The sequence below is a fragment of the Zingiber officinale genome, chromosome 3A (assembly GCF_018446385.1).
Source record: "Zingiber officinale cultivar Zhangliang chromosome 3A, Zo_v1.1, whole genome shotgun sequence".
NCBI lineage: Eukaryota > Viridiplantae > Streptophyta > Magnoliopsida > Zingiberales > Zingiberaceae > Zingiber > Zingiber officinale.
Window position 1 is genome coordinate 77,330,706 of NC_055990.1, and position 72,089 is coordinate 77,402,794.

Sequence of the window (72,089 nt, forward strand, 5' to 3'; positions counted from 1 at the left end):
CCAGACATCACAAGCCCCTCATGCATCTCCTTGTCACCTTCCTTCGTATACTTTAGCTTTTCCTTTATCTGCAGTAGGAGGAAAATAAATCTATAAGCGAAACGCTTAGTAAGTACTAAGCTATCTCACAAAAACTCGAAAGTGCATAAGATGCAAAGGATACTGAAACTGAAATGCTAAAAAGAAAAGCTAAACATGCTCATCTAATAGCAAAACACTAAAATAAACTGCATACTCATGATATACAAGAATAAATCAGCATGCTGGAAATAAAACTAATCATGCTCAATAAACTCATAAGGAAAGCAATGAAAACTAACACTGTATGCTTAGCATTATAAGAGCTGAACTTTACTGGTTCTAAACATAGGTGATACCTGTTTCATTTACTTATAGCCTTATACTTGAAATTAAGATTTAACTTTCTTCTTTTCTTTCTTGGGCCCAGACTTAGTACCATCTTATGCGCGCTCTCTAATAGTGACTGTGGTAGCGAACCTCCAGTCCTATGAGGATAAAGACCTCGGTCTTACCAGGGCCAAGACCTCGGAATTGGTCACCTGGATTTGTTTAACGACAATCTCGGAAGTCGAGTACTAGCCTCTTACTTTAATTTACTTGTTATCTTTTCTAACTAGACCTTGGTCTTTTTCTTACTTGTAGTTACCCATAATCCTCAAAAGGTTTAATAGGGCACATAATTATTCCACTAAAATACATGGCTATTCATCTTATTAAAATAGTAAAAACAACTAACTATATGCTTCAGATTAAAGAGCTATTAAAAGTTATCTAGCACATATATGTATATGTATTAAAACAAGAAACTAGAAACTAAATTATAATTCAATACTGTTCATGCTATTCAAATACTGCAAATGTATCTAATAAGTAGAGAATTGCAACTAACTAAGCATGCTATAAAAATACAGCAAGCAAATAAAACTATAAGATAAGCTTAATAGTTGTTCATGTTCAAGAAATTCAAGAAACTAACACTACATACTTTAAATGAAGGTTGTTCTTGCCTTTCTGAGTAGCAAGGAAAATACTAAACCTATTCTAACTAAATAAAGGGTTGTTCTTGCCCTTTTGAGTAGCAAGGAAAATGCTAAACTCATCCTAACTAAATAAAATTTGCATGCCATACTAAACTAAAGTACCTAAAAATAACATGGTACAACAAGGAAAACTACAAACTGCATGCTAAAAGGAACAGAAGTTGTTCCTATTCGGAACTCATGGAAATCCAAGGTTAAAATACTAAACTTAAAGCTAATCATGTTCATGGAATTAACAAGGAAAGCTAAGCTACAATGGTCACTATGTACAGCTGTTCGTACCCATCGCATAGCAAGAAAACTATGACTGAAATTATCTAAGTTGCCGAAATCAACTAATTGGAATTGAATAGTTTAACAATTGAAATTGGATGCTTAACAAATTTGAAATTTAAACCTTCTGGAGTTTTAAATCCCATATAAAACTTATTTTCATTCCAAATTCTTAGCACGAACAAAAACTAGAATCTGCAAAACTTCTCCTAAGACATAGGTTATTCATGCCACTACAATACAAACCGAAAGCCAAACATCCTCCTGTTCAGTACCACGGTAAGCAAGCAAAAGAAACCAAAAGGCTACCCAACAGCATCCATTCCAGTGACCACAAAACCAATCCCTCTCCTCCTTTCTTTAAGGTTCACGGAAGCAAGCACAGGAAGCACCAAAACTTCATTATTTTAAGCCTTAAATACCAATGATCACTGCTAAACAATAGGAAAGGGGACATAAACTCACAGCTACCCCTAAATTAAAACCGAACAGCACTACATGGCACAGAACAATCTCATGGTAGCAAGCACAAGTAGGAAAAATCTGTACAGCATGCTTCAAATTCAAGAGATACAAGAAAACATCCAAACAAATTCGGAGCAACTCCTACCACAGGTGAGCAGTACTTACAGAGTGTTATTGGACTTACAACCGAGAAGAGGAAGACTCTAGGGTTCTGGAGCGATGGAGATCTCGGCTTCTCCCTCGTGCTCACGGCGCTCCTTGCCGAGGTGATCCCGATTCTGTGAAGCTCTTTCGGAAAGAGTCCCTCGCCGACCGCCGGAGTGAAGACCTAGGCCTGCTTCTTCGTTTCCGCCGCGAGAAGAAAAACGCCGTCGGGAGAGGAGAAAAGATTTCGGGTTTTAGGTCACGGGAGAAACTTAAGTTCTCTCTTAACTTAGGTATTTCCTATTATCAACTATACCTTAAATATTATTCACCCTTTCCCTAATTAACAAAACCCGCTGGCACAATTGGTTGGTTGCGTTCTGCTTAAGGCGCAGCTCGCGGGTTCGAGTCTCGACTGCAACCATTTTTCTTCCTATTTATAACCTATTCATTAACTACTGCTTAAATAGAATATTTATCCTTCTTTAATAAGAAACGCCCCTAGCACACTTGGTCAACCACGATTTGGCCAAATCAAAGGTCGTGGTTTCGAATCCTTAGCCGAGCGTTTTATTCCCATTTTATTTAAAATGTTCCTAACTACTGCTTATATATATTTCGTTCCATATATGTTCACAAAAAGGGCGTGGACCTATTGGCTGGCCGGATTTGGTTAAGGTTTGGTTCAGGTCTGAGGTACACGGTTCGAATCTCGGCTTGAACGTTTTTTTTTTGTTGAAACTTCTTTTGTTTAGTAAAAATACCAAACGACCTCCAAAAATTGCATAAAAATACTCTAAAAATTTCTAAAAATCTCTAGAATATTAAAAGCATTTCCAAATATTTTTAAGGACATTTAGAACTTGAAATAGAGAAAATTGGGTCATTACAATCCCCCATACCTTATAAAAAGTTCGTCCTCGAACTTAGAATAGTTCTGGATATTTTTGTCTCATACTGTCCTCACGCTCCCAAGTGACTTCCTCGTGCTTCTGGTTCTGCCAGATGACCTTCACTAGTGGTACTTCTTTATTCCTTAGTCTCTTAACTTCTCTGTCCACTATCTGTGTAGGTCTACTCTCGTAGCTAAGATCTTCTTGGATCTGCACTGTCTGAGGCTGAATCACTTGGCTAGGGTCGTGGAGACACTTCTTTAACATGGAGACATGGAATACATTATGTATTGCTAGCATGTCTTGTAGTAAGTCCAGCTTGTAAGCTACTTTCCCAATCCTCTCTATGATCAGGTAAGGTCCTACGTAGCGAGGGCTTAATTTGCCCTTCTTGCCAAATCTCATCACTCCCTTCATAGGAGCAACCTTGAGAAAGACTGAATCCCCTGATAAAGAATTCCACTGTCTGATACTTGAAAATCTGTATCTTCTTCTTTTTGTATCCCTTGCTTGATCTTCTGGATATCTGGATCTTCACTTTGCTTTCTCTGTATATCCTCAAGCAAGGTAGACTCTAAGGTCAATGCAGAGAGTTGCCCATAAATAATTTTCATTCCAAAATCTGACAACTCCTTCTGCAGTGGCAGGGCTAATGATGACAAGGACATCAGGGATGCACTGGATTTTCTGCTTAGTGCATCTGCCACTTTGTTAGCTTTGCTTAGGTGATAGAGGATTTCACAGTCATAATCTTTGACCAACTCTAGCCACCTACGCTGTCTCATGTTTAAGTCCTTCTGAGTGAAGAAGTACTTAAGACTTTGATGGATTGTGAAGATTCTGCACTGGACTCCATACAAGTAGTGTCGCCAGAGTTTCAGTGCAAAGACCACAGCTGCCAGCTCAAGATCATGAGTGGGGTAATTCTTCTCATAATCTTTGAGTTGTCTGGAAGCATAAGCTATAACTTTTCCTTCTTGCATGAGTACAGCTCCTAGGCCCATCTTGGAAGCATCACTATAGATGTCAAGGCTCTTATCACTTTCTGGAACAGTTAGAATGGAAGCACTGGTCAGTCTTCTCTTCAGCTCTTGGAAACTTTGTTCACATTTGTCTGACCACTCAAACTTCTTGTTCTTTCTGGTCAGGGCTGTCAGTGGAGAGGCTATCTTGGAAAAGTCCTCCACGAATTTCCTGTAGTACCCAGCTAAACCAAGGAAGCTTCTGATCTCCCTGGCATTCTTGGGTCTACTCCAGTTGTTAACCGCTTCTATTTTGGCTGGATCTACTTGGATACCTTCTTTAGAAATAATGTGACCTAAAAACGCCACCTGATTTAACCAGAACTCACACTTTGAGAATTTAGCATACAGCTGCTTTTGCTGAAGGGTCTGCAATACTATTCTCAAGTGCATGTCATGCACCTCTGAGGTTCTGGAATAGACTAGATTGTCGTCGATGAACACAATAACAAACTTGTCAAGGTATTCTCTGAACACTCTGTTCATTATGTCCCTGAAGACTGCAGGTGCATTAGTCACTCCAAAAGGCATGATTACAAATTTGTAGTGTCTAGATATGGTCCTGGAAACTGTTCTGGATGTATCACTTTCTTTCACTTTCAACTGATGATGCCCAAAGCGCAGGTCTATTTTTGATAACACTATTGCCCTTTTTAGCTGATCATATAGATCATCTATTCTGGAATGAGGGTACTTGTCCTTAACTGCTACTTTGCTCAGCGCTCTCAAATCTATGCACATTAGCATGGATCCGTCTATCTTCTTAACGAACAACACAGGAGCTCCCCAAGGTGAGTGACTAGGGCGGATGAAGCCTTTGTCAAGTAGCTCCTGAAGTTGTTCTTGCAACTCTTTCAGCTCCGCTAGAGACATGCGGTATAGAGCTTTTGAAATTGGCTCCACTTCTCTGTTGGGAGATAGTCCAGGTAGCTCTTCTGGAAATACCTCTGGATACTCGCAGACTATCTGAACTTTCTCCTGCTTGGATCTTTCTTGTTCTTCTGTACTCACAATGAATGTAAGTAAACCAGCACACCCTTTAGCTAACATCTGGTGAGCTGCTAGAGAAGAGAGAAGTTTCTGGGTCTTCTTCCTTGGCACTCCCGTGAATTCAAAAGGTGGTTCACCCTCTGGACTGAAGATTACTTTCCTTCTGCGGCAGTCCACTGAAGCACTGTACTTGTTGAGGAAGTCCATACCCAAAATGGTATCGAAATCCTGCATGGCGAGGACTACCAGGTTAACGTATAGCTCTCGGTCTACAATTCTGACTGGTACAGCCCGAAGCCACTGGTTGGATTCCATGACTTCCCCAGAAGGTAGGGTCGTCAGGAACTTAGAGTTCATACTTTTGTAGGTACCTGTAATTCTTTGGCAAAGGGCACTGATACAAAAGAATGGGTCGCTCCAGTATCAAATAGTGCAGTAGCTAAATGCTGAAAAATAACTACTTGACCTGTTACAACAGTAGAGACACTAGCAGCTTCTTCTTTGGTGAGGGAGAATACTCTGGCACTATCAAAGGCTGGAACTAGTGGAGCTTCCAACCTTCCCTGACTGATATAGGGTCCCTCTAATGCTGCTTCCATGTGATATAACTGTGCTGGCTTGCCTCCAGATTGCACTGGCTGTGGCTGAGGTGCTTTGAGCTTGTTAGGACATTCCTTAGCCATGTGTCCTTCCTGACCACAGGAATAACATCCAGTCTTACCCAAAAGACAAGCTCCTGGATGCATTCTCCCACATTTGGGACAGGGAGGGAACTTGGTCTGCTTGTTTGCTGGTCCTCCCTTCTGGTTACTTCCTGAGTTCCACTGCTTTCTTTTACTGCCCTTGCCTTTCCAGTTCTGTTTACTTGGCTGGGATTTCTGGCTCCCCACTGTCTTTCCCTCTATCTTCACTGGCTTGTGCTGCGCTCGTTGCGCCTTGATGTCGTTCAGGTAGTGCTCAGCAATTAATGCCCTACCGATCAACTCTTCACCAGTCTAGGGCCAGTGAGCTCCACTACTCACATTCAGTGCTATCTGTGGTCTCAACATTCTGAGCAACAGTCTGACTCTCTCCTTCTATGTACTTACTAGCTCTGGGCAAAGATGAGCTAGTCTGTTGAACTTCTTGACTACTTCTTCCACTGTTAGGTCACCTTGTTTGAACTCTATAAATTCCTCATAGTGCTTGTTGGTGATCTGTAGGTGGAAGTACTCTTCATAAAACTCTGACTGGAAATCAGCCCAGCTCATCTGATTGGCTGCCCTCTTGGTCTTTATCCTCTCCCACCACATTCGAGCATCTCCTGACAGGCAGAAAGAGGCGCACTTGATCTTCTCGACTTCTGGCCAGTCAAGAAAATCCATTGTGCTCTCCAGTGTTTTGAACCAAGCCTGGGCATCCCAGGGCTCAGTAGTGCTTGAGAAGCTCTCTGGTTTCAGTTTCAGCCACTATATGAGGTATGCTTCTTGTCTCCTAGGTGCTGTGGCGACTTCCAGGGCAGCTGATGGGACTTCAGTCACCACTGGGGTCTCCACATTGATGGTTGGGGGGAAAGTGGGAGGAACTGGCTGTTGATTGGTCATCAAGTTGGCAATCACTTGTTGATGCTCTACTACTTGTCTCTGGAATTGGGCAACAACTTCAGAGAGATTGGGCTCAGTTGATCAAAGCTCTTCGTTCTCCTGATCTTGGTTCTTAGTACGAACGGTACGGGGATGTTCTCTTCTTGCCATCTAATTATACAAAGAAGAAGACTTGATATTTTCTCTACCCTTTCTAAACATACATATTTGTATATGAATAAAGAAACAAGAAACAAAAACTTCTATCTTACTTAAGCACTCATAAGAAAATACTCTGTACTGCAGCTAATAATAAAGAATGCAATAAAAGAAAGAACTTAAATACTTTCTTACTTGAAGATGGCAAGGTTGATGCTGATGTATGTGATGCTGGAGAATGAGACCTGCTCTGATACCAACTGTAACGACCACCCTTTTACTACTACTACTACACTCTAAGGATGACCGTTACTTAACTACTAACTCTACTTAACCAGTGTAATCGAAACCACGAGGAATCCCTACCGAAAAATTTCGACAGAAACTCCCCTGTACCGGTGACCTTAAACTGAGATACAAACACTATATACATCAGCCACAGGCGGCTGGAACATATATCAAACAACTCACGCAGTAATCTTAAAACAACTAGTGTAGTAAGCTGTACTAAATGTTTCTAGAAAACTTAAAATTCCGACAGAGTATCTACTGTTCGGCGGACTAAAATCCAATACATACATCACATGCATTTATAACATAACTATACTAACAGAAACATATCAGAACTATAACTCAAGAAAGCATCAAAGTACTAACTTACTAACAATTACATCAAAGCATGCAATCTAGAACCCAAAGATAATCTCAAGGACCTAGAATAAATGATACAGTCTCAAATGTTTTCACCAAAACTCAAAATAACTTAATAATGTTCCCAGATCTCTCCCATAGTCCAGACATCACACGCCCCTCATGCATCTCCTTGTCACCTTCCTTCGTATACTTTAGCTTTTCCTTTATCTGCAGTAGGAGGAAAATAAATCTATAAGCGAAACGCTTAGTAAGTACTAAGCTATCTCACAAAAACTCGAAAGTGCATAAGATGCAAAGGATACTGAAACTGAAATGCTAAAAAGAAAAGCTAAACATGCTCATCTAATAGCAAAGCACTAAAATAAACTGCATACTCATGATATGCAAGAATAAATCAGCATGCTGGAAATAAAGCTAATCATGCTCAATAAACTCATAAGGAAAGCAATGAAAACTAACACTGTATGCTTAGCATTATAAGAGCTGAACTTTACTGATTCTAAACATAGGTGATACTTGTTTCATTTACTTATAGCCTTATACTTGAAATTAAGATTTAACTCTCTTCTTTTCTTTCTTGGGCCCAGGCTTAGTACCATCTTATGCGCGCTCTCTAATAGTGACTGTGGTAGCGAACCTCCAGTCCTATGAGGATAAAGACCTCGATCTTACCAAGGCCAAGACCTCGGATTTGTTTAACGACAACCTCGGAAGTCGGGTACTAGCCTCTTACTTTAATTTACTTGTTATCTTTTCTAACTAGACATTGGTATTTTTCTTACTTGTAGTTACCCATAATCCTCAAAAGGTTTAATAGGGCACATAATTATTCCACTAAAAGACATGGCTATTCATCTTATTAAAATAGCAAAAACAACTAACTATATACTTCAGATTAAAGAGCTATTAAAAGCTATCTAGCATATATATGTATATGTATTAAAACAAGAAACTAGAAACTAAATTATAATTCAATACTGCTCATGCTATTCAAATACTGCAAGTGTATCTAATAAGTAGAGAATTGCAACTAACTGAGCATGCTATAAAAATACAGCAAGCAAATAAAACTATAAGATAAGCTTAATAGCTGTTCATGTTCAAGAAATTCAAGAAACTAACACTACATACTTTAAATGAAGGTTGTTCTTGCCTTTCTGAGTAGCAAGGAAAATACTAAACCTATTCTAACTAAAAAAAGGTTGTTCTTGCCCTTCTGAGTAACAAGGAAAATGCTAAACTCATCCTAACTAAATAAAATTTGCATGCCATACTAAACTAAAGTACCAAAAAATAACATGGTACAACAAGGAAAACTACAAACTGCATGCTAAAAGGAACAGAAGCTGTTCCTATTCGGAACTCATGGAAATCAAGGTTAAAATACTAAACTTAAAGCTAATCATGTTCATGGAATTAACAAGGAAAGCTAAGCTACAATGGTCACTATGTACAGCTGTTCGTACCCATCGCATAGCAAGAAAACTATGACTGAAAGTATCTAAGTTGCCGAAATCAACTAATTGGAATTGAATAGTTTAACAACTGAAACTGGATGCTTAACAAACTGAAATTTAAACCTTCTGGAGTTTTAAATCCCATATAAAATTTATTTTCATTCCAAATTCTTAGCACGAACAAAAACTAGAATCTGCAAAACTTCTCCTAAGACATAGGTTATTCATGCCACTACAATACAAACGGAAAGCCAAACATCCTCTTGTTCAGTACCACGGTAAGCAAGCAAAAGAAACCAAAAGGCTACCCAACAGCATCCATTCCAGTGACCACAAAACCAATCCCTCTCCTTTCTTTAAGGTTCACGGCAGCAAGCACAGGAAGTACCAAAACTTCATTGTTTTAAACCTTAAATACCAATGATCACTGCTAAACAATAGGAAAGGGGACATAAACTCACAGCTACCCCTAAATTAAAACCGAACAGCACTACATGGCATAGAACAATCTCATGGCAGCAAGCACAAGTAGGAAAAATCTGTACAGCATGCTTCAAATTCAAGAGATACAAGAAAACATCCAAACAAATTCGGAGCAACTCCTACCACAGGTGAGTAGTACTTACAGAGAGTTCTTGGACTTACAACCGAGAAGAGGAAGAGTCTAGGGTTCCGGAGCGATGGAGATCTCGGCTTCTCCCTCGTGCTCACGGCGCTCCTTGCCGAGGTGATCCCGATTCCGTGAAGCTCTTTCGGAAAGAGTGCCTCGCCGACCACCGGAGTGAAGACCTAGGCCTGCTTCTTCGTTTCCGCCGCGAGAAGAAAAACGTCGTCGGGAGAGGAGAAAAGATTTCAGGTTTTAGGTCACGGGAGAAACTTAAGTCCTCTCTTAACTTAGGTATTTCCTGTTATCAACTATACCTTAAATATTATTCACCCTTTCCCTAATTAACAAAACCCGCTGGCACAATTGGTTGGCTGCGTTCTGCTTAAGGCGCAGCTCGCGGGTTCGAGTCTCGACTGCAACCATTTTTCTTCCTATTTATTCCCTATTCATTAATTACTGCTTAAATAGAATATTTCTTCTTCTTTAATAAGAAACGCCCGCTAGCACACTTGGTCAACCACGATTTGGCCAAGTCAAAGGTCGTGGTTTTGAATCCTTATCCGAGCGTTTTATTCCCATTTTATTTAAAATATTCCTAACTACTGCTTATATATATTCCGTTCCATATATGTTCACAAAAAGGGCGTGGACTAGTTGGCTGGTCGGATTCGGTTAAGGTTCCGTTCAGGTCCGAGGTCCACGGTTCGAATCTTGGCTTGAACTTGAACGTTTTTTTTTGTCGAAACTTCTTTCGTTTAGTAAAAATACCAAACGACCTCCAAAAATTGCATAAAAATACTCTAAAAATTTCTAAAAATCTCTAGAATATTTTAAAAGCATTTCCAAATATTTTTAAGGACATTTAGAACTTGAAATAGGGAAAATTGGATCGTTACAGGAGCTTCTAGGTGTTGTAGCTTGCATGTGGAATTGAAGCGTAGAGCAGTAGCAGTGTGAACAGTGAGGAACATAAAGTTGTACAAGAGTTGTTCTGGCTCGGAGCTCAAGGGACATTTTTATAAGCAGCATTCGGTCAACTGAAAAAGTCTTCGGTAGACTAATCCTTTCAATCGACCGATCTCCCTATTAGTCGACAAATCCTGCACACTTCCTTCTTTGCCGAGATCTAATCCTCACGTCATTAATAGCATTTATTGTTTGGTCGACTGATCACCTTGATCGGTCGATCGATCCCTCTGATTTCCAACTTTTTCCGAGATTAAATCTACTACTATGTTACCAAATTAGGTTCAGTCGATCGATCACTGGGTTCGGTCAATCGATCTGCCTGACTTCCTAGTCTACTCTACGCAAACTGAACCTTGCCCCATCAGCTAGGTTAGATCGACTGAACCTCCTGTTCAATTGACTAATCCCATCGGTTTCTGTAAAACAGTGTTAGTTCCATATTATCAAAATATCACTACAATACAAAGTTAGCACAATAATATAATGTTGCCTGAGTAAGAAAAGATAGCAAGATTAGTCATGATCTCAACTTAGAAATCTCTCGATTTCTTTAGTTGGATCAGTGACCTAGGATTTGTCTCTTCCCGAGACACGACCTCCCCGTCACTCCACTCCAGTTGCTTATCTCAACCTACGTACCAAACATTTGATCCTCCAGACATGATTGGACTTTCTCTGCTCAATGTCTGATCGCCTGATCCATTCAGACAGCCAACAACAACAATAGTAATGCAAAATACTATAGTAAAATTAAACTTAGATTTACCAAGATTCGTTGGTCCAGTGGACCGCGACGGTAGACTGAAAACCTTTCGATCAATCTTGCTTGGAGTTTACTTCTCGAAGACTTTTCGTTACATAAGATTACCTCCCTCTAGAGTTTTCTCCACATGGCTTCACTCACCAAGACCTAGGGTTACCTCCCCGTAAGATTTTCACCACCTGGCTTCATTCACGAGGACCTAGGGTTACCTCTCCCGAGGGTTTTCACTACCTAGCTTCACTCGCCATGACTCAGCATCGGATTAGCCCGCCAAGAATTCGATATTAGGTCCTCTAGACCTACCTAATCCTACCTGATTTCAACAATCTGCTGATATTTCCCTAATATAGCCACGACTAGGACTTCATTTGCTTAATCATAGTTAGAACTTCCCTTGGTAGACTTCTCATCCTTGCTAGTCATCTAGTCAACCTTGACTTGACTAAACTCCATTAAATATATTATCAAACAAATATTAAAATCCTGAAATCGATTGCACCAATCGATTTCCCACCCTCCCATCTCATGTTCTTTCCAATCCTACAATCTAGTCCTTGCTAACTCATCGAATCTACTTTATTAGATGTCCAGTGCACTTACCCAACTAGACTTCCATGCTTGGTGTCTTTAATCAGTTAAGACTTCCACTATCTAATATCTAATTCAACTCACCTACTAGGACTTTTATTTACCTAGTATCTAGTCAGCTTAATTTACTAAAGCTTTTCTTCTTAAGCTAGCTGCACAATTAACCACACTTAATAAAATTTAATTTTAAACCTTTATCAACATCAAAACTCATAACTCATGTTTAATTATATGGTACTTCTTGCATCAACACTTTTATCCGACTTCTAACCACGACTTCTCCATTCTTTGTGAAGATCAAAATCATTTTCTAAAGATAATGTTATTTCAAAGTCGATTGTAAAAAAATATCTTCATTAAAATTTTACCTTGACATTTGGTGGCACATAATGTTATTTGACCATTTGCTTCATTGTCAATTAGTCTTCCAAAAGCACCGTCGATCTGATACTAATCTTATGTAAGGATCCATGATGACTAGAGAATTTGACATGAATTTTTTTTTAAAAAAAACAAACTTTTAAAAAGAATAAGAACAATAAAGAACACAAAAATTAAAGCATTAACTCAATAGATCCAACGTGATTTTAAACTCCCTATTCCAACGACGTATGACTCTGGAAGAAAATCATGAAAACATAAAATTAATAGTTAAAAAAAAAAAGATTATTAAAGGTATAAACCTTAAACCTTAAACCTTAGAATAATAGTTTTGTTCTTCTGCTTTGAGCTCTCTATTTCTAGCTTCTAAATTGTACTTGGATAAGCTCCAATTAACAATTTTATTTAATTTTAGTTGACTCAAATCCTCATTAATCGACTGAAATATTGATTATAAAATTCTTAGTTGTCAATTATTGTATTGTTAACTAAACACCATTCCAATCGACTCAAATGCATTCTAATCGGCAAAATACCAACCAATCAACTCAATTAGATAAGATCAACTCCGAACAATCTTATTTATAAAACTCAAACAAAACTTCAGTCAACTAATCAATCAACTTAACTCATTCAGTCAACTAAACTCCAATATAACGTTTTTATTGTGAATTAGGAGGTTAAATGAATCAAATCGCTCGTAAACCGTTCGATCAAAGCTCGACTCGAGCTCGGAGTTAACCGAGCTCAAGCCGAGCTTGAGCCGGCTCGTTTAATATTCGAGTCGATCTCAAACCCATTTAATACTGGCTCGAAGGCTTCTTACTACATTCCATATCAGACCCAACGTGGAAAATTTTAACGATTCTTCCTTATTACATTTTAACGCCTTTGAGAAGCCAAAATAAACAATGGATAGCATATTTGAACTCCTTGCAATCTCAGAAATCCACAAGAACTGAAATGAGTGCAATCATAACTCTCTAGGTCCATTAGTGAATTTTGGTCGAAATCCACTGTTGGACCTAGAGAGCTCCAATTGCACCCATTTCAGTTCTTGTGGATTTCTGAGGTTGCAAGGAGTTCAAATATGCTATCCATTGTTTATTTCTATTTTCCAGAGATGTTAAAATGTAATAAGGAAGAATCGCCAAAATTCTCTATGTTGGGTCTGATATCATTCCATATCAGGCACACATTGGGTCCGATTCCATATTGTAACAATCGTAAATTTCCTTTCCTCCAAAAGAGCAAAAAGAAATAGAAGAAGAGAAAAGAAATAAAAATATATATATATAAACAACCCAAGTTGGGATTTGAACCCTAGACCCTTGATTTAAGATTGGTTTAAGTAACCATTAGGGTGGTGGTAAAGCATCACATTGAAAATAAGAAACTATTCATTATATGTTGTTTATGGGTGAACAGATGCTTCAACTTCCACTTAGTATAAAAAGAGAAGGGAATAAAAGAAAACCTAACTTTTCATTTCCTCTTTGTAAGGGATCGGTGGCCGGCTAGAAGGGAGGTTGGATAGTTAGGTCACCCCTAATTTCGATTCTTCTCTACAAGGTTAGTTACGCAAGCGGAATACGAAAACTAAAGCAATGAAAATAAACAAGTAAGAGCAAACGCTAACACAAATCCTTTACGTGGTTCGGAGATTGCTTGCTCCTACTCCACGGCGTGTCCTTGAGGTGGACGAACCCTTGATCCCTCAGTGGATCAATCCCCAGCAATTTCCGGCTAGCTCTTACTCCTTCTCGGTGAAGCAAACCTCTCACAAGGCTCTCTTCCTCTTACAAGATGAACTTAGGTTTAGAAGGAAGAGAATATGGCTTGGAAGCTTTGGACAAGGACTAGGAGTTATTCAATAAGCATGAGTAACCTCCTTCAAGCCCCAAAACTTCCTATAAATAAGAGGGGAGAGTTGATCATCATATCAACTCATCTCGACACCAGTCGACTGGCAAAACCATCAGTCGACTGGTGTTACCGTTGGAGGTAGCCAACGGCTACTTCGCAGCACCAACAGTATGCCGACGGTCATTTACCAGTCGACTGCTAAAACATGCAGTCGACTGATGTAGTCGACTGCTAAAACATACAGTCGGCTGATCCACACTGATCGAAAGAACAGAACCATTATGTTCGCATCTAGTCGACTGCGCGGTCGACTGCTAAAACATGCAGTCGACTGCTACAGTACTGCTACAGTAAAACCCTAAAACTAGGATTTTACTCCGAATACAATTTCTCATGCACTCGTACCCTCACCCTTACGACTCATTTGACGCTTCCTTTGCAGCTTTAACCTCTTGCCTTCAAGCCTACTTCCTTTGGCTCTCGTCCCTCGAATGCATTCAAACCCATGGCTCGTCCCCAATGTCATCCTTCCTGTATGTCTCGAAGTCGCTTCCCTCGGCCCTTGTCCTCACTGCCTTGTCCACGGTCCCTCGGATGTTTCATCCTTCACCGGACCCAAAACCATTAACCTGAGTCACATGTGTATCCTGCAAACCTGCACAACTCAAATACACATATCAAATATAAAGGTGAACCTAACTTAAACTCTTTGACACACACATCAAAATTATGATCATACCGATCAAAACCTAGGTTGATTGCACCAACAATCTCCCCTTTTTTGATGTGTGGCAATATGTTTAAGTTAGGCATAAATATCAACATGAAAATTAGAAGCAATATGTAAACATGAAACATAATATTCAAGCTCCCCCTTAACATATTCTCTCAACCATAACACATAGTTGCACATAGTTAGGTTTCTAACTTAAACCTTCACATTTCTCCCCCTTTGACACTATCAAAAATTGTACCAAACATACACACATACTATGGTATCAATGTGGACTTAAAAATATCCAAAATAAGCTCTTGAGGTGCTGGAAAACAGGTACCAGTCGACTGCCATCTATTGCAATCGATTGGCACATTACTAGGCTAAATTTCAGCTTTCCGAAGTCAACTTCAGAAATGCATAAAAAATTCTAGAAAATTCGAAAAATCATGAAATTTTGAACACATATTTCTTATAATGTTCTTTAACAAGGAAAAATATGCTTCCATGAAAATTCATCATATTTTTGAAGTTTTGATAAAAACTCAAACACCTTGAAAAATACTCAAGTTTATATCAAATTAAACCCTAGTTTTGAATTCATATGTTTCAAAATAACTATCCACTGTAAATAAAACATAGAATTGTTTTCCAAACATTTGAAATGTCCAACTATGATCTATGGGCAAGATGTCCATTAATTAAACATTTACTTTCCCCATAGTTGGCCTATGATCACTAAAAATTGATACATCACATAACTCATCAAAATGTCAAAGCATAAGTGAATTATTAGTATCATCTCATTATCTCATATTTATGGTTGGAAAATCATACAAGTCATTGTGAGATAAGGTATAATGGTAACATCTACTTAGCCCCCCTTGATCATGACTTTCTATCAAGGCTAAGTGCTCCCCCTTAAGGTCTCAAGTCAACCATCTTTCAAATATTTGAATAATTATTTCTTATGGTTGACTTGACCTAAAATCCTCTAACCCTTGAAGATTGATTTTGGCACCCAATAGAAATTCTTTCTAATTGGGTTAACCAAATATTCCTTGGGGATCCATTTTCTTCTATCTATGGTCTTGGTTTTTGATTGCCCCCTAGCAAGTAGACAATGGTAGGTCTTATCATTGTTGGGTTCATTGTATCCTAACCCATTTTTCTTAAAACTTGCCCTTTGGCTCCCAATGATCATGTTTAGGGTTTTAGAGCCAATTTCAAATTTTCTAAGGGCATTAGTAAGGTATTCTACCTTTTCCCTTAAAGCTTTATTTTCTTCTTCTAAACATGAATCATTTGGATTAGTAGAAGAAGCATGTATATCATCATCCCTAATAGACATGGATTCTAATTTTTCTTTAAGCATGCAAATGTCATTTTACAAGGTTTTATTTTTCCTTTTTGCCTTGAACAAATCATCATTTGTACTTTTAATGATCTTAATTAAGACATGAGGAGGAAGATTATATACCTCACTTACCAAGACGTCCGAATCCGATGTTTGATCTCCCCCTTCACTTGAGCTCCCTTCTTCATCTTCACTTGAGCTCTTTCCCTCTTCATTTTCAGATGAGGTGGACGCTACATCATCAATTCCCATTAGAGCAAAATTGACTACATGGTGCTCTTCTTCCTCCGATGATGATTATGGATCATCTCATGTTGCTTTTAGGTTTTGAGCCTTCTTCCCTTTTTCTTTTGTCTTCTTCTCCTCCTTCTTCTTCCCTTCCTTCTTCTTCAAGAGAGGACAATCATCTCTTATGTGTCCTTCTCCTTAACAATTATAACAAATGATGTTCCTTGTCCTACTTTTGCTTCTAGAACTTTTCCAAGCACGAGATTTGTTAGAAGAAAAAGATTTAAATGTCTTTCTCATCTTCCTTACCATATATGTCTCTTGATCGCTATCCATTGAGGCACTTGATTCTTCGGAGTCGGAAGATGGTGGTGATGAAGATTTCTTCTTCTTTCCCTTTCCCTTGTTTGCCACAAGGGCTACTCCTCTTGATCTATGAGCTTCTCCATCTAATCCTTCAACTCTTATTTCGTGAAGCTCCATTGTTGAGAAGAGTTCATCTAAAGAGGATTTCTCTAGGTCCTTTGAAATGTAGTATGAATCTACAATGAGCTCCAAGTTATGGTTCTTGAGAAAGCATTTAGGGCTTTCATCATCATGTCTCGATTTGAAAGTGTCTCACATACACTTGTTAGTCCATTAATAATTTCCTTAATTCTAGAATGTAAAATTGATACCTTTTCTTCTTTCTCAAGCTTGATATTGTTGAGTTGAGTTCGAAGGAGGTCTTTTTTTGTCAATTTTGCTTCTGATGTCCCTTCATGAAGCTCCACTAGCTTTTCCCACAAGTCTTTGGCACTTATATAGTTTCCAATTCTTGTTACTTCTTGTTGTGGAAGAACATGTAGTAGGTGATGCATTGCCTTGAAATTTACTAGATGCTCTTCTTTTTGCCTTTTGGTCCATCTTGTTATGTCGATTGTCTCATTGCGTTCATCCTTGGGCTCTTCAAAATAACTTTTCATGATTAGCATAATGTCAAAATCGGTATTGAAAAATACCTCTATTTTCTTCTTCCACCAAGAGAAGTCTCCTTCGAATTTGGGTGGATGAATATTTGAGCCGGCTATTTTGATGAAGTGCTCTTCTTAGCGATTAGTCCGTTGAAGAGCGTCCTTGCTCTGATACCACTTGTAAGGGATCGGTGGCCGGCTAGAAGGGAGGTTGGATAGCTAAGTCACCCCCAATTTCGATTCTTCTCTACAAGGTTAGTTACGCAAGCGGAATACGAAAACTAAAGCAATGAAAATAAACAAGTAAGAGCAAACGCTAACACAAATCTTTTACGTGGTTCGGAGATTGCTTTCTCCTACTCCACGGCGTGTCCTTAAGGTGGAGGAACCCTTGATCCTTCGGTGGATCAATCCCCAGCATTCTCCGGCTAGCTCTAACTCCTTCTTGGTGGTGCAAACCTCTCACAAGGCTCTCTTCCTCTTACAAGATGAACTTAGGTTTAGGAGGAAGAGAATATGGCTTGAAAGCTTTGGACAAGGACTAAGAGTTATTCAATAAGCATGAGTAACCTCCTTCAAACCACAAAGATTCCTATAAATAAGAAGAGAGAGTTGATCATCATATCAACTCATCTCGACACCAGTCGACTGCAAACCCATCAATCGATTGGGCAACGGTCAATTACCAGCGACTGCTAAAACATGCAGTCACTGGTGCAGTCGACTGCTAAAACATGCAGTCGACTGATCCACACTGACCGAACGAACAGAACCATTCTTTTCGCACCCAGTCGATTGCGCGGTCGACTGCACTAGTCGACTGCTAAAACATGCAGTCGACTGCTATAGTACTGCTACAGTAAAACCCTAAAATTAGGATTTTACTCCGAGTACAATTTCTCATGCACTCGTACCCTCACCATTACGACTCATTTGACGCATCCTTTGCAGCTTTAACCTCTTGCCTTCAAGCCTACTTCTTTTGGCTCTCGTCCCTCGGATGCATTCAAGCCCGCGGCTCGTCCCCAATGTCATCCTTCCTGTATGCCTCGAAGTCGCTTCCCTCGGCCCTTGTCCTCGCTGCCTTGTCCACGGTCCCTCGGATGCTTCATCCTTCACCGGACCTGAAACCATTAACTTGAGTCGCATGTGTATCATACAAACCTGCACAACTCAAATACACATATCAAATACAAGAGTGAACCTAACTTAAACTCTTTGACACACACATCAAAACTATGATCATACCGATCAAAACCTAGGTTGATTGCACCAACACTCTTCTCCTCCCTAGCCGAAATCTCCTCTTCCCTCTTCTAAGTTTTCGGCCAATAACCCTAGGGTTCCGAGGTTTTAAGTTCTTCAATAGGAGAGTCTAAGACATGCAGGAAGGGTGTCTTGGAGATTAAGACGTGCAAGAGAGGATTGGCTTCCTTACACCCTATAATAGTAAGATCTAGCGAAAGGATGTAAGTACTACTTGTTAGAGTGTATACTAAAAGTCTAGCTTTTTGTATAAACATATAAGAATCACATTGGTCAAATGCCTACATTTATACTAAGTGTAGTTATCCATTTAATTTATATTGTAGATAACTTGGTGTGAGGAGACACACAGAAGATCATGTTATCAGATCCTTATAAATTATAAACAGTTGCTCACAACCAAGATGGAATGGGGCAAACCATTGGAGTGGTTGTAGTGTAATTAGGTATTAATTTATCTTGACTAATAAATTACACTAATACACTATGAGTGTACTAAGCATGACCAATTGAGGTAGTATCTTTTTATACTGACTATATAAAAGAACAATATCTCTGTTATTATGGAAGTGTGTACTCTTAATCATGATAAAATAACAAGCACATATACTTAGTATTTATTTCTTTGATTTATCAAAGGGTGAAATTTAGCTCGTTAAAACAATAAACCCGATAAGTTAGAAAATGATATTATTTATATGGTGTGTTGTTGATTATAGAATGAAACGGTGTCATAGTAATCTAGGTTGATGATATCCCCTTGAGGAGCTCATAAGGATTGTCATATAAACTCTGCAGGTGGACTTAGTCCGACATGACGATAAGGTTAAGTGGTACTACTATTGGAGCTAGATATTAATTAAGTGAGTTGTCAGTAACTCATTTAATTAGTGGACATTTAATATCTTAAACACAGGGAGAATAACACACTCATGATAAGAAGGAACTCATATAGTAATATGGGATTGGTGTGATAGTGCAATAATAACTCTTTAGAGGAATGAGATATTATTGATGAACTTGAGTTAGGTATTCGGGGTGAACACGAAAAGCTCAAGCTCATCGGGAGACCAAAACCATTTCCTCCCCTCGGTCCCTATTGTACCCTCTTATTTATAAAGTCTTATATCCACACAAACCCAACATCTTACCCACCTTAAGGTGGTCAGCCAAGCCAAGCTTGGAGCCCAAGCTAGGACCGGCCAAACCAATGTTAGATGGGTTCAAATTGTGGTCGGCCCTAGCTTGGAGCCCAAGCAAGGGCGGTCGGCCACATTGAATTCAAAAGAAAGTTTTATTTTATAAAATCTTTTCTTTTATAGAGATCCATTAAAAGGATTTAAAAGGATGATTTTAATATAAAACTTTCTTTTTTTAGATCGATCATAAAAGGAGATTTTTATTTTATTGAAAACTTTCCTTTTACATTGGTTTTAAAAGAAAGTTTTAAAATTTTAAAATCTTTCCTTTTATACCTTTCTACAAAGGAATAAAAGAGATATTTGGAATATTTCCTTATTTGTAGTTATCTATAATGTGAAAGAAAGATTTTAATTTTTTGATAAAACTTTCCTTTCTTGAAAGCATGTTTTATTTTAAATCTTATCTTTTATAGATATCCATAAAAGGATTTAAAAGAGAAATTTTAATTTATAAAACATTCCTTTTAGAACTATCCACAAAAGGGATTTTTAAAAGAGAAATTTTAATTTTTGTTTAAAATTTTTCCTTACTTGGAGAACAAGCATGTGGTCGGCCATGACAAGAAGAAAAGGAAGTTCTAATTTTTTTTTTTTGTTTTAAAACTTTCTTTTTTAGTCATTGGCAAAGAATATAAAGAAGTTTTAATTATGTTTAAAACTTTCCTTATTTGTCAAAACCAAGGAATATAAAAGAGAGGGTAGAGGTACCTCACCTAACAACAATACATCTTCTATTCCTCCCCTCTCTTCCTTGGTGGTGGTCGGCCCTTACTCTCTCTCTTCTCATTTGTTTTTCCTCTTGGTGGTCGGTGGCATATTGGTGTGGAGATCCATTGATGGTCGGTTGCTTGAAGGAGAAGAAGAAGAGAAGGAGGTTCTCTTGTCTAGCATCGTTTGGAGGAAAGTTGGTGGCCGAATTTCATCATCTCTTGGAGAAAGTTGGTGGCCAAAACTTGAAAGGAAGAAGAAGGCTTGGGTGGATTCTCATCTTGGTAGATCGTCGTCCACACGATGTCTGAGATAAGAAGAGGAATACAATAGAAGATCAAGAAGTCTATAAGTTACAAGAGGTATAACTAGTTATTAGTTTCCGCATCATAACTAGTTCATCTTTTGTATAGATCTTGAAAAACCAAACACAAGAGATTATCGATTTTAGATATCATTTTTGTAATCAATTTTTCGTTTCGATTTCATGTTTCAATATTGTAGTTCTATTGAGGTCTTCGTAGTTAAACATAGGTTACTTAAGAAGTTTAAATATCCGATTTCTTTGAAAGGCTTTGTCTAGGCAGTGGTGGATACTCTCATACCCAAGAAGGTCATGCGTCTTGCCACGTTTGACCTGGAAGTCAATCCTTGAAATGGATATTTGATCAACTTCTGTAATATGATTTAACTTAAGAAGAACACATCGATTAAATTTGGAATAAGAATGTTAAGCATCGTTCCCAATCCAAATTTAACTTCTGAATGACAACTTGGATTAATAATGTTAAGTTATATTTGCAATCCAAGTTAAACTTCAGTAGAGCACAAGAGTAGTTAAGAAAGTTCTATGCTTGTACAAAATTTTTGTACAGGGGAACTAGAGCGGTTTTCGAGTAGCAACCAACACTATTCACCTGTACTATAAGTTGTTTCGATAATGCATGTTGTGATATATTTTTTTATGCATGTTAAAGAAGATTCATGTTGTGTTAAGTTTTATGCATGTTAAATAAGATACATGTTATGATATGTAAGATGCCCTCTGAAGTTTTGGGATTAAGAGCATGTTTAGAGTATCTTGAATTGCTTCCCATATAATTTTGGGGTTAAGAAGCATATTCAAAGTGCCTAAAGTGCTTCCCTATAAGTGTGGGGGATTAAGCGCACATAAGGTGTTTATTTAAATGACAAGTGCAAGTATAAGAAAGCGAAAGCGATATGTAAAAAGAAGTATTTTACTTTAAAATGACATGTACTTGACACAAAGTCCATGGGTGGGCTCATAGATCACCCCTAGGCTCCTAGATCGCCTAGTAGTACCTTGATAGGTTCGGGATTAAATACCTCGAATCTTATTAAGGATGCACGCAAAGTGGTACAATGTCAGGCCCAAGCAAGTTTATTATTATTTTCACTAGTTATGTAATATAAAGTTTTCAAACTTCGTTATTTGTCTTAGTAGAAGTCTTCTTAAGTTTGAGAACTTGAGTTATGAAGGGTAGCATGGATGAACTCTATAGTATGGCAAGACTTATGTTTCCATTACATGTTTACATTGCTAGCATAGTTTTAAGTTGATGTTTTGCATAATAAATCTATTTAAAAATACATGTCATGTATATATTTCTGAATTATGCATTTTAGCGTGAATTATTGTCAAGTACGAGTTTTATGTTTTTCTCAAGCAGTTTTGAAAAGTCTATTCTTGTTTTAATGCTTGTTTTGTGAGTAGATGGTACTTACTAAGCATTCGCTTATAGATTTGCATTTCCTTATACTGCAGATAAAGGTAAAGGAAAATTTGAGTAGGAGAAGGCAGCAGGAGCTGTGTTTTGTGTGTGTGTGACGAAACAATGGAAAAAGATCTGGGAACTTGTGAATGCTTGGAATATGTTAGAACTGATGCTAAAGTATTTTCTTTTCTCTGCTTTACATAAAATACTATCACTAGTTGCTTATGATGAATTTATCGGTTTGGCAGTAATTAGAATGGTAAAGATAAGTGCAAAGGGGAGAACAAACCCTTATTGTAGAGCAGGGTGTGACTCCCACACGGCCCGTGACACGATTGTGTAGATTCACACGGCCTCAGCCCTCTCCCTCTCTGCCAAGGTGACACGACAGTGTGGAATCACACGGTCGTGCACCTCTTCCTCTCGGCCAAGGTGACACGGTCGTGTAGGTTCACACGGTCGTGTACCTCTTCCTTCGGCCAAGGTGACACGGTCGTGTGGATTCACACGGTCGTGCACCTCTCCCTCTCGGCCAAGGTGACACGGCCCAGTGGAATCACACGGTCATGCATCTCTCCTTGGCCAAGGTGACACAATCGTGTGGATTCACATAGTCATGCACCTCTCCCTCTCGGCCAAGGTGACACGGTCGTGTGGATTCACACGACCGTGCACCTCTTCCTCTCGGCCAAGGTGGCACGGTCATGTGACCCTCACACTGTCGTGCGCTGCCAAAGTGACACGACTAGTCATCGCCACACGGCCAGGTCTTGATCCTTCTCGGGCAAGGCTACACGGCCGGTCACGACCACACGGCCCAGACCCACTACAAGCTCTAGACTCCCTTCCAGCTCTGCTTGGCTCCCAGTCACGTCCTATCAGTCGGAACAAGTTTAAGTAGATCTCTGGACTGAGCAGTATATAATAAGTAAGAATGTCAAAAAAAAATTAGATAAGAAAAAGAGTAACGTCTGCCCTGTCAGGTAAGGATAGAATGGTGGGTGGTTACACATATCAGGCCCAACGTAGAGAATTTTGGTGATTCTTTCTTATTACATTTTAACACCTCTGAGAAGTCGAAATAAACAATGGATAACATATTTGAACTCCTTGCAACCCTAGAAATCCACAGGAACCCAAATGGATACAATCGGAGCTCTCTATGTCCTTAAGTAGATTTTGATCAAAACTCATTGATAGACCTAAAGAGCTCCAATTGCACTCATTTAAGTTCCTGTAGATTTCTGGGGACGCTAGGAGTTCAAATATGTTATCCATTGTTTATTTTAATTTCTCAGAGGTGTTAAAATGTAATAATAAAGAATCACCAAAATTTTCCACGTTGGCCTTGATAAGAAATCATATCAGGCTCAACGTTGGCCTAATATCATTCTATATCGGACCCACATTTAGCCTAATATGATTCCATATCAGGCCTAACGTAGAGAATTTTGGTGATGCTTCCTTATTACATTTTAATACCTCTAAAAAACTGAAATAAACAATGGATAGCATATTTAAACTCCTTGCAATCCTAAAAATTCACAGAAACTGAAATAGATGCAATCGAAACTCTCTAGGTCCATCACTGGATTTTGGTCGAAATCCACTAATGGGCCTAGAGAGCTCCTATTACATCAATTTCAGTTCTTGTGGATTTTTGAGGTTGCAAGGAGTTCAAATATGCTATCCATTGTTTATTTCAACGTCTCAGAAGTGTTAAAATGTAATAAGTAAGAATTACCAAAATTCTCCATGTTGGGCCTAATATGGAATCATATCAAGCCCACGTTAGGCCTGATATGATTTCATATCAGGCCCAACGTGGAGAATTTTAGCAATTCTTCCTTATTACATTTTAATACCTTTGAGAAGTCGAAATAAACAATGGATAGCATATTTGAACTCCTTGCAATCTCAAAAATCCATAAGAACTGAAATGGGTGTAATTGGAGCTCTCTAGATCCATCAGTGGATTTTGGTCGAAACCCAATAATGAGCTTAGAGAACTTCAATTGCACTCATTTCAGTTCATGTAGATTTCTGAGGTTGCAAGGAGTTCAAATATGATATTCATTGTTTATTTTGACTTTTCAAAAATGTTAAAATGTAATAAGGAAGAATCGTCAAAATTCTCCATGTTGAGCTTAATATGAAATCATATCAGGCTCAACGTGAGCCTTATATCATTCCATATTAGGCTCACGTTGGGTCTGATATCATTCTATATCAGACTCACATTGGATCTAATATGATTTCATATCAAGCCCAACGTAGAGAATTTTGATTATTCTTTCTTATTACATTTTAACACCTCTGAGAAGTCGAAATAAACAGGATAACATTATTTAAACTCCTTACAATCCCAGAAATATATAGAAACTGAAATGGATGCAATCGGAGCTCTCTAGGTCCTTAAGTGGATTTCGACCAAGACTCACTAATGGACCTAGAAAGCTTCGATTGTACCCATTTCAGTTCCTGTGGATTTCTAGGGTTGCAAAGAGTTCAAATATACTATCCATTGTTTATTTCAACTTCTCAGAGGTGTTAAAATAATTTTAGAAAAATCGACGTGCAAAGGAGAGGAAAAAGAAGAAACATTGCATGCATAGGAGGAAAGAGAAGAGAGAGAGAAATGACAGAGAAAATAAAAAAAAATAATCAAGAGGGTAAAATGGAAAAAAGCACTGTAAAAAGGTGCATCCTTTGGTAAATAACAAAATAGCATGCGTCTTTTGGTAAATTTAAAATTTTGAATACGTCTTTTAGTAAATTGTCGTAATCTCTCTCACAACTTTTCAAGATGTCTGCAAGTTATCACAACTTTACATGCCCAAGGGTTGATCTTTCTTCCATTATGTCCTTAAATCCCAAGGGCATTTTGAGTCACTCTACATATCATCTTTTGCTATATCACTTACATAGTTGTAGCAGATGATTACATTCATTCCAAAGGCCTCTCATAATTTATCCCTAAATTATGTAAAGAGAGATAAATTATGAGGTCAACTTATAGTCGACCGCCAAATAACTAGAAGCCGAGAAGAGTTTTTCCGATGACATGCGCCCATCAAGATTTAATCTATGTCCATTATAATAAATTTACCACTCTCTAGTCAACTAAATATGCTAGATCACTTAGTTAATTGTCAAAGTTTTTGATCGAATTCAATACTCCTTGTCCTACGCCAAGTTATCAACGACAACTCAATATCATCAAATCACGAGCTCTACGATTTTCATCAAACCATCTCCATGCTCCTCATCCTACACTAATCTCTAGCTAACATCTAAACAGTCAACTTAACTGCTTCAAGTCAACTAGCACAACTCCACCTAATCAAGTCACAAGCCCCACAAGCAACATGTAGGACGCATAGGACTTGGATAGTAGAATAAGTGTAGCTCACTAGGCGAGTTGTAGGTGCAACCTGCGAAGTAGCTCTCACACTATCTACAAAGTAGTTCACTTGCATAGCCCATGAAGCAAGCTACATGTCACATTGACGACTACAAGTGCAGGTACAATCTTTGAAAAGTCAATGCATGACAAACTCATGTGGCCAATCAAGGGCCAAGGGGTGCAACCCCCTGTGCATTGCCCTTTGAGTGTCCACATGCTACAACAAACCATTGCGACAAATTATAAAGCACCCCTAAAAGGGACTTTTTCCTCTTGATTTTGAACTAGCGCGACACACTTCCTACTTCTGTCGTCGGCGGTTAAAGGAGATTGCCCTTTAGTCTCCACATGATACAAGCGACTATAAAACATTTCCAAAAGGGGCTTTTCTTCCTGATTTTGAACTACAGAGGATATTGAAGATTCATATGTTTTGAGATTTAAAGTGCTCTTATTTTGACATGCAGACATTGTCCTCAATCCTAAGCACTTGGACGGTGCAATTTTATCATAACGGGAACAATTAACCCTTGCTTTTAGCAAATCATGTTTCTATTGATCCTCTAACAAAATATCATCGTCGAGTTGTTGAATCACCTAGCTTTATAGAGATGCTAAACTATCAACCAATGCCAAGCTACTGGACATTTTTGAGTCACCAATTGGTTGAGCTATCAATCCGCATGAAGGAAGACAATTGTAGAGTAGGAAACCCCTTGATTTTTCCCAACAAATAGCTTGGGACGAAGAACTTATAATCCTATAAATATTCTCTAGTTGCATCCCACATAGCTTTACGTGTCTGGAACCTTACATGTTGGTTGAAGTAATCCATCCAAACGAACTCAAGCCCACAACAAAATTCAAGTGGTGGTTCATTAGATTTATCTAACTAAAAGACAGTTGCATGTGAATTGGATCTGTTAGGAGAATCATCAATAAACTAAAGCATTTTGTTGAACCATAACGAAGAGTTCCCTTTGAAGAACTGAAATAATGTCGACATACATGCATCCGTGTGGTCTTTTGACACAACAATCCATTTCATCGGAGAAGATTGGTGGCCTTGAGAAGAGAAAACTATATGACTAGAAGCAAAAAAAGGGCTAGCTAAATAGGCTGATTGACGAGTACTAAACAGGTAAAGTCGCTATGACTGTAACATAGCTAGAGGCAAACAAAGTGAATGAAGTCTTCAACATGCCCTGAAGGGGCAAGCACGGCTGGAACGAGGGAGGGAAATAGCCTTGGAGTCAATCTGAAAACAGATGTCTTAGGCCTAACCCACATCATTGTTAGAATTTTAGAGATCAGTGAAGGGCATTGCACAAGAAACTCAACGAAAACAAATGATCAAGAGTAAGATGTTAAACACCAAACTTGACTCAATTAAACTTTTGAAGGTCACAAAAATATGGTGCCATCATTGCTCTGTGTGATCATCGCTCTTTGCTCATTTGCAGAGCTGATGGGTGATGGTCTGATGGAATGGCCAGATACTAACGGACACAGAAATTCAAAATTAAGACAATGTGCTGTTTCTGGAGGCGAATTGGATTAGTCAACAGCACCCACATGGTTTAATAAGATACTACTCTGGCCACTCTTCATGCAGATCAAGCAATTTCATAATCCGAGTGGAGCAAAAGCATGTGGCAAGTCGCTAGGAACATGTACACATCCAAACAGGGACCTACACCAAAATTCCATGGGAATAAATACATTAAACATGCTCAAAATGAAGCGAGGTATATTATGAGCGTGCATTGTTAAATAGCATTTAAATGTTTGGCTCCAAGATTTGCTCGCCGTCACATGAATTTGAACCAAGAAGAGAGATGAGAGTGGAAGCTCTTGAAGTAGGTAGAAATGGTCAACTTCATTAGGCAGCAACAGTATGTGCGTACATTATATCTGAATATATTGAAAAAATCCATAAAGTTTAGCTTAACGCCAATTTAAAACAAACCTTTACCGAATAGCACTCATTTGTAACAATTTTATAAGTGATGCATGAAAAAGTTTGGGGTGGATTAGGCTTGTAACCTGCATTAGAAGTTGTCTAAACCTATCTCCAAGTAGTGGAGATTTACATGGTTTGATGATGAAGACGACCATTATGAGAGCAAAGAAGACAGAGTTAAATGTTTTACTTCCAGAACTATATAGTTTCATAATTTCATTACTAACTTGAATTGCTCCAAAATCTTTTACTTCCAGAACTATATAGTTTCATACTTTCATTACTAACTTGAATTGCTCCAAAATCACCAAACAAGCAATTTCTCAATCGAAAAAGAATTTACTTGCATCATAGTTATCAAAAAGTCAGATTGAGTACTTAGGTAGCTCAAAATAATGAATCTTCAACTTTCATGATTACCTATTTGGAAAGGATAAGATGATAAGGGTATAATCAAACAAAACCAACGCTTATTAGCTTCAATTAAGCTACATCCGAGAAACTCTTGTTCTGGAAATAATGTTGAGAGAAGAAATGCACAATACCTTGACTATTGGAAAAAAGATTTTGCTCCTCAATTCAACAATACTACCAAGCAGGAGTTCCAGTTCTAGAAACTGTTGTAGCACCGAAACCCATTTTTTTCTTGTCTGATACTGCGGGCTTCAGGATTTGGAATGAGCACATCAAGGTCTCATCCACACTCATCATAGCACCCGCATTATCAAATTCACCACAGTAATTTGGAGCCGAGAAAATTGTTACAAGTTGTCTGTCAGCAAAAAATTCATATCCATCCTCCACCACCTAATACCAAAAAAATCTAGAGCTGAACAAGGTCGGCATGGTTTATACGCATGAATTCAAGTGGTGTATGTTGTGTGTGAATGGATGAGAAAGAGAGATCCCTAACCTGGTGAGCACGACAAATTAGGTCCAAATCATTCTTCTGAAGAAAGTCTGCAATTCTATCAGCACCAAAAGTGTATGAAACACCCCTATCATTCATTCCCCATCCTTGGACCTCTTTATTAGGATCTGACCAAAGAAGATCACAGAGCAATCCACTGTCAGGAACATCAGTTGGGCGAGCTAGGTTTCTGATCTGCTCCAAATTTTGTAAGTCTGGGGAAAGGCCACCATGCATGCATAGGATTTTTTCATCAATAAGAGCTGCCACCGGTAGGCAATTAAAACAATCAGTGAACACCTTCCAAAGTCTCACATTGAATCTGCGCTTACACTCATCATAGAAACCATAGATACGGTTTATGGATGCACATTCATGATTACCCCGCAAAAGAAAGAAATTTTCTGGGTATTTAATCTTGTAAGCTAAAAGAAGGCAAATTGTTTCAAGGCTTTGTTTCCCACGGTCCACGTAATCACCCAAGAACAAGTAATTGGCCTGCGGTGGCAACCCACCATATTCAAAAAGCCTCAAAAGGTCAGAAAACTGACCGTGGATATCACCTGTTTGCAGGAAGAAACATAACGTCAGCCTCTGCAAAATGAATTAAGCTTTGCAAGACCCATGGTTTAAAAAATACCAAAGGATAAAGTATTCTTGGGCAAATTGTATTTCTAGTTTTTTTTTACTATGAAAATAGAAAGACTTTACAATTTTAAAAATCTTGAAAGACAGCCAGGTTATATTTGTAATTTTCTTTTAAAAAGGATATGAAGTGTACCTGTGAAACACTCGAAGCACAATTTCTAATAATAGAAAAACCAACCCAAAAAAAGAAATAATTATTTCAAGTCAGAAAGTGTGCTTTCAAAAATCAAAAGCAATGCAACAAGCATGTCGGAAATGTTTCCTTCAGTACTCAACAATCAGTTAGTAGTACTTAGGGTTAATGATCATTGCTAAGAATTTGCAGTGATAGATGTAATACACATGGCAACAGAAGTTACCCTACATGAAGCAGACAGCACAATAACTATTACTCCCACGTTAAAATTTATTTCACTAAAAAGAATAGTGATGTTTTAGCTACTTGTATAGTTGAATAAGCTTGAACACATCAATTTTGGATGTTATTACCTAATCAGAAATTGTAATATAAAAGGAAATAGAAAAGAATATCGAGTAGACATGAAAAAGGAGAAGACAGGTAACTAAGAGCTCAATTCATCTCATATATGTTTTTCCAACATAAAAAACATCACATCATCAAGAATTGTTGCCACATCAATCATATAGAGGGAAAAGGAATACTTCAATGTCACTAATATGTTTATAGCCTTCTCCCCTCCGGAACACTTGAGGCTGTAGATGACATTAATAAAAGTAAAATGAAAAAAATTGCTAAATATCATGTCCCATTATAATGATCAATAGAATCCTCACTCCTTTTTGAGAACAACCTTCCCCTCTCAAGAATCAACATGAATTTCCTTTCCTCAATCAAACATTCTTTTGGCAGGTATTTCACTTTTTATTAGCCAAAACAAGTAGCTGTTGTATAGTTACAGATAAGTGTGACTGTATGATTTATTATATTTGCAATAAGAGTCATACAATCAAAGAAAAGGAAATGCAAATAGTGTCGACACTTCCAACACTGCAAACTGTTCCAGATTTGAACTGATGAAAAGGGCAGCACAAAGCTCCCGCTAATGCAGGGTCCCGAAGAAAGGTCTATTATATACAGCATTACCTTCTTTGCAAGAGGATGTTTCCAAAACTCCAACCCATAACCTTTAGGTCAAATGATGGCAACTTTACCGTTGCGTCAAGGTTGCGATAAATGGGAAAATCTAACATTGTCAAAGTAATTATTTTACTGTAGAACCAAGATAAATGGGAAGATCCAACACTTAAAGTTCATAGACACCAGCTTGTGCATGAACATTACAATTGACTTAAACACCAGCTTTAATTTCTCAACATATACCTGGTTCATAGACAATGGCATCAAACACCTTATGTAGACTGGTCTCTTACTACATGCTTTGACAGCTTGTGCATGAAGAAGAAAAAAAAAACAGCTTCTCTTATTCCACATTCTTCTGTAGATTATAAAGAAAATCAAATTCCTTGAATGAAGATTAATTAACCATCCTTCTATTGTTGTGAAGGATTTTTACTTACATTTTTGCTAACAAATAAGCTTCCATAAGAAGCAAAAATATTCTTCCAAACATTTTCACTTTAGCTTGTTTTCTTTCTTATTGTCATCATATTTAGCTAACCTATGTCAACATGTGAGATATTCCAATTGGGAGAAACCATAAAACAAATAAACACTCAAAAAGAAATGGAAGTTTTCTGCATTGTGTAAAAGATACATCATATATTATACTAGGAGCATGAGCAACAGCCGCTTTCTAGCAGATGGGTGGATAGTTTACGCCACATAAACATTACAATTGACTTAAACATTAGGATAATTTATTATGAGCACTGAACACTATGACAATTTGACGTTTGTTTTATGGTAAAAATCAATCTATTACACATCATGTTGTCAGTTGAAAGAGTACCAATATATATATATATATATTACACGGGAATAAATTATCTAAAATACCATAGGACAGCCCAGAGTGTACAGAATTAAAAAAAAAAACTGTGCACTAGAAAAATAAATGAACCAACAAAATATCACTATGACTGCTGAAGCATGAATTAAAGTACAGTGTAGTTGAACCACACAATTGCAAGAGTGATGAGGCCTAGACAAACAACATCACTTTCTCGAAAAGATCAAACAAAAGAATTTACAGCAAGTCTCATGTATTATTGGGCAAAAATGCCCAAAGACAGACAGGAAAAAACAACAAATTTTATTTTCTCAACCTCTTTATAATAGACAAAAGTGATTGCTCCACTCAAGGTCATAACCCTCAACCCGGGGGCCCTCCGAGACCGTCTCAACCACATTGGAAGGGAGTAAATCACGGGGATTATTTGGCCAACTGAGCAGCCTCCTAGGTGAGGGGGCCTAGTACAGGTAAACCTCTAGATTCTAACCCGAGACCTATTGTGGCAACTCCTCACCTGAGTACCAACTTGGCTACGCCCATGGCGGCATTGATCCACTCGTCAAGCATGAGAGAGAGAGAGAGATATTGGAAAAAAACAACAAATTTACTTTCTTAACTTCATTATAATAGACATAAGTGATTGCTCCACTCCTCAAGCATGTGAGAGAGAGAAAGTATCAGTTAAGGTTTTAAATTAAATTCTATGAAGATTTTATCACTGTTGTTGGTTCAGAACATGGGCTCTGTTTCCACCAGTGCAACTAACTAGACAAATACCCAATGATTCAAGGGCACTGGATAAGAAAGTAAACAAGAACTTATATGTGTGTTGACCAGCAAAGTAAAAGTGAAGTCAAGAAGCAACGACAAGGAGAAAATGTAGAGCACGGCAGTTGGATGTATGAAGGAAAATCATCTGAAACCATAGTTATTTAAGGCATGAGTAATCCAAACGTATAGGTGTTGTGAGGCTTGAGACACTAGGCACAAAGTGGCGCACGCCTTACTGAAGTAAGGCGCTTTGGGTATAAATTTCTACCATTCAAACATATATAGGGAATTTCTGCCAAAATATCACTAATAAAACTATAGTTCATAAAATATTACACAGTAATATAAATATAAAATTCACTAATATTTTAATATTAAAATAATTTATCTTCATAATCAAAATCAAATTTCAAATTAAAGAGAAAACAAACTTCAAATATCTAAATCATCAAAATATTCATCATCTTATCATTATCATCATTGCCGAATGTTTCATATTTGTATCTTCATGAGTTTCCTCAAAACCCATTTCTTCCTCCTCTACATTAATAAATTGACTTGTAGAAGATCTTCTCTTAGTTCTCAAAGAACAATACCACTGTTCTTTGAATCAGCACCAAAGTGGTGTTGATTTTCAAAAATCAGCATCATAGTGGCGTTAATTTCAACCACCACAGTGGTGTTGAAAATCAGCACCATTATGGTGTTGAAAATCAGTACCACTGTGGTGCGTTCTTTAAATGCAACACTGTAATTGGCGGGAGGGGTAAAACAAGAAACAAGTGCGCTCTTTGGGAAATCTAAAAGTTAAGTGAGTCTTTTGAGAATTTTGCAACTTTAAATGCGTCCTTTGGTCAATTGTTGTTTCAAATAACATTATCTATGATATGTTAAGAAAAAAAATGATGGTGACTTTTTGGTTCTTTGTCTAAGCCATAGGTATTCCAAAAAACTCCTGCAAGCCTCTTATACATTGGTAGTTGATATGTGATTTTAACTGGTAGTTCATCACCTTCACACATCCTAGATATACGCTTATACAAACCCATCACAACTTCAATGTCATTTTGTATTTTAGAATCCGAATAGAACTTTGGGTTTAAAAATGACCAACTGCATACAAAGGTCAATGGAGTTGTATTGACCATCTTTTTTCAATTATATCAAAAATATTTTAATTACTTATCTTCATTGCTATGGAATGAGGCAGCAATAGCTTCCTTAGCCCTATCCATTGCCTTGTAAACGTATCCCATTGCAGGCTTTTTTTTCCTAGTCAACCAAATGAATAACTTTTATTAATGGACCGCCTATTTTAAAAACTTCAATAAGGCGAGGAAAATAGCGCCTTAAGCGCATCTTAACCTCTCAAAAGGTGTACAATTAAACACGCTTCATTCAAGTCCTGCGCCTAGGTCACTACCCAAGCGCAAATGGCATGCTTGGCTGCGCCTTGCGCTTAGGTGCAGTCAAACGCGCGCTTTTCACAACTACGCCTGAAACTTCACCATTTTTCTCCTCTAAGCAATTATTAAAAAGTTTAACTAGTTTGCATCAAAGTAAACATGAATACAAATAACCCGAAGGGATAAATGAAAATGACCAGTTAGCCAAACCACATCCTGTACAAGCCCCTCACTGCACTCCAATAAATTGGCTCCTATCACAAACATAATATAGTTTTGAGCCCAGTTATGTACAAGTACTTGTTAGATGCAAGCAGACAAATAGTAAAACTTCCAAATAAACTTGTCCCTACCTCAACCTCATAGAAACCAGAACCCTGGGAGAAAGACTATTAATTAAAGTAATCAGTGCTTCCCGATTCAACACTCTCTCTCTCAACTGGTGCATTGCCTCTTGGAGAAGGAATGAACCCTCGGAAGTACATAGTGTTTTCTAGGAGTTCCAACACAGATAATCTAACATCACAGCATATTCACTGTCTTACGGTAGTTGAAACTTGAAAGCAATGAGAAAAAAAAAATAACATAATTCATCCAAGAGTAACAGCAATAGTTGACGTTGAAGTTAAAAGGAAAGACTAAAAATGGAACAAGAACAATACATGTGTGATTAAATGACCATAATAACAAAAAACAAAAAAAAAAACACAAAAATATTAATGCAAACTAGGAACTTAATTTCTAAAAGGTGATTTTGGTAACTCCCTCTTGTTTAGGAGGATAAGTTACTTACGATAGCTTTTAAGATAGAAATTGTTACAAAAGTTTAGGTAGAAATTTAATTTAGTTTGTTTTTCTAATTTGCAAATTGATTTATTTCCTCTTTTGATTGAGTTGTTAGATAAAGGGAAGCCTTAGCGCAACGATAAAGTTATTACCATGTGACCTAGAGGTTATGGGTTGAAGTCTCAAAAACAACATCTCAAAAAGCAGGATAAGGCCGCACAATCGACCCCTCCTCGGACCCGCATTGGCAGAAGCTTTGTGCACGGGCTGTCCTTTATTAAGTTGTTAGATATTAGATTATATCTTTTTCTTGGAATATTTTTTATTTTATTCCTAACTTTCTTTAGGTTGGAGTGTTTCAAAGGTCCCCAACGTCCGCCATGTAAATAAATCTTAGCCTAATAATAAAGTTTCATTCTCTATGCATTCATTTATCTCCGTGTGAGATAGTAATCCCTCAAATTGTGCCAATTTCATCCTAATTCTTAATGCAAGTTTTGGATCCATTTTAGTGCTGCATTAAATATCACATCTTATTTAGTCTAAAAATTTCAAAACTACGATAGCATATATCACACTTCAGAAAGCTTGCTCAATTACCTTTAGTCTTTTTAAGAACTTTTAGATTGGACTGAGTTGTTTGGTAAGTAGATAGTCAAAATCCTTTTTCCATGGCACCATTTTCCTAAAGTCATTTACCTACAGAGCAGAGTGCATCATAAAAGATGCCCACGGCGACTGAAAAATTGTTGGGACATAAGTGGTTTATTGATGATAATGACAATGATAATAAATCCTAAAATAGATGTAGAAACAAGTTAATGAAGACTAATGATGGGTAGGTACAATTCCCAATAAAATTATTGTATATTTGTTAAATTTTTACAAAAAAAACTAGGGTTAGTCTACCTCATGTAGCCCCTTCTAACTCAATATATATTATTCATAATCATAATAGTCCGTTTAAACCCTTTTAATTGATGTTGTTTCCAAATAGATTCCTAACACTCCTTTCAAATTGTCAAAGATACCGTGAAAAGCAATTTGTTAACTGCATATCGGAACCTAGGACCTCTTAAGGATTTAGTTAGCAAATCTGAGCACAAAATGTCAAAGATACCGTGAAAAGCAATTTGTTAACTGCATATCGGAACCTAGGACCTCTTAAGGATTTAGTTAGCAAATCTGTTGCTCTTAACTGATCATTAGACCTTACAAATTCCATGGAAGTTTCATTGAACTACATTTTCTCTTTAACAGTGGCAATCAGATTGGATTAAAAGTTATATGCATAACAACTTGCTTGTCATAATACCATTTTATTTATATTTTTATTTTTTGGGGTAATTCCAACTCTTCAAACCGACAAATCCCAGCCCTACAGAAGTTTCCCATCAGCCACCAAGGTAAATCAGGAAACGCTCACAGAAGCTCATCCAAACGGCCAGCGTTTTTAAGTTTGTCGTCTCAGAAGATCTTTGTAGTGCGCCGCAACAGAGATTCAAACCTTAGATATTTGGTTAACCGCTCGGAGGGGCTAACCGCTGCACCGTAGCCCCAGGGGCAAATATCATTTTATTGGCTCTTTAGGAGCATGTCACAAATCAATCAACAGGTGCTTAATCCACATAAACTCACATGTAGCTAGGGGTATTAGCTATATGTTTCACATATGCACTTGATATGGCTATGACAGCCTGTTTTCTTCTTTTTAAGAAAATCAGACTATCTCTCAAGAGGATGTAATAGCTTAATGTGAATCTTTTGTCCAACTAAACATCTTTCTTATAATCTGAGATCAAGGTGATCTCATTCTTGATACAGGAAGCATCCCTGGAGCATTCTTCAGGCATGATAGAAATATCAAACCTACAATCAAATGGTGATGACTTGGAGCCACAAGAAGCTAGTTGAACATGTTCACTCACTATAATGATGTCTGGTCTTATAGTTATAATGTAATTCAATTTCTCAACAAGTCATGTGCATTATTGGATCAATCAATACTTCTCCCTACCTTGGCATCAACTGTCAAATCAATAGGGTATCAATTTACTTCAAATCCTTACAAAGTGAATAGCCAATTGCTCAATCGATTTACTGGAGTCTACATTAGTAATGCAGCAGAAATATCAAACATGAACATAAACAATGCAAACACGTAGCCTTTTACATGGTTTTGAAATCCTACTTCGTATTCCACAGCCTATGACTTGTGGTGAATCACTCCTGAAATCCCTCTATACTTTCTCCTTCTTGGATTAGAAATGAGATTCCTCTTACAATCTTGCTTACAAAGAGGAACAAAAAGATACACAATGAGTAATACAATAAGAATACGATAAAGGAACAATCCAAGATTGCAGCTCTCCTTTTTGGCTTTATTTTTACTTGGTTTCATTTGTTTGTATGCATTGGTTGCCACAACCTCCCTTGGTTTTCATTCTTATATTCTTCTTCTTGTTTTAAAGAACTTCTTGCTACTTGCTAATTTCCTCTTGTTCAGTCAATTATCATCTTACCACAATCGAATAATTCCACAACTGCTTCAACCTTTTGTACACCACTAATGTATAGTTGAGTTGACTGCACCTGCCTCAAGTTGACTGTCTAGCTCATCAACAGATACTTGACCAACTGCTTTGTTGTACCTCATAGACCATCTAATAGCTCCTACAATCAGTTAACTATCATCATTCACCAATCCACTAATCTAGCACCAATCATGTGCTTAGACGACTGAGCTACTATTTGTTCAAATCATCTTGAGTTGACTAGTCAACTCAATAATCCAACCTTCATATGACTAGATCATCGACTCTAACCAACTCTATAATCGAGTCCTCATGTAAGTTTATCTAAAACTCAAAGCACACATGTCTCTCTTAGACTCTCGTCTCACTTAAGACTTTTTTACCAAGAGGTCATGCCTCTAGGACTATCTCATCTTCCTAAGCGGCATTTCCTCCGGACTTCCCGTGCCAAGAGACCTTGTTTCCCATACTTCACCATCTGCCAAAAGGCATTGCCTCTAAGACTTTCTTATGTATTTATATTGGTTAACCTTAACTTGGTCAATTCATGACTTCCACTAATCAAGTGACCTTATCTTCGATACTTTATCATCTACTTGGTGTCATCCATGGACTTCCATTTACTCGGCATCAAGTCAACCTTGACTTGAAACTTTTTCATTATTAAACATCAGGTTAGCCTTGACCTATCGTGACTTCCTTCACTTTATTTAACTTTTCCTTTACCAACATGAGTTGCACCTTCCTCTTTATTAGCACTTGTTAGATTTCATCTATTTCCAATATTTGTTAAACTTTTCACTTTTTCAACATCTGTGACTTCATCCATTGCCAATGCCATTGAACTTTTCCTTTGCCAACATTTATTGATCTTTTCCCGTTACCAACACCTGTTGGACTTCTACGATTGACAACACCTATTGAACATCCATCAACCCATGTGGAACTTCCTTCGCTGCCAACACTTCATCCAATACCAACCCTATTAAACTTTCTCCATTGCCGACACTTGTTCGACTTCGTCAAATTACCTGTTGGATTTTGTCCACCGTCAAATATTTGATCCTACTTGGCACACTATATCACCTTAACATATTGACCTAGCTTAAACATTTGGGTTATATATAACCTCTTGACCACACAATCAACCATACAACCAACCATGAAACACCTTAGTCTAACAACACCAAGTTCAAGCAAGATTGCACCAACACAATGTACCAAAGTTTATGGATCAAAGTGTTTAGCTATTTAAAAGCAATAAGTATGAAAAATTAGCTGAGAAATGATGCAATATTAAAATAAATGTGTGGTCAGATAAATAAAGGACATAAATATTATTAAGCAATTAGGTGTTGCTCTAATAGGGAATAAAATGAAAGAAAATAGATTGAAATAGTCCAACCATGTTCAAAAGACAAACAACAAATTCTATAATTAGAAATGTTGAATCTATTAGAGTGTGAAGTGTAAGGGGGAAAAGGTGGTTAAAGAGAGTAGTGAGTTCATGTAATAAAGCGCAATGAAGAAATAAGTCATGCACCCAACTCAACTAGTTCAGATAAACATGAGTTGATGATGATGATGAAGATTTAGGTTCCACTTAACCATTAGGATGTCAATTTCAAAGAATTTAGTTGAAATGTCTACAGCTTAATTCCATGACCAGTAAAATATTATTTTTTTCAAAAGAAAAAAGGTTTTCCATATTTTAAGCAAATCTGCAAAATAAAGCAATGAAATAAAGGAGGTTACGTGGAAACAGTCAACTAATATTAGCACAGATCACAACTCAAAGCTAGCACCCCAAATCATAGGTCCATGGAACTGAATTCCGAGCTGTGCCTACTCAATTTGCAATTTACATGACAAGAGTTATTGTTACAACTGAGCATGCTTTGAAAATGAGAACATATTTGCTGGATCAACAAACATAAATTTCTCCAAAAAGTGGATAATCCATTCGTTCACACATTTCACTCTATTTCTGTCCATATTTGGATTTTGGACAAAACCAAAATTAATGGTGTGTTAACTTGGACAGAAATATGAGGAAATAAGAAAGGAAGAGAAATGAGCTTATCCATTTCTATTGATTGTCTGGAAGGAAGATGGGAGAAGGTAGAAATTATTCCGTCCAATTAGTTCATTTTGTTTCCATCTGAAATGGATGGAATTGGAGGAAAACAAAGTTTGAGTTTCTAGCAATTACAACAGATACAAAATTCATTCCCTTGATTCCTTGGAAGGAAGAGGAGTCATTTTCATCATTTATTTCCATCCCAAAAGGATGGAATTGTAGGGAATGGAAGTTTGAGTTTATAATAAATACAGAACTTACTAATTTAATTTCTCTTGATTACTTGGAAAGAAAAGGAGGCAAGTAAGAAATTTAATCATCCAACCTCTTCATTTTGTTTCCTTCCTAAATTGATGGAATTGGAGGAAAAGGAAGTTTGAATTTCTAATAAATACACAATTTACATTCTTTATTTTGATACTATTCACGCAAAAAAGATGTGTGAAAGTAGGTGGAAGAAAGATAAGATAAAATATTGTCTTTATTTTCCTCTCGCTTAGACTATTTCTCTTCTCTCCTACTTCTTCCAATTCAAGATATTAATGAAAGTAACAGAAAGGAAGTTTCTATCTGCTGTTTCCCATTCACTCATAACAAGCCATAAATTTACAATCTTTGCATAACAATTCTACAATGTTGAGTCAGCTCATAGCAAGATTAAAAAAGCAAAAAAAATAAAATAAAAATAGGGCTTACCACAAATTTTAATTGGCGCCTCCAGTTCCAGGAGGTTGGGCTGCTGCAGGAAGATCTCCTTCGACACGAGACAAAGCTGCCGGACATCCGCCTCTAGAAGCTGCACTTGCTTCCCTGGCTTGCTACCCTTGACTTCCAGAAGTCGTTGGATGATTCCATCCAGCACCTTGGAATCCATCAGCAACCCCCCTTCTCCCCCAAATCACCACGTAACAACACAAAGAAACCGTTAAAGCTCCGCCTTTCTCTCCTGCCCTCCACCGCCCCCACAGGCGCCGTACAAGAACACAAAACAGCCCCTCGATTTCGTCTTGCCGTTCTTTCCTATCCGGAGCAAGAGCGCCGCTGTCGCTCCTTCGTCGATGTGACGAAGGATAGACCGATCGCTTAGGGTTTCTTCGGATCTTCTCGGATTCGAGGAGAGCGGACGCACCGGCAAGAGGAACCAAAAAGGTACGGCACGATCAGGTGTATGACATGGAGTAAGTATTTGACGTGGTTAATCTGCTGTCGCGATTTGGATGGTTAGTGCCAGGTATTAGCAGCGTTTGTAGGACCGACGCGCAGGTCCCTTTGCCTAAATAATCAGCGGCGAGGTACATCTACGTTTGGGTGGACGTAGGGTAAATTTATAATATAATATAATCTTAATTATATTATTATATTGGGTACCTATTATATATAATATGTGTAATTTTTTATTATAAGGGTAGTTATATTTTTATATTTGATGCCTAATATTTTTTATATGGAATGTAATTCTTAGTATTATTATAAAATGATAAAAATATCTTGTGATCTCTGCTGAAAGTGACAATCGACAGTAGCGACCACCGCATCTCTAATGAAGGCGGCGGTGGCCGATGGTGCCCGGAGGTGGCGACGAGCAGTAGTGGCGACAGCGACGTTGATGACCGGTGATGGTGGCCGACGGCGCCCAAAGGCACCGACCTCATAATGTAATCAGATTACATGGTGTTGGCCTTGTAATCTATATTATAAAACTTTATTACCTTTTATAATACAAAGTACAATACATTACCATTTTAAAACGGTAACAAACAAAGTAATCAATATTGTAATTAGGGATGGCAATGGGTCGGGTTCGGGTCGGATTCTATATCCTCCGTACCCATACCCATCGGGTATAGGATATCCAATGGGTATACCCATACCCATTAAAGGACTGAATATATTCTATACGTGTAATTTTTCTTCTTTCTATCGAGCTATTATCATTCAACAAAAACATATTAAAATTAACATCATATTAAAATATATATATATATAATTAAAAAAATAGATTAAACATCTATATAGACCTACTAATATCAACAAAAAATAGTAAGTTGATTTTAGAAAAAGAAAATTTTCTTTAATATATGTATATATATTATTTAATCGGGTATTCGGGTCGGGTATCGGGTATTGATAGTCCCTCCATACCCTCCTCCATTCGGGTCGGATGTCGGATCCTCCATCGAGTTCGGGTGAAATTGTCATCCCTAATTGTAATATAATCTTGATTTATATTACAAGGTAGATTACATCCTACCAAACGTAGCTTTAAGGCACGCAAAGTATTTTAATCTTTTCTCTCCTAGTCCCTAAACCCACTGCTAAATGGTGATTTCCACTAAACTTAAGGGGGTGTTTGGTTGGGGGTTATCATCGATAACCTTGGTGGGTTATCTAAAAAATATTTTTTGGTTTAAGTAATGAGTGATTCCCGGTAATGAGCGATTTCTGCCATGTCAGTAATTTGGGAATACAACTCGGAATAAGAAACCCTTGGAAGCCTAAGGTTTTTCACGATTCCGGGATTATCAATTTTTCCCCAAAATTACCCTTCACAAACACAAACACAAACAGAACATTTCCCCCCGTGGCCGCCGCCTCACATGCATCATCACCAACTTCTTGGCAACCTTCCAACAAGACATGGCCGATCAGCTTAGCATCCCAAAGCTCGTCTTCTAGACCACCAAGACCTGTGGACTCATGACTTCTCTCCAAGTTGCAACATCATGACTCTGACGAGGGATGAATTGTTAGAGTTTATGTGGGGCCTAGCAGAGAGCAGCCGCCCCCTTCTTGTGGGTGGTCTGGCGGGGCCTGGTGGAAGGGGGCATCGAGGCGCTGCTTGAGGGTTGGTTGAGGAAATTAAAGGGTGGAGCTTATTAGTGAGATAGTGCCGTCAAGGGAAGGTTATGTGCACTACAAAAAAGCAGTTTTTTAGGGAAGAAATTTTGCAACAAATTATTTTCGTCATAATTTTGCGATGAATTTAGCAACGAAAATTAAAATCATTGCTAATTAGCAACGAAATTGGCAACAAAATTAAATCATCAAAAAATAGCAACAAATAAATTTTGTCGCAAACTTCGTTGCGAATTTGGGTCGAAATATGAAATTTGTTGGAAATTTTACAATTTTACGACAAATCTCTGGATTCATTGTCAATTGGCAACAAATCCAGGTTCATTCGAAATTGGTGACGAATACAAGATCATCCTAGATTTGGGACGAATTCCATTTTGTCACAAATCTGGGATGAATTTAGAAATTCATCCCAGATTTGCGATGAATTTTCAAAATTCGTCCCAAATTCTTGATTTTTTTTAAAAATAAGAATAAATATATCTAAAATGCGGAAGATGGATCTAGAGACCTTGGAATGACACTAAATAAGTTTCTATGTGTTCATATCGATCTCCTGATCACATTGATAGCTTCAAACATTTTTTTCACTTAATATATTGAGGTTCATAAATTTTTGAAGACAAAATGACTTTAATCTTTTTCAAACCCTAACTTTTTTTTTACTAAGTCTTAAGACTGATTAAGTCGATCTAATTAAATTAATTAATAAAAAAAATTATATTTGATATTTGAGGCCATCAATGTGATTAGAAGTTCGATACGAGCACATAGGAACTTATTTAGTATCATTCTGATGTCTCTAGGTCCATCTTCTGTATTTTAGACATATTTATTTTTCCTTTTTAGAAATTAATGCGGAAAATGGACCTAAAGACCTCAGAACAACACGAAACAAGTTTCTATGCATTCGCATCAAACTCCTGATCACATTGATGGCTTCAAACATTTTTTTCACCTTATATATTGAGGTTCATAAATCTTTTTCAAATCTTAACTCTTTTTTACTAAGTCTTAAGATTGATTAAGTTGATTTAATTAAATTAATTAAGAAAAAAATTACATTTGATATTTGAACGAAGCACCCTGAAGCATGACGATATGTATCTTTTTCTTTCACTTGTTAGATTTGTTATATAGTTATTTGTTATGAGTTATTGAAGTTTGATATGTTTGAGTTGAACTTGTTTGGATGTTGTAGTTGTGTATAAATTTGAAATGTTTAGTTGACGATATGTCTTTTGTATGAATTTGATTTGTTGGATTCACAAATTTGGTTAAGGATGTTGTATGATTGAAAAAAGTTGAATGTGTTGGTGGATGTTTGAATGTTGTTTATGTTATATATGTACAAATGTAAATAGGATATAAGACAAAAAGAGGGGAAATGCTGGAATTTTTTTTGTTTTGCGACAAAATTTGCGACGAAAATATTTTTGTTGCAAATGTTATGTATTTTGGGACAAATCTGGATTCATTGCATATTTGCGACAAATCCAAATTCATCCCAGATTTGGGACGAAAACAGATTCGTCCCAAATCTGTGACGAAGAAATTTTTGTCCCAAATTTGGGAAGAATTTGGATTTGTCACAAATCTGCGACGAATCTAGATTCGTCCCAAATCTGCGACGAATCTAGATTCGTCCCAAATCTGTGACGAATCTAGATTTGTCCCAAATCTACGACAAATCTAGATTCATCCCAAATTTGTGATGAATCTGAATTTATCCCAAATCTAGGACGAAAACATGTTTTTGTGGCAAATCTAAGACGAAAATTAGGTTTTGTTTAATTACGTTGATTTGTTTAATCAATCTTTGTTTGATTGTAGATTTCTTTATGCAATTTGAGTTCTTTATAATCGTTTCATGTTATTTATTGATTGATACGATTTTATTTTCGTTGCAAATTTACAATGAATTTTGCGACGAATATCCAAAAGTTGTCCCAAATTTTGCAATGGATTTTCATTTTTCGTGGCAGAATTTTGCAACAAAAATTTGAGGACGAATTTTTTTCGTCGCCAATTTGTCACAAAATTTTTTGCAACAAAATTTTTTTATATTTTTGTCCCAGAATTTGTCCCAGAAATCCAGATTTTTTGTAGTGGTGCCACCAGCTATCGGTGTGTTCTTAACGCACGATGCTTGGAACTCGTTGGCGGAGAGCGTGGCTCATGGCATTCTGGTGATGTGCTTGTTGGGTTCGTAGAACAATACACCAACTGCTGGTATGCTTGCCAACATTAGGGATTTGACATAGAGATCGAGGAGGAAGTGAGGAGGCAGCAAGTGAGGGAGGTTGTCTGGGAAGCATTGGAAGGGGAGAAAGGGGAGGAGATGAGGAAGTAGGCGATGGAATGGAATGAGAAGGCACGACGAGCCGTGATAAAAGATTTAACTTTGTTTAAAGAGTAAATTAATAAATGTTAAACTAGGTTGTTGCATAACTTAAGTTAAGTCAAACAACATTAAAGTTATGTTTTATTTACCAACTTTAGTTATGTGATTATATATATATATATATATATATATATATATATATATATATATATAAGGAAGTGCCTCCGTACGTGAGAGGAACCAGAAACAATCCTAGGGTATCAACAACGCTGTATTGCAACGGCGCTTGATAAACTCTAATTTTGTCGTGAAATGGGTATCAAAAGAATTAAGTAACTGAATTCATTCTACACTAATGAAGCATAGAGATGACTCGGGGCGTCTCCCAATGAATGTAGCCAATGCTTAATAAATCTCAGGATCAGTTTATTTAGAAATGGGGTTTTGGATTTCGTTAAGTTCTTGAACTAAGGAATGAAAAGTAAAGCAAATAATGAAACTAAACCTAATGCAATAGAAAGAAATCCTAACTAATCATCAACAATGAATCCACAACGTATTGTCACCCTACGCTATGAAAACCATTATCAACGGAATTAAACTAAGGAACAAAATAGCAAGACAAATATAAAACTAAATCTAATGTTATAAAAGAAATCATATGTATCTATTAATCATGAACTCATAACATACTGTCACTCTATACTACGGATTACGTCACTAATAGATCCAAATAGATTGGAACTAAACAAGAACAAAACAAACAATTCAGATTCTTGCAACTAGATAACATCAAATAGATTCAGATTCAAATCTCCATCAGTGGAGCTAACCAGCATTCACATGAATGAAAAAGAATAAGAAACAAGATCTAAAACGTAATCTATATCAAACAGTGCAGATCTATAGAACTGGACAGCTAGAAATAATCAAACTAAGCTAGAAATTAGAGAAACAGAGATGCAGAAATAAAATCTTGGGGAAGTGATGAACTAAGGTGAGCTAGGGCATTCCCAAGCAGTCACTGGATTGGACAAAGATGTCCGGATCTTATAATCGGTGAAGAACCAAACAATTCATATCTATGCAGATGTAGTGAAATGACACAGAAATCATAAATGAGTAAAAGATAACACTCCTATCATTTAGATGTGGCCAGAACTTCACGGGAAGAAGATTGTCAGCTAGAAGGAGAGGGAATCGGGATCAAACCTCCAGATCACTCCACTTCTCAGCTTCTTCTTCTTCGCTCAAGAATCGCGGCATAGTTTGCTTCCAGATCTGGATCAGAGGGATGAAGTGGCATCGCCGACAATAGAGAGGATGATGACCGGAGGAAGGGAAGTGTCCTTGACCTCAGAAGATCGTCGACGGTGGAATATCAGAAGGAGATCGCTCCCCTCTGCTTCGCGCGATCGTGCTCTGCCTATAGAAGTTGATGTGAGCACTGTAGCTTCTCATCCTTTTAAACTTGATCCAGATCTGAATGGATGGCTGTGATTCTTCCGCATCTTGCTCAATGGTCGAATCGGTTCAGATCTGGTTCAAAGGCTTCAGATCTTGATCTATGGTCCTAATCTACCCTCTCTTTGACTTGGATGGAACATATGTTTGATGGATGGCACAGATCTCCTCGTGTAACACCCGTAATATTTTTTTCCTCCAAAAAGAGCAAAAAGAAATAAAAGAAGAGAAAAGAAATAAAAATATATTCATAAATGGCTTGGGCTAGGATTTGCACCCTATACCTTTGCTTTAAGATTGGTTTAAGTAGCCATTAGGTGGTGGTAAAGCATCACATTAAAAATAGAAAACTATTCATTATATGTGGAGAGATGCTTCAACTTCCACTTAGTATAAAAGAGAATGAAAGAGATGAAAACCTAGCTTTTCATCTTCTTCTTCTTCTCCTCCCTAGCCGAAACCTCCTTCCCTCTCTTTTCTTCAATTTTCGGCCAAGAACCTTAGGGTTCCATTCTTTGAAGCTTCTTAAGAGGGGAATCTAAGAGGAGGGTGTCCTTCTGGGAATTAGTACGCGGGCGAAGAGAAATCTAGAGGCCAAGGCATACAAGGGAGGCGTATTCTCCCAAAACCTTAGTGGTGTAATTGTAAGAAATAGCAAAAGGATGTAAGTTTCTCTTACCTGCAGTATGAGTAGCTTTGATAATACATGTTACGATATGTTTTAAGCATGTTAAAGAAGATGCATGTTATGATATGCTTATTGCGTGTTAAAGGAGATAGATGCTATGATATGTAAGATGCCCTCTAAAGTTCTGGGACTAAGAGCATGTTTAGAGTATCTTGAATTACTTCCCATTTAGTTTTGGGGCTAAGAAACATATTCAAGTGCCCTAAAGTGCTTCCCTATAAGTGTGAGGGGATTAAACGCATATAAGGTGTTTGTTAAAATGATAAACAAGTGCAAGTACAAGAAATCAATAGTTAAAAGAAAGTATTTTACTTTAAAAAGGAATGTACTGGACACAAGACCCATGGGTGGGCTCCTAAATCGCCCCTAGACTCCTAGACCGCCTAATAGTACCTTAATAGGTTCGAGATTAGCTACCTCAGATCTTATTAAGGATGTGTGTAAAGTTGTACAATGTCGGACCCAAGCAAGTTGTTTACTATTTTCACTAATTATGTAATATAAAGTTTTCAAACTTCATGGTTTGTCTTAGTAGAAGTTGTTGGTGCAATCGACCTCCTATGTTTTAATGTCAGACAAATATGTTTAAGTAAGAATGTTTTAGTATGGAGCTTGATCTAGAGAAGTCCTAGTTGTAGGCTAGGCAAGGGAAGTACTAGTTAGAGGCTAGGCAGGGAGAGAAATCTCAATATATCGTGGAAGCCAGGTGGATAGGTCTGGAGGACTTGATCCCTGAGTAGCCGAATACTGAGTCCTAGTTATAGGCTAGGTAAGGGAAATCTCGGTATGTCGTGGAAGCCAGGTGGATAGGTCTGGAGGACTTGATCCCTGGGTAGCCGAATATTGAGTCTTGGTGAGTGAAGCCAAGTGGAGAAAATCCTAAGGGGTGGTAACATTAGGTAACAAAAAGTCTTGGAGGAGTGAACTCCAAGCAAGGTTGATCGGATGGTTTCCTGTCGACCGCGCGCGGTCGACCAGACCAGCGGATCTCGATAAATCTAGGTTTAGGTTTACTATTGTTTTCTGTATTACTATTATTGTTGTTTGCTAATATGGTATTGCAGGAAAAGTCTTAGTGGATCAGGCGATCAGACACTGAGCAGACAAAAGACCAAACATGTCTGGAGAATCATGTTTGACAGGTAAGTTGAGGTATGCAACTGGAAGAGCGACAGTGAGGTCGGATTTCTAAAGGGAACAACCTAAGGTCGCTGATCCAACTAAAGAAACCGGGAAGGTTTCCAAGTTGAGATCAAGACAGTCCTAACTATCATACTCATGCATTATATATTACTGTGCTAATCTTTGTATTGCAGAGATACTTTGCTTAATACTGTGTTGCAGGTTTGGCCGAATCGGTCGACCGAACCAAAGGATCGGTCGACCGAACCAAGATGCTCAGCACATATCAGTTTAATCAACAACGATCAGATGCAGAAGGAAACTACACTGATCGGTCGACCGAACCCGAGGATCGGTCGATCGAGCCCGAGGATCGGTCGACCAAACCATCAATATTAAAGCCGCAGTAAATGCAGATCAAGGCAAATCTCGACGAACATGGAAGGAGCCTGTTCGGTCGACCGAACAGAGGGATCGGTCGACCGAACCATTGAAGGCAAATTAAAGCACAATTACGAGCCAGCGTCAGATTGCCAGCTGGAGGTGATCGGAGCTGGTTCGGTCGACCGAACAGGGGATCGGTCGACCGAACCTTCAATACCCCTATAAAGCCAGGCTCGAAGACAGAGGCAGGGATAACTCTTCTGATCATCTCAAAAGTTCTTCTTCACGTACGGATTGTGCTACACATCTTCAACAGCTCAGCAAGTCACTCCGTCCGGAAGTACCGACCAAGCTACATTCTACGCACACTATTGTCGGTATACTTATTTTATATTGCACTTAATTGTAAATAAGATAGTAGGCTTGTTACTATCTTATTCCATTGTACTTGTACGATCTACTTCTCTCCGAGGACTTCGGAGAGAAGAGTTTTAGTGCTTTACCCATCGGTGCGGTCAAGGACCGCGGGCCTTCGAGTAGGAGTCGAGCTAGGCTCCGAACGAAGTAAAACGATTGTGTCTCCTTTCTTATTTTTCGCTGCATGATTCTGACTTAAAAAGAAAAAGAATAGTTTTTAAAATAACGCGATATTCACCCCCCCTCTATCGCGCTACTCGATCCTATCAATTGGTATCAGAGCAGGTTAGCTCTGAAATTTCTTAACCGATTTTCAAAGCATTTCAAAACTTTTTTATTTTCTTTTAGTATATTCTTTTTTCTTCGTATATTTATCTTTCAAGCACTACTAATCCCAAGACTGTAACGACCACCCTTCTTACTACTACTACTCTCTAAGTATGACCGTTACTTAACTACTAACTCTACTTAACCGGTATGATTAAAAATCATATGGAAACCCTACCGAAAAATTTCGGCAGAGTCTCCCTTGTACTGGTGACCATATTCAACAATACATGCAATATATACTCAGCTACAAGCGGCTGGAACACATATCAATCAACCACGCAGTTAAATAAGTATCAAACACACAAATATCTACTTACTAAACTGAACTCATCCTACATGCAATCTAAACAGAATAATCTCAAATGACATGAACTTAAAATACAATTCAAATGTTTACAATAACTAAAATGCGGAAATTAAAATTAAAACTTCTTTCCTAGTCCCAAGGTTTCCATAGTCCTGGCATCACACATCCTTCGAACACCTCCTTGTCGCCTTCCTTTCTATATCTTTTCCTTTCCTGTATCTGCAGTAAGAGGAAGTGCAATCTATAAGCAAAATTTGCTTAGTAAGCGCTATCTAACTCACAAAATCACGAATGTGCATGTATACGAAAAGAACTAGAAACTATATGCTCTAAAAAGAAATAAAGCATAAACATAACTGCTCATGTCAAACTAATAGCAAAGAAAGCTAAGGAATCTACTCATGTAATTCTAATAGCTAATCATGCTACTCATCTAATAGGTAAAGCATGAAAACTACTCATCCACTAGATAAACATGATAGAGTAAAGAACTAAACTTACTGATTTTTAGAACTATATGAACCTTATTTCATTTGTTTTAAACTTAATCTTTAATACTTTATGTTTATGTAAAACTCGTTTTACTTTTCAAAAACCTATACTTATAATACTTCAAAATAATAATCAACTTCTCTTAGGCCCGACAACTGTACTTGCTTTTACTTTTGTAACGACCCGACCCATTTGGCGGCCCATTTGGCGACCCTCGGGTCGTCGACCGTCGACCGTCGGTCGTGCCGTTACTACTAGGTTATCTAAACCTAGGGACGACTATGGGAGCCCAGCCCAAGGACAACTGAGAGTCCAGTACAGTACCACTGATAAAAGTAAAATACTTGTTATCTTTTAATACTTCTAATATATAATGCCTCGGCATTTTAATAAGCACCTTGTGTGCCAAAAATCCCTAAAGTCTTGACTTTGGGATCTACTTAAGGCCTTGGCCTTTTCTTTCTTTTCTTTCTTTTCTTTTTCTTTCTTTTTACTTGTTAACACTTCTAATAAAAGAATGCTTCTTTACAAACTGAAATGTTTAAACAACTTCTAACATTGAAATGCTTAAACAAAAAATCTGCATATAAGTTTAAACAGAAATCCGCATATTAAACTTAACTAAAATCTACATATTAAACTTATCTAAAATCTGCATACTAAGCTTATCTAAAATCTGCATACTTGAATGAAAGTAGCATATCTAAACATCAAATCTGTATACTTCTCTAAATCACAGCTAACTATTAAAACCCGAAAACCAATTCTATAACAGTTCATTGCTATTTCAGTTAACAAGGCATATAAGAACTTAAATCCTTTTGCTTCACACAAGAACTTCACTTCAACGTGAGGATTTCTAAATCTTCCAGCTAATTCCCAGATGGAGTTATATTCCATTAGAAATGGGGTACATTTTGTAGTCTTCTCTTCTGAAACCTTAATTCCTACCATGCGTGATAAATCATCCTTTAATTGTACTAAATTGTTATAAAACAACCTTGATTCCTTATAATCTTCCCTAGCAACTATAAGACTTTCACTATTGTCATCTGAACCTTAGAGTAAAACATTTGAAAATCTTCTCTTTTCAGACTTTAAACTTTCTGGATTCTTTAAACTTACTAAAACATGTTTAACAACTTTGAATCCTTCTTGTAACTAGAAGTAAAGTGTAAAATGCCTTGAATAAATCCTGTTTGTATTCTTAAATAGGGATGGTCCTTCTGTAATCTTTTACCAACACGTTTTCCTGTGTAGACTTCATTAATAAAATTTATAGTTTCATTCTTTACAGAAACTGATAAGGATTTACACATTCTAATAAAGTCAACTGGTAGACATATTTTCTTCAAGGATTCTGAGTTTGTGACCATTTACTTGCACCTTCGAAAGCAAAGAAGGATACTAAAGCCCTAGGAACCATCTTGTACAACATGTTCCAAAATCAAACAGGAAATCTAAATCCCTACAATACTTCAACTTAGCCTTTCTTAGAGCACAACTACTTAAACAATCGTGACTTTCCAACATGAACAATACAACTCGAATCCTCAAATCGCAGTTTAATAAAACTCATCAACGCCATAACATTCCAACTAACAATCCTCTTTTATCGCTTAACCTCACTATCCGAAACTCATACTCAAGTAACTGGAATGTAATTGCAATGCTAATTACAAGGGCTTCATCTATTCCATTTAATTATTTTCTTTTATTTTTCTTTGTGGTTCACGGCAACTAAATATGTTAGTGCTTGCTAGACATGTAAATCTGTTCGTGCCTGCTGTAGACATGATAACAAATTAAAATCTGTTCATGCTAGTGATTCTTTACCCACTGGTGTCCATACATAATAATCAGATGGATCAGTACATGACACTTTGTAAGGCAAAACTCAAGTTCAATACAGCAGCAAACCGAGGAACCCAAACCTAAATTCTACAGATTCCGAAATCATGGAAGAGAGGCTAAATCCCTAACCATAATTTCTGTGCAACAAAATCTGAGATTTATCGTGCTCTGTATAAACCGAACATGCTTATTAAAATAACAAAAAGAAAGGATTTAAACTGAAATCTGCTAAACCTTGAAACCTATATGAAACTTGTTCAAAGCTTGTATGCTACACAAAAATTCCCAAACTAAAACCATATAGCACTACCTGGCACCAGAACAACCTCACGGCAGCAACACAAAATCAAAAGCTTCGGAATTTACAGCATGCTTCAAATTCAAGAACACAAAAATCCGAAATGAGCAACCACAAACTAAACAATCTGTTAACTTCCGAATCTAACAATTCCACATGCTTGGACTGAACTAATCCTTCCCTTCCTTTCTTCAGGGTTCACGGCAGTAAGCATCAAAACAAAACCCCCTTAAGACATGCTTCGAAATCCAAAAGGAAACAAGAATCCGAAACCTAGAAAATAAAGGAAATTCTGGAACTACTCTTACCGCAGGTGAGTAAGCAACTTACCTCGGTTTCTTGAACTCACAGCCGGAAGAGAAGGACTCTAGGGTTTCGGAGAAGCTCGCGATCTCGGCGTTCCCTTCGTGTCCACGCGTCCTCCTCAACAAAGTGACCTTGCTTCTTCGCTGCCGTCGCTCGAGAGGAGGAGCCCTAGCCTTGGCTGCGCCTTCGCCCGAGAGGAAACGCTTGGAGAAGGAACACGGCGCCGTCGCGGGAGGAGAAGGAAATTTTGAGAGAAATTTTAGGTTTTCCGGAAAATAAAAACCTAATTTCTTTTCTTATACTCGGGTTATAATTATAACTATGCTTTAAACCTAATTATCTCCATATTGGGTTAACAAAACGAGCGTAGCTCGGCTGGTCGGCTGCGTCCGGTTAAAACCTGGTTCGGGTCCGAGGTCTTGGGTTCAAAACCCGGCTTCAACATATATATTTATTATTATTTTTTTAAAACTTCTTCCTCTTGGTAAAAATACCAAACGAACTCCAAAAATAACATAAAAATACTCTAAAAATTTCTAAAAATCTCTAGAATTTTTCTATAGTATTTCTAAATATTTTTGAATTATTTTTGGGGCTCAAAAGGAGGAAATTTGGGTCATTACAAAGACAAAAGTCTTGAAAATATTTTTTAAATCTTTTCTTGCAAGAATGTCGATATCATATCAAGAAGGATGAAGTATCTATGACCCTCCTCCGTATGATCAAGTATACTTCAATTCCTGGAGGCAAATGATGGAATGCTTCATTGGAAGTAACAATTTCGACTATTGGATCGCACTAAGACAACCTTCTCGAAACTCAGAATCGAACAAAAAGGTAATGAATATGTTAATAGATGTTTTGCCTAATGAAGTTTTGTGTCAACTAGAAGGTTACAAGAATGCATTCGAGATGTGGACCAAGTTGATCAAGCTTCACGAGACCCCGTCGAGGCTAGAAGATCAAGGAGAAAGTGAGTCTGAATCTGAATCTGAAGAGCTATCCTCAGAACCAGATCTAGAAGATCTAGACCAAATCAGCTTCATCGCTCTAGTGGCTGAGGAGGAGGCTAATGGATCTGAACTCGAGTCTGACCGAACACTTGAGTCTGAATCTGAAACGGCAATGGTCAAGGGGGAGAATCCTAATGAGGATTCAAAAGGTAATATTTTAAATATAAAATTTAAAGAACACATAACGTGTTTTAATTGCAGTGAAAAGGGGCACTACAAAAATAAATGTCCGATGAGTCGATCTGCACAACCGGAGGCAAAGGAGGAGCCGAAGCCTAGAGTCCAGAAAAGGAAGGACCACATCGAATGTTTCAAGTGCAAAAAGATGGGACACTACAAATCTCAATGCTCGGAGAAAAGACTCAAGGATTCAGGGGGAGCTAGTATGGTAAATAATTTTAAATTATATGAAAATTTGCATGCTTTAGATCCTTCTTGCTTGAATGGTAATATAAAATTAAAAATGCATGAAAATTCAACATTAAAAATACTTAACAAAAATAATAAAAACTTAATTAATAAAATTAAAATTGACCAAATCAACCCAAACCTTAATCAAGACTCAGATCTATTTAATCAATATATTCAAGATAATTCAAATCAAAATAATAATTATCTAAAATTAACTAACAGCAAACAGAATTTAACTAAAAATCTAGAAAGTAAAAATAAGAAATTAAACTATAAATCAAACTTTAGAAAACTAGAAAAACAAAATAATGTTTTGCAAAATAAAATTAATGATTTAGAAAACATTATTAATAATTTTATAAACTCACAAAATCTAGATTTAAATTATAAATCAAAACCAAATTTAAAACAAAACTTTCATAAACTTAATTATAATAATGTACCTTTTAATTATAAAACTAAATAATAATAATAATAATAATAATAACAATAATAATAATAATAACAATAATAATAATAATAACAATAATAATAAAACAATAACAATAACAACAATAATAATAATAGCAATAATAATAACAACAACAACAATAATAATAATAATAAAACAACAATAACAACAATAATAATAATAAAACAACAATAACAACAACAATAATAATAACAACAATAATAATAAAACAACAACAACAACAACAACAATAATAATAATAAAACAACAATAACAGCAATAATAACAATAATAACACAATAAATAAATAACTAAACAATAATAAATCATGTATGATTTGTTTGAATTATATGACTTGCCATGTTCATGCATACTTATCTATTATTTAATATGTCATGCATCTTTTCTATATGCTACTAGTTTAGAACGGTTAGTTAAAAAAGTTTACCAAACCCTAACAACATAGCACCGGAATCGATTGGGATGATAGTACGTCAAGGAAACTTTGTCGAAGGCATGTCTAGGCTGAATATGGAATTCTACCTGGTGCACTAAACTTAGTGGATCTGACCGAAGCTACCCCAGTTAAACATGGACTAGTTAGACCAAAGCTTAGTATAAGGTTTTTTGGGCAGGAACAGTTTGGAAAGTCTTCAGCAAGTGGTCTAATGATATTCAAATAGGTCATATGCCTCGTCACTGAACTGAAACTTATCCTTAGGACGCCTGTTTGATTAACCCAAAGCTAAGTTTGAATCTAACATGGGTTCAATAACCTTTTTCAATAAATCTAATTCAAACTAAATTAATTAAAATTCAAACTTAATTCAAATCTAATTCAAACCAAATTATTTTAAATTTATTTAAAAAAAACTTAATTAAAATTATTTTAAAACCTAATTAAAATTATTTTAAAACCTAATTAAAATTATTTTAAAAAAACTTAATTAAAATTATTTTAAATTTATTTAAAAAAAAACTTAATTAAAATTATTTAAAAACTTAATTAAAATTATTTTAAAACTTAATTAAAATTATTTTAAAACCTAATTAAAATTATTTTTTAAAAAAACTTAATTAAAATTATTTTAAAACTTAATTAAAGTTATTTTTAAAAACTTAATTAAAATTATTTTAAAACTTAATTAAAATTATTTTAAAACTTAATTAAAATTATTTAAAAAACACTTAATTAAAATTATTTTAAAAACCTAATTAAAATTATTTTAAAACTTAATTAAAATTATTTAAAAAAAACTTAATTAAAATTATTTTAAATTTATTTTAAAAAAAACTTAATTAAAATTATTTAAAAACTTAATTAAAATTATTTTAAAAAAACACTTAATTAAAATTATTTTAAAAACCTAATTAAAATTATTTTAAAACTTAATTTAAATTATTTTTTTTTAAAAAACTTAATTATTTTAAAGCTTAATTAAAATTATTTGTAAAAACTTAATTAAAATTATTTGTAAAAACTTAATTAAAATTATTTTAAAAACTTAATTAAAAAACTTAATTAAAATTATTTTTAAAACTTAATCAAAATTATTTTAAATAAGTAAATTAATTTAACTTTAACCTTTAAAAAGCAATTAATTAAACTTAAATAATCATACTAAATTGAAACTAATTTTTTTTAAACCAATTATTAATCTAACAATCAACCTACAACCATAGCAATTAAAATTAATTAATAATCATTGAATTTTAAAATTAATCCTTTATTAATTAGTTAAGTTAAAATCAGTAAACTAAATATTAGTTCAAATAATGTTACCATTAATTAATCATTAATTTTAACCCAAAATTAATTTACGTTAAACTAAAATTCAATTTAAGTAAAGTCATCTCACACAATTATAGGATTACCATACTTAAAATTTTAGAATGGGTGAGATGCTAAGAAAATTAAAATTTAAACTATTTCCTTAAAAAGGATTTTGAAAACTTATAAATCTATTTTCTTATGAAATATTTTTCAAATCTTGATTGATGATTGATTGAGTGTATTATATATAATTATTGTTATTCATCGCCTAAGTCTTTAGAACCTTAAGTCAATCGTGACTCTTAGACACATATAGAAAAGTCTTCCTTGTGGATAACAAGGATATCTAAAAAATAGTGTCTAGTTAAGGGGGAGAGACTTGGTTGAAGGACATATTTTTAATTCAAAATCATGCTTTTGAAAACATATTCTAAAAAAAAAAAAATTGTTTCAAAACACTCTTTGAAAATTGCTTGATAAAACTTCTTTACAAATTTTTTTGAAAAATATCTTAAAATCTCTTAATCAAATATTTTTTTAAAATATATATATATATATATATATATATATATATATATATATATATTTATATATATATATATATTACTTTTACAAAATTCTTCTTCAAGCATTATCTTTCAAAATCATATTTTTCAAACTCATACTTTTTGAAAAATACTTTGAAAATTACTCTAAAAACTTTATGTTTCATACTTTGAAAATACTTTGAATATTTTGACATTCATATCTTAGTAAACCAGTAAGAAAAAAGGATTTTTGACAAAGTCCAAGCCTTGGAATATCTTTTTAAAATCCTTGAAAATATTTTTAGCCTTGAAATATTTTATATTTATTTTGAAAATGGTATTGAACTCCGATTTCAAATACTCTTTGGAAAGCATGCTTGATAAAAACGCTTTACAATTTTTTTTGGAATTTTTGGAATTTTTTTAATTAATATTTGATGCATGCCCACTTAGAAAAATACATCTTATTATTGTCCTTCAAAAGGGTGGGAGAATACCTTAGAAAATATCTTGGAAATGTTTAAAGGTATTCTATCATTGTTGGTGCAAAACTTAGGGATCATTAGCAATTAAAAGTAATTTATGAAGGGTTCTTTTTGTTGTATGACAAAAGGGGGAGAAAAGAGGTTTAAGTTAGAAATCTAAATCTTTTTAAATTGACCTAACTTAAACATATTTGTTAAACATAAAAAAAGGGGAGATTGTTGGTGCAATCGACCTCCTAGGTTTTAATGTCAGACAAATATGTTTAAGTAAGAATGTTTTAGGATGGAGCTTGATCTAGAGAAGTCCTAGTTGTAGGCTAGGCAAGGGAAGTCCTAGTTAGAGGCTAGGCAGGGAGAGAAATCTCGGTATATCATGGAAGCCAGGTGGATAGGTCTGGAGGACTTGATCCATGGGTAACCGAATACTGAGTCTTAGTTGTAGGCTAGGTAAGGGAAATCTCGGTATGTCGTGGAAGCCAGGTGGATAGGTCTGGAGGACTTGATCCCTGGGTAGCCGAATACTGAGTCTTGGTGAGTGAAGCCAAGTGGAGAAAATCCTAGGGGGTGGTAACCTTAGGTAACAAGAAGTCTTGGAGGAGTGAACTCCAAGCAAGGTTGATCGGATGGTTTCCTGTCGACCGTGCGCGGTCGACCGGACCAGCGGATCTCGGTAAATCTAGGTTTAGGTTTACTATTATTTTCTGTATTACTATTATTGTTGTTTGCTAATATGGTATTGCAGGAAAAGTCTTAGTGGATCAGGCGATCAGACACTGAGCAGACAAAAGACCAAACATGTCTGGAGAATCATGTTTGGCAGGTAAGTTAAGGTATGCAACTGGAAGAGCGACAGTGAGGTCGGATTCCTAAAAGGAACAACCTAAGGTCACTGATCCAACTAAAGAAACCGGGAAGGTTTCCAAGTTGAGATCAAGACAGTCCTAACTGTCATACTCATGCATTATATATTACTGTGCTAATCTTTGTGTTGTAGAGATACTTTGCTTAATACTGTGTTGCAGGTTTGGCTGGATCGGTCGACCAAACCAAAGGATCGGTTGACCGAACCAAGATGCTCAGCACAGATCAGTTTAATCAGCAACGATCAGATGCAGAAGGAAACTACACTGATCGGTCGACCGAACCCGAGGATCGGTCGACCGAACCATCAATATTAAAGTCGCAGTAAATGCAGATCAAGGCAAATCTCGACGAACAGGGAAGGAGCTTGTTCGGTCGACCGAACAGAGGGATCGGTCGACCGAACCATTGAAGGCAAATTAAAGCACAATTACGAGCCAGCGTCAGATTGCCAGCTGGAGGTGATCGGAGCTGGTTCGGTCGACCGAACAGGGGATCGGTCGACCGAACCTTCAGTACCCCTATAAAGCCAGGCTCGAAGATAGAGGCAGGGATAACTCTTCTGATCATCTCAAAAGTTCTTCTTCACGTACGGATTGTGCTACACATCTTCAACAGCTCAGCAAGTCACTCCGTCTGGAAGTACCGACCAAGCTACATTCTACGCACACTATTGTCGGTATACTTATTTTTTGCACTTAATTGTAAATAAGATAGTAGGCTTGTTACTATCTTATTCCATTGTACTTGTACGATCTACTTCTCTCCGAGGACTTCGAAGAGAAGAGTTTTAGTGCTTTGCCCATCGGTGCGGTCAAGGACCGCGGGCCTTCGAGTAGGAGTCGAGCTAGGCTCCGAACGAAGTAAAACGATTGTGTCTCCTTTCTTATTTTCCGCTGCATGATTCTGACTTAAAAAGAAAAAGAATAGTTTTTAAAATAACGCGATATTCACCCCCCCCTCTATCGAGCTACTCGATCCTATCAGAAGTTTCCTAAGGTTGTGAACTTGAGTTATAAAGTGCAGCATTGATGAACTCTATAATATGCCAAGATTCTTGTTTTCATTATATTACTAGCATGGTTTGAGTTGATGTTTTGCATGATCAACCTATTTAAAATGCATGCCATGTATATAATGTTGGTGCGGTTAGCACTAACGGTCTAACTCAGGTTTTGATGAATGACAAATCAGGTTAACTTAGGTTCGTTGTGATCTAACACTCTGATCGAGTGTGCAGGCTAAGTCCAGACAGGTCGACGGGCTGACCGGATGTCTGGCACAAAGTCCAAGCTGGTTGACGGGCTGACCGGACGCTTGGCGAGAAGTCCAACTAGGTCGACGGGCTGACCGGATAGTTGGCGAGAAGTCCAAGCGGGTCGACGGGCTGACCGGACGCTTGGTGAGAAGTCCAGACGGGTCGAAGGGATAATCGGACGTCTGGCAGGTGAGTAAAAGTAAGTCACTGGAAGGGAGTGACTATGAGGACGCGTTCCCGGGAAGGGAACAGTAGGCGTCGATCCGGCTTAGATCCATTTTTGATATCTAAGTCGAGATCGTGACTAGATTCTGGTCTCGGAAAGACGGAATCTAAGTCATAACTTTTATGTTAAACTTATGAACTGTGTTAACACTCTGTTTTGCAGGATATACATTATATATTTGCCTCGGACTAACCTTGTTTTGCAGGAAAGGTGTTCCCTGGAAAAAGGTGGTTCGGGCGCCCGGAGGTCCGAGCGCCCGGAAGGGATACGGGCGTCCGGGAGGTAAAGTTTATTCAAACGCGTCGTCGCCACGTGGAGCTCACTGGTTGGACCTGCCACATCCCACCAGGGCGCCCGGAAGGGATCCGGGGTGCCCCGAGCTTCATATAAAAGAAGGGGCAGGGGTGGAGCTTCAAACACAACTCAGAACTCTCTGCTCTACCGTGCTCCTGTGACGCCTTGAGGCTACTCTGACAAAGCGCGATCTTCGGTTTACTTCTTTTCAGTTTGTCGGTATTAATTTTTTTTTAGCATTCCTGTAATTCTTAATTGTAACATTCTTCGAATTGCTAGTGAATTGCCCAACGAAAGCACCCTTGTGTGCGGGCCTTGGAGTAGGAGTCGCCAAAGGCTCCGAACCAAGTAAAATTGGTTCTTGTGTTAGCATTGCATTGTCTTAATTTTTCCGTTGCGCTTAACTCTCTTATCGACGAACGATTTTCGATATTCACCCCCCCCTCTATCGAACGTCTACGATCCAGCAAGTGGTATCAGAGCAGGTACCGCTCTGATTTGGTGCAACCACCAATCAGACAAGGGGGTGATTTTCTTTTTATTTTTTTCGGACTTCAATTTTTTATTACCCTTTTGGAATTTTTTTTTGTCGTAATTGAAACTAAATTGGTGCAACACCAATTTGGTTATTTTTATTTAATTCCTTCCGCACTATTAATCCAAGACCAAGTCTTGGAACCTCTCTATATTTTTTTTGTGTGCAGATTAAAAATGTCGCAGATCGAAGGCTTCAGCACAGTGTGACCTCCCCTCTTCAACGGGGATGATTTCCCGTACTAGAAGAAGCGAATGGAAGTGTATCTCAGACTGACTTCGACCAGTGGCTGAGCGTCACAAGACCCTACAAAATACCAGTAGACAGTTCCGGGAATCTACTGGATCCAGAAGATTGGAAAACAGACCTAAAGAAGAAGGCATCAACAGAGAACAAAGCAATCAACACCTTACAGTGCGGATTGACTAGAGAAGAACTGAACCGGGTCGGACCACACAAGAACGCTAAAGAGCTGTGGGACAAATTGATCGAGCTGCACGAAGGAACGAGCGACGCTAAGGTAACAAAACGAGACTTGCTCTTAAATAGAATTTTTAACATAAAAATGTAGGAAGGAGAAACGGCCAGCCAACTCCATGCAAGAATCAAAGACATTCTCAACGGACTCCACGCAATAGGGCACCAAATGGAGAACCGGGACTTAATAAGGTATGCCCTAAACGCCTTTCCACGCAACAGCTTGTGGGCATCTATCGTAGATGCCTACAAGATCTCTAAAAATTTATCTAAATTAAAATTAGATGAGCTTTTTTGTGAATTAGAACTGCATGAGCAAACTAATGTCGGGGTCGAGAAAGGTGTAGCCTTATTTGCAGGTTCCTCAAAAGAAAAGAAGAACAAGTCTGAACTGGAAGAAGATTCTGACCTGAACTCTGAAGATGAAGAACACCTGGTGAACCTGATAAGGAAAATGTTCGCCAGGAGGAAAAGAAGCTTCAGCAAGAAGGACCTTCAAAAGATCAATTCTCCAATCGAATCGAGGAGCGTGACGTGCTTCGGATGCAACAAGAAGGGTCACTACAAGAATGAGTGTCCAAGATTTAAGATCGACAAACCGAAGCCAACCAAAAAGAAGGCCCTCAAGGTGACGTGGGACGACTCATCCTCGGAAGAATCGGACGCAAAAGATCAGAAGCACCAGAGCCACCTCATGCTGATGGCCCACGAAGCAGAATCAAAAGAAGAATCGGAAGAAGAATCAGAAGACGGGTCCGAACCTGAATCGAGCCACGAGTCCGTACTCGTTTTCGAAGGTTCCGAAGAGGTATTCCTAACCTTAAACCAGAAATTTTTTAAAATTATTTCATGCTTAAATAATAAATTAGTTAAATTAGAAAATGAAAACAAATTGCTCCTCAAGGAAAATCAAATCCTCAAGGAACAAGTTGTAAATAATAAACCAACTCAAGATCTAACACTTGAGGAGGAGAATTCATTATTAAAATTAGAAATTAATAATTTAAAAAATATGTTAGAAAAATTTACTACTAGATCAAAAAATTTAGACTTAATTCTAAATAATCAAAAAGCATGTTATAACAAAACCGGACTCGGATATAAGTCGAACTCAAATAAAACGTTTAAATCATTAATAACCTAATATAAATCAACGAACAAAGCCTAGGTTCCGAAAGCGTGTTTGACCACGCAAATAGGAGCTAACCAATATTATATCCCTAAAAATAAAATATATTATATAAAGTCAAATAAATCAAATAAAAAACCAGAATACAAACCTGAACAAAAAAATTTAAAAATCTAAACATGTTAAAACTCAACAAAATATAAACTATCACCAAGTAAAATATAATTATAAAAGAAATAAACATAAACCGAGAACAAAATTAAATTAAAAGGCCATTGATTCAGGGGGAGGCTCTAGAATAGCTGACACCTCCAAAACTAACATACCCGGCAGGGTAACCCTAACCAACCTACCCGACAAGGTAATTAGGATTAGTTAAAAAAGGTTCAAGTTTAACTTGAAAAATGGTACTGGTGAAATTTTGGATGATAGTACGTTAGGGAAGCTTAGTCTATGCATGTCTAGGAAGATATGGCTTTAACCTGGTGCATTTGGCTAAGTGGAACTGACCGAAGGTACCCTTTATGGCTAAGGGTAACCCTAACCAACCTACCCGACAGGGTAATTAGGATTAGTTAAAAAGAGTTCAAGTTTAACTTGAAAAATGGTACTAGTGAAATTTTGGATGATAGTACGTTGGAGAAGCTTAGTCTATGCATGTCTAGGAAGATATGACTTTGACCTGGTGCATTTGTCTAAGTGGAACTGACCGAAGCTACCCTTTATGGATCCTAACCAGTTAGACCAAGGTTTTGTACTAAGTCCAGTGGATAGGACTATTTGGAAAACCTCGAAGGCATGGTTACTTTAATGATGTCCTAGTGACTCACCATAACCCAGAAGTTTATCCAGAGAACGCCTATTTGTTGAACCCAAAGCTAAACCTGAATCTAACACAAGTTAAAAACAAACTCTAAAATTGAATCTGATTCATCTCACAAAATTATAGGATTCCCTGATTGAAAACATAGATCGGGTGAGATGACTAAGGATATTAAAATAAAAATTAAAATTTAATTAAAATTAAATTAAAATTAAAATTAAATTAAAATTAAAATTAAAATTAAATTTAAAATTAAATTCAAATTAAAATTAATCGTAAATGTCTTTTTTAAAAGTTAATTTTTTTTCTTAAAAATTATTTTAAAAATTAAAACTTAAATTCTTTATTTAAAAATTAAAACTTAAATTTTTTAACTTAAAAATTATTTTAAAAATTAAAACTTATTTTTTTTTTATTCAAAAATTAAAACTTAAATTTTTTTAACTTAAAAATTATTTTAAAAATTAAAACTTAAATTTTTTTAACTTAAAAATTATTTTAAAAATTAAAACTTAAATACTTTATTAAAACTTAAATTTTTTAACTTAAAAATTATTTTAAAAATTAAAAATTAAATTTTTAACTTAAAAATTATTTTAAAAATTAAAACTTAAATTTTTTTATTTAAAAAATTAAAACTTACTTTTTAAAAAAAAAATCATTTTAAAAATTAAAACTTAAATTTTTTTAACTTAAAAATTTATTTTAAAAATTAAACTTAACTTAAAAATTCATTTTAAAAATTAATTAATACTTAAATTTATTTTAACTTAAATTGTGATTTAACTTAAAATTTTTATTTTAATTTAATTTTTTTTAACTTAAAAATCTATTTTAAAACTTACTTTTTGTTACTTAAAAATTATTTTTAATTTTAACTTAAAAATTTATTTTTTTTTACTTAAAAATTTATTTTAAAACTTAAATTGTTTTTAACTTAAAAAATATTTTAAAAAATTAAAACTTAAATTTTTTTTTTAAATTTATTTTAAAAATTAAAACTTAAATGTTTTATAACTTAAAAATTTATTTTAAAAATTAAAACTTAAATTCTTTTAACTTAAAAATTATTTTAAAACTTAAACTTTTTTCTTTAAAATTATTCAAAAAAAAAATCAATATCGGAGTCAAAAACCAGGGGCGGGCGCCCCTGGTATACGGACCCGGGGCGCCCGGAGGGGATCCGGGCGCCCCACCCACTTGACCCCAGGCGCCCGGAACAGGTCCGGGCGCCCGGAGTCCCCTATATATAGGGGGGCAGGGGCACCCCCTACACTTACACCTCCTCTATTCGCTTTCGTTCAAGATTTTTCCAAGCTTTACTACAAAAGCATTCAAAAATAAATTTTTCCTCGTTCTACGGTTAATACGCGGTCGCGAATCAACCGAGGTCGTCAGTTCTAAAAAGATTTTTAGCAATGGCTCCTCGGTAAAATTCTTGCCTTCTGTTTACAATTTTAGAATGTTGTTGCATGTTTATTTTCTTTAATTAGTATAATTTTGTTTTATAATTTAGGAAATGTTCTAAATATGGTGCTGGACTCTCTACTCCCAGTGTTGACCCTAGGTTTCCCACTGATGAGCTTAGGATTAAGTTTGAATCGACCATTTACATGGCCATTAGGACCAAATGTATAGATAGAGCGTTCTTTTTACGCTCTTGCGTTCCAACTATAGAGGCTATAAACCACTATAGGTTGTAGAACCTTATTGAATGTACTAGCCCAGTAAACATAAGTTTGTGTGCCGAATTTTATAACGACCTAGTGAAAGTAGACGACTTTACCTATACTACTAGAGCAGCTGGGGCTGATATCACGCTGTTCCCTACTGTCATCCGTGACTTTTTGGAGTTACGGGAGTCTACCTGTCCCTTTCAGTGCTATCCTCCCAGGGAGCTACCCTTTGGAGATCCCTACTCGCAAATTACTCTTGATACGATTTATTCGTATTTTTTTGGGGGCGAGCGAGTACCCACAGTGACCCAGTTTAGGTCAGTTACCCTTCGAGTCCAGGACTACGCCCTTTATAGGGTCTTAGTCTTTTGCATTCTACCACTGAGTACTCGCGACATCGCGATGATGCACCCATTCCATTCTTTTCTCCTCTATGCCCTGTGTCATAGGCTAGATATTGACATTAGCCTACATATCTTTTCCACCATCATTTACTCAGCCGGATACGTGATGAGTGGGCGAGTTCATATGCCCTACTGTGACATTCTGACAGCATATATGTCCTCTTTGGACATTGATGTCACCAGAGGTGACCTCTGCTATATGACCGAGTTTGACGTTATAGGATCATTTACTCAGCCGGATACGTGATGAGTGGGCGAGTTTATATGCCCTACTGTGACATTCTGACAGCATATATGTCCTCTTTGGACATTGATGTCACCAGAGGTGACCTCCGCTATATGACCGAGTTTGACGTTATAGGAGCTAGGAACTTTTCCCTAGCTACTATTCATATAGATGGTGAGGGTATCATGACTTGGCAGAGGGGGGCACAGCACCAGCTTGACCCACTATTTCCTGACGAGGTCGCTCCTGCCCCAGCGCCAGCTCGAGCCCCACGTCCCGCTCCTCGCACTCTAGCCGATCGCGTATCCGGACTAGAGAGGGCTATGTCGAGCTTCCAGCAGGAGTCCTTCGAGTTTCACCGAGACATACGACGAGAGGTCTCCGATCTCCAACGAGAGGTGCGACAGGAGGTCTCCGATTTGCGGCAAGATGTACGGCAGGAGATCTCTGACCTGTGACGAGACCTACGAGAGGACGACCGGACTCGTCACACTGAGCTATTGGCACTGCTTCGGTCGTTGGGTTCCAGACCACCTCCTTCATCGTCTCAGTAGTCATGATTGTTACATAGCACTGTTATGACACTATTACATCTTTTGTAGTACATATTATTCTATTGATTTCAGATCTGATTGGTTATACTCTAATTTAATAGACTAGGACTTTTCAAAATTCAAAACTATTTTTCAAAAATAATTGTTTTAAATTCTAGGTCAAAATTGTTTTATTTTTTTAAAAAAACCTTCCTACTTTTAGAATTTCAAAACAATTTTAGCCGTAGATTAGAAAAAATCTCTTTAGAAATCATGTTCCCCCAGGACTAGTATTTGAGCATCTCACCAACACCCTAAGTTTACTTTGCTTGTGATTGACATACATAGAAAGGGGTGAGATGTATAGGCCAATTGCCTGGACTTAAGATGCTTATATTAGTGCATCGATATAAGTCTGGGCGTTAAATACAAAACATACATTGATCAAGCTAAGTTACTTAGTTAAGTCAACCGCTAACTGATTACAATGAACTTAACTTGACTAACCAAGTAAAAACTGCTATCTTCTGATAGTCAGTAAGTACCTAATTGGTTAGACAACTATTCTAGATGTTAGGTTTAGGGGGAGGATTAAATCAACACTTAGCACTAAAATTATTTTCTCCACCTTAAACATAATATCTTTTCTAAATTTTTTTTCAGTTTTGAAATTGAATTTCGGTTTTCAAATTTAAAGTTTTTACAAACTTAATCAGTTTTGAAAAGTAAATATCGTTTAAACCTTAGCTATGAAATCCTTAATCTTGAAAACTTATATGTTAAATTTTCTAAACTAGCTTTTATAAAACTATATTCTTCAATTAGATTTTATAAACTAAGATTTTGAATCTATTGCAAACTTAGTTTAATTTTAAAAAGTAAATATCTTTTAAAACTAAGATTTGCAAACTTATGTTGGGAAATTCTCTTGATAAATCTAGTTTTGAAAACTTAGCCTTAAAATTTTGATTTTGAAAACTTATGTTTGAAAATACTTCAAAATTGAAACGTATTTTGAAACTTGATCTTAAAATTTGAAACTTATACACTTATATTGGAAAATTAGATTTTCAAATTTCTGATTAAAGAAAATTCTCTCTGAGTTTGCAAAGTCATTTTTTTTAAAAAAAATTAAATTTGCAAAAATGATCCTTAAAAATTAACTACTCTTTCAAAACTTAGCTATTTTCCAAAAGATAAAGCTAATGTGTTAAACAAGTCTTCGAATGTTTAAACTCCCCCAAGTTAACTTGACATCATTCCTTACAATTTATTCTGTATGTTTGAATATTTAACTTGTGTCCTTGTTTGATGAATGCCAAAGGGGGAGGAATAGGTGGTTAAGTTAGAGAAACAAAATGTCAAATTTAAAAAAACTAACTTAAACCTTAAAAATGATGCTGGTTTTTTTTAGTATACTTTTCACTAACTTAACCAGGTTATCATTCCATCAAAAAAGGGGAAATTGTTGGTGCGGTTAGCACTAACGGTCTAACTCAGATTTTGATGAATGACAAATCAGGTTAAGTTAGGTTTGTCGTGATCTAACACTCTGATTGAGTGTGCAGGCCAAGTCCAGACAGGTCGACGGGCTGACCGGATGTCTTGCACGAAGTCCAAGCGTGTCGACGGGCTGACCGGACGCTTGACGAGAAGTCCAGCTTGGTCGACGGGCTGACCGGATAGCTGGCGAGAAGTCCAAGCGGGTCGACGGGCTGACCGGACGCTTGGCGAGAAGTCCAGACGGGTCGATGGGCTGACCGGACGTCTGGCAGGTGAGTAAAGGTAAGTCACTGGAAGGGAGTGACTGTGAGGACGCGTTCTCAGGAAGGGAACAGTAGGCGTCGATCTAGATTAGATCCATTTCGGATATCTAAGTCAAGATCGTGACTAGATTCTGGTATCGGAAAGACGGAATCTAAGTCATAACTTTTATGTTAAACTTATGAACTGTGCTAACACTATGTTTTGCAGGATATACATTATCTATTTGCCTCGGACTAACCTTGTTTTACAGGAAAGGTGTTCCCTGGAAAAATGTGGTCCGGGCGCTCGGAAGGGATCCGGGCGCCCGAGAGGCAAAGTTTATCCAAACGCGTCGTTGCCACGTGGAGCTCACTGGTTGGACCTGCCACGTCCCACCAGGGTGCCCGGAAGGGATCTGGGGCGTCCCGAGCTTCATATAAAAGAAGGGGCAGGGGTGGAGCTTCAAACACAACTCAGAACTCTCTGCTCTACTGTGCTCCTGCGACGCCTTGAGGCTACTCCGACAAAGCGCGGTCTTCGGTTTACTTCTTTTCAGTTTGTCGGTATTAATTTTTTTTAGCATTCCTGTAATTCTTAATTGTAACATTCTTCAAATTGATAGTGAATTGCCCAACGAAAGCACCCTTGTGTGTGGTCCTTGGAGTAGGAGTCGCCAAAGGCTCCGAACCAAGTAAAATTGATTCTTGTGTTAGCATTGCATTGTCTTAATTTTTCCGCTGCGCTTAACTCTCTTATCGTCGAACGATTTTCGATATTCACCCCCTCTATCGAACGTCTACGATCCAACATATAATTCTGATTTATGTATTTTAGCGTGAATTATGGTCAAGTGTAAGTTTTGTGCTTTCCGCAAGCAGTTTTTAAAAAGAAAGCATGTTCTCTTTAAATGCATCGTTTTGTGAGTAGATGATACTTACTAAGCATTCGCTTATAGATTTGCATTCCCTTATACTGCAGATAAAGATAAAGGAAAGCTCGAGTAGGAGGAGGCAGCAGGAGCAGTGCATTGTGTGTATGTGAAGGAACAATGGAAGAAGATCTGGGAAATTGTGAATGTTTGGAATATGTTAGAACTGATGCTAAAGTATTTTCTCCTTTCCGCTTTACCTGAAATACTATCACTAGTTGCTTAAGATGAATTTATTGGTTTGGTAGTAATTGGAGTGGCAATGATATGTACAAAGGGGAAAACAAACCTTTGGTAGAGTGGGGTGTGACATCCGCATGGCCCGTGTCACGGCCGTGTGGCACGACCCCCTACTTCCTGCTCTCGGCCAAGGTGACATAGCCGTGTGAATTCACACGGCCGTGCACCTCTTCTTCTCGGACAAAGGGATACAGCCGTGTGGATTCACACGACCGTGCAATTCTTTTCCTCGGCCAAGGTGACACGGTCGTGTGGATTCACACGGTCGTGCACCTCTTCCTCTCTGCTAAGGGGACACGACCATGTGGATTCACACAGTCGTGCACCCCTTCCTCTCGGCCAAGAGGACATGACCATGTGGGCTCATACGACCGTGCACCTCTTTGGTTCGGCCAAGATGATAGGGTCGTGTGACCTTCACACGGCCGTGCCAAATTGTGGCCTCAGCAAGGCTACATGACCGGTCAGGGTTGCACAGCCTCGACCCGCCAGAAGCTCTAGACTCCCTCCCAGCTCTGCTTGGTTCCAAATCACGTCCTACCACGAAGCAAGTTTTGAGTAGGTCTCGGTATCGAGCAATTTCTAATAAGTAAGAATGGAAGCTTAAAATTAGATATGAAAAGAGTAACCTCCGCCCTGTAAGGTAAGGATATAAATAGAGAAAGGGGTGGGGTGTTACAGTTTGGTATCAGAGTCAGGTTTAATCCTTCCGCCACACACACATCAAGCATTGATCCTGCAACTTCCAAGTAAGAAAGTACCTTCTCATAACTTTTATTCATTTTATTTCTACTATGATTAGTGTGAACTATTTGTTAAGATTGAGCTTGCTTATACATGAAAGTATTGAGGGCTGCAAGTAAGAATGAGGATGGGTTGACGTATGCCCCATTGGTTTGGTTTATGAAATGTAAAATGGCTAGAGGACGACCAGCGAGACAGCCGAGAGTTAATGAACCTCAATCAGTGGAAAATGAGTCTGCACCCCAACCCAACCTTTTAGAAGTAGTAGCTCAGCTGCAAAGACAATTGGCGGAGCATCAGCAGGTTATTACCACCCTGACTGCTAATTAGCAAGCTCCTCCTGTAGTCCCATCGGAAGCTAACAGGGTAGCACCTATTACAGCCGAAGTTCCATCAGTTGCACCTGTAGCCTCAGCAAAGATAGTGAGGCAAGAAGTGTACCTCATCCAGTGGCAAAAACTGAAACTAGAGAATTTCTCTGGCACCAATGAATCATGGGATGCTCAGGCATGGTTCAAAACCCTGGAGAGTATAATGGAGCTACTAGACTGGCCAGAGGTATAAAAGATAAAGTGTGTCTCTTTCTGCCTCACTGGAGATGTAAGAATGTGGTGGGAACGGGTCAAGGCAAAAAGAATAGTGAATCAAATGACCTGGTTTGACTTTGAGACTGAGTTCTTTGAAGAATTCTTTCATATGCGAGTCACAAACAAACATTACGATAAGTTCACGAAATTCCGTCAAGAAAGTTTATCAGTTGACGAAGCCGTGAAGAAATTCAATAGGCTAGCTCGCCTATGTCCCGAATTGGTCAACACAAAATGAGAGTCATGAACAAACATTACGATGAGTTCACGGAATTCCGTCAAGAAAGTTTATCAGTTGACAAAGCCGTGAAGAAATTCAATAGGCTAGCTCGCCTATGTCCCGAATTGGTCAGCACAAAATGAGAGAGGGTAAGGCTAATGCTCAAGATGTTAAGGCCAGAGATAGCTCTGAATGTGGCTGGCGAAATAAATAGACCACAGACTGCAGAAGAGCTAGTTAGTAGTGCCCTAATCACGGATCATTACCTGAACATCATCAAGCAGTAGAAGCGAGTACAGATTGAGAACAAAGGTCAAGGGAGTTCTGGCATTCAGAAAACTCAGGGCCAAGGTTCAACCTGGAAGGGGAGCTCCAAGAGAAAGCAATGGAGTAATAAAAAGGGAGAATCCGTAAGTAAGCAGCCTAAGTATGCTACGTGTCCCACGTGTGGAAAGATGCATCCTGGAATCTGTCACAAGGGCACTAATAGTTGTTATACGTGTGGTCAAGAGGAGCATATAGCCAAGTATTGCCCCACCAAGATCCACCTACCTCCAACACAACCTGTTCAGTATGAAGATAAGCAGACACAGTTACACTAGATGTAGGCCATGTTGGAGGGTCCTTATGTTGGTCAAGGCAGACTGGAGGCTCCACCAAGTGCTACAAATGCTCGGGTTTTCTCCCTTACCAAAGAGGAGGTAGCAAACGCCTCCACTGTTGTCACAGGTCAGATACGCATTTTTAGTCTATATGCAACTGTGTTATTTGATACTGGGGCAACCCATTCTTTTGTCTCCATGGCATTTGCTGAAAGAATAGGTATACCTCCGGATGTCCTAAGCAGATAGTTCTTGACAACACTATCCTCGGGAGAGATAATGACATCTACGCACTTGCTACGAGCTGTACAATCAAAATTTCAGACAGAGAACTGTACAACTCTCTGATAATACTGGATATATCTGATTATGATGTTATTTTTGGGATGGACTTTCTGAGCAAGTATGGTGCCTCCATCGAGTGTCGTAAGCGAAGAGTCCTATTTCAACCTGAGGCAGAATCTAAGTTTGAGTTCATTGGAGAATCAAAGAAGAGAACCCAGAAATTCTTATCGGCCATAAAAGCTCAAAAAATGTTAGCTGATGGATATGCCAGGTTTCTAGCTCATGTGGTTAATACCCAGCAAGAAAGAGACCAAAAGCTAGAGGAAGTTAGAGTTGTATGTGACTACCCAGAAGTGTTTCCGGATGAGTTGCCAAGCTTAGCTCCGGATAGGGAAATTGAATTTGAGATTGAACTCATCCCTGGTACCCATCCAATCTCAAAGGCACCCTACCGCATGACTCCTGCAGAATTGAAAAAACTTCAGGGATAGCTATAGGGGCTTCTTGACAAGGATTTTATTCACCTTAGTCACTCACCATGGGGAGCTCCGGTGTTGTTTGTAAAGAAGAAGGACGGGTCCATGCGAATGTGTGGACTACTGAGCGCTGAACAAAGTAATCATAAAAAATAAGTATCCCCTGCCGAGAATTGATAATTTATTTGATTAGTTAAAGGGAGCCACAGTCTTTTCAAAGATAGACTTGCGGTCTGGATATCATCAAGTGAAAGTGAAAGCGAATGATGTACCGAAGACGACATTTCGAACGAGGTATAGACACTACGAGTTTGTAGTTATGCCTTTTGGAGTGAGGAACGCTCCTGCTACATTTATGGATCTGATGAACAGAGTATTCAAAACATATTTGGACAAGTTCGTAATCGTCTTCATAGACAATATCCTTATATACTCCAGAATTCAGGAAGAACATGCTGAACATCTGAGGACAGTACTACAGATTCTTCAGCAGAGCCAATTGTACGCAAAGTTCTCCAACTGCGAGTTTTGGCTTGTGCAAGTGTCCTTCCTAGGTCACATTATTTCTAAGGATGGGGTTATGGTGGACCCGATAAAAATAGAAACTGTGAGTAACTAGAATAGAGTCAAGAATGTCAGTGAAATCAGGAGTTTCTTTGGGTTACCAGGCTACTATAGGAAATTTGTAGAGAACTTCTCAAGGATCGCCTCCCCACTGACAGTACTTACCAGAAAGAACAGAAAATTTAAGTGGACAGACGATTGTGAGAAGAGTTTCACTGAACTGAAAAGAAGACTGACCAGTGCTCCAATCCTGACTCTTCCAGAGACTAACGAAGGCTTCGATATTTATAGTGTTGGGGTTGTAAGGTTGCAAATATAGTCCCAGATTGAAAACACATGGAAAAGATCATGGGTTTATAAGAGAAAAGATATCTCCATTAACATGAGGCCTTTTGGGGAGATCCCAAGAACAAAACCATGAGGGCTTAGGCCCAAAGTGGACAATATCATGCCATTGTGGAGATATCTAAATTCTTTTCGATCCTACAATTGGTATCAGAGCCTGGACTGCCAGAAGGTTTAACAGCCGACTGTGCACAAGAGCTATGGTCTGATTAAGCCATGTGAGTACAATATTGACCTCGAATAAAGAAAGTTGAGGCTCCTATATTCAGATCAATAGGACCAGTCACTAGGCAGGAAGTCCTAGTTGCGGCTAGGCCAGGAAGTCCTAGTATGTCGGGTGGACCGAGGGGCAGGAAGACCTGGTGGATCAAGGATCGGACATGAGAAGCCTGTGGTCCTTTGTTTGAGGGAGGGGGGATTGTTGGGGTTGCAAGGTTGCAAACATAGTCCCACATTGAAAACACATGGGAAAGATCATGGGTTTATAAGATAAAAGATATCTCTATTAGCATGAGGCCTTTTGGAGAGAGCCCAAGAGCAAAACCATGAGGGCTTAGGCCCAAAGTAGACAATATCATGTCATTGTGGAGATATCTAAATTCTTTTCAATCCTATATATAGTGATGCTTCTAAATTGGGACTCGGGGTTGTACTAATGTAGAATGACAAAGTCATTGTCTGTGCCTCAAGACAACTCAAGGATTATGAGAAGAACTATCCTACTCATGACCTTGAGTTAGCAGCGGTAGTCTTCGCTCTCAAGATTTGGAGGCATTACTTATACGGAGACTCAGTGCAAGATTTACATAGATCACCAAAGTCTGAAGTATTTCTTCACTCAGAAAGACCTGAACATGAGACGGCGAAGATGGGTGAAATACTCTACCATCCAGGGAAGGCGAACAAAGTGGCAGATACATTAAGTAGGAA

General features: G+C 37.4%; 1 protein-coding gene across 3 annotated transcripts; it reads right to left on the minus strand.

Moving 5' to 3' along the window:
- Window positions 1-7,202: 7,202 nt before the first annotated feature.
- On the minus strand, window positions 7,203-39,629 carry LOC122052007 (serine/threonine-protein phosphatase PP1-like). 3 transcript variants are annotated; one of them, XM_042613382.1, is made up of 4 exons: window positions 39,154-39,629; window positions 28,302-28,861; window positions 27,934-28,195; window positions 7,203-7,430 (listed from the first exon to the last, which is right to left on the minus strand). In XM_042613382.1, the coding sequence occupies exons 1-3, from the start codon at window positions 39,329-39,331 to the stop codon at window positions 27,977-27,979; spliced, it is 957 nt and encodes a 318-aa protein (XP_042469316.1). In that variant the 5' UTR covers window positions 39,332-39,629; the 3' UTR covers window positions 7,203-7,430; window positions 27,934-27,976. The 3 variants fall into 3 exon arrangements, with proteins under 3 accessions (XP_042469316.1, XP_042469314.1, XP_042469315.1); XM_042613380.1 differs by lacking the exon at window positions 7,203-7,430 and adding an exon at window positions 26,776-27,118; XM_042613381.1 differs by lacking the exon at window positions 7,203-7,430 and adding an exon at window positions 27,139-27,339.
- Window positions 39,630-72,089: the final 32,460 nt, after the last annotated feature.

Bases quoted from the DNA above. Each gene is read 5' to 3' on its own strand.
- LOC122052007 (XM_042613382.1), bottom strand. From the start codon at position 39,331: ATGGATTCCAAGGTGCTGGATGGAATCATCCAACGACTTCTGGAAGTC. The intron at 28,862-39,153 runs GTAAGCCCTATT...TCCTGCAAACAG, and splicing joins GGCGCCAATTAAAATTTGTG to GTGATATCCACGGTCAGTTT. The intron at 28,196-28,301 runs GTTAGGGATCTC...TTTTGGTATTAG, and splicing joins TAATTTGTCGTGCTCACCAG to GTGGTGGAGGATGGATATGA.